General features: G+C 27.4%; 9 protein-coding genes across 9 annotated transcripts; 2 read left to right on the forward strand and 7 right to left on the reverse strand.

The window, feature by feature from the left end:
• Nucleotides 1-8,174: 8,174 nt before the first annotated feature.
• OCT59_027615 (uncharacterized protein) lies at nt 8,175-11,913 on the reverse strand (the record flags this gene model as incomplete). The annotated part of the gene is made up of 4 exons (XM_066137110.1): nt 8,175-9,660; nt 9,738-11,226; nt 11,606-11,660; nt 11,797-11,913. The coding sequence occupies 4 exons, from the start codon at nt 11,911-11,913 to the stop codon at nt 9,099-9,101; spliced, it is 2,223 nt and encodes a 740-aa protein (XP_065993530.1). The 3' UTR covers nt 8,175-9,098.
• Nucleotides 11,914-14,940: 3,027 nt separating this feature from the next.
• Nucleotides 14,941-19,907, forward strand: OCT59_027616 (uncharacterized protein; the record flags this gene model as incomplete). The annotated part of the gene is made up of 30 exons (XM_025318978.2): nt 14,941-15,205; nt 15,263-15,327; nt 15,420-15,482; nt 15,554-15,674; nt 15,882-15,901; nt 15,972-16,021; nt 16,085-16,120; nt 16,196-16,266; nt 16,357-16,371; nt 16,452-16,523; nt 16,625-16,657; nt 16,734-16,772; nt 16,853-16,891; nt 16,985-17,001; nt 17,076-17,100; nt 17,174-17,214; nt 17,289-17,438; nt 17,523-17,642; nt 17,715-17,802; nt 17,869-18,082; nt 18,155-18,279; nt 18,351-18,558; nt 18,621-18,660; nt 18,720-18,855; nt 18,922-18,986; nt 19,061-19,150; nt 19,213-19,291; nt 19,358-19,428; nt 19,508-19,585; nt 19,678-19,907. The coding sequence occupies 30 exons, from the start codon at nt 14,941-14,943 to the stop codon at nt 19,792-19,794; spliced, it is 2,553 nt and encodes an 850-aa protein (XP_025174910.2). The 3' UTR covers nt 19,795-19,907.
• OCT59_027617 (uncharacterized protein) lies at nt 19,717-22,052 on the reverse strand. The gene is made up of 6 exons (XM_025311116.2): nt 21,667-22,052; nt 21,450-21,604; nt 21,262-21,377; nt 20,810-21,187; nt 20,581-20,727; nt 19,717-20,501 (listed from the first exon to the last, which is right to left on the reverse strand). Exons 1-6 carry the CDS (start codon nt 21,942-21,944, stop codon nt 20,163-20,165), a joined length of 1,413 nt encoding a protein of 470 aa, XP_025174911.1. The 5' UTR covers nt 21,945-22,052; the 3' UTR covers nt 19,717-20,162.
• Nucleotides 22,053-22,653: 601 nt separating this feature from the next.
• OCT59_027618 (uncharacterized protein) lies at nt 22,654-26,371 on the reverse strand (the record flags this gene model as incomplete). The annotated part of the gene is made up of 11 exons (XM_025326691.2): nt 22,654-23,948; nt 24,030-24,101; nt 24,173-24,580; nt 24,644-24,811; nt 24,902-25,165; nt 25,251-25,351; nt 25,424-25,486; nt 25,579-25,726; nt 25,808-25,926; nt 26,009-26,087; nt 26,183-26,371. 11 exons carry the CDS (start codon nt 26,369-26,371, stop codon nt 23,538-23,540), a joined length of 2,022 nt encoding a protein of 673 aa, XP_025174912.1. The 3' UTR covers nt 22,654-23,537.
• A 520-nt stretch (nt 26,372-26,891) lies between these two features.
• OCT59_027619 (uncharacterized protein) lies at nt 26,892-30,182 on the reverse strand (the record flags this gene model as incomplete). Its single annotated transcript, XM_066137112.1, has 18 exons — nt 26,892-27,134; nt 27,208-27,216; nt 27,297-27,488; nt 27,561-27,664; nt 27,738-27,827; nt 27,905-28,019; nt 28,096-28,224; nt 28,294-28,382; nt 28,450-28,501; nt 28,570-28,632; nt 28,704-28,806; nt 28,877-29,055; nt 29,120-29,203; nt 29,283-29,388; nt 29,463-29,556; nt 29,628-29,730; nt 29,806-29,997; nt 30,081-30,182. The coding sequence occupies 18 exons, from the start codon at nt 30,180-30,182 to the stop codon at nt 27,018-27,020; spliced, it is 1,923 nt and encodes a 640-aa protein (XP_065993531.1). The 3' UTR covers nt 26,892-27,017.
• Nucleotides 30,183-31,193: 1,011 nt separating this feature from the next.
• On the forward strand, nt 31,194-32,505 carry OCT59_027620 (uncharacterized protein; the record flags this gene model as incomplete). The annotated part of the gene is made up of 1 exon (XM_066137113.1): nt 31,194-32,505. One exon carries the CDS (start codon nt 31,194-31,196, stop codon nt 32,403-32,405), a length of 1,212 nt encoding a protein of 403 aa, XP_065993532.1. The 3' UTR covers nt 32,406-32,505.
• A 10,474-nt stretch (nt 32,506-42,979) lies between these two features.
• Nucleotides 42,980-49,414, reverse strand: OCT59_027621 (uncharacterized protein; the record flags this gene model as incomplete). The annotated part of the gene is made up of 30 exons (XM_066137114.1): nt 42,980-43,115; nt 43,188-43,376; nt 43,455-43,736; nt 43,810-43,968; nt 44,046-44,225; nt 44,327-44,457; nt 44,526-44,616; nt 44,683-44,798; nt 44,880-45,027; nt 45,108-45,302; nt 45,381-45,569; nt 45,644-45,820; nt 45,893-45,958; nt 46,030-46,127; nt 46,228-46,420; nt 46,502-46,673; nt 46,741-46,869; nt 46,949-47,055; nt 47,126-47,357; nt 47,429-47,574; nt 47,653-47,784; nt 47,861-47,959; nt 48,048-48,184; nt 48,289-48,339; nt 48,480-48,563; nt 48,628-48,742; nt 48,824-48,941; nt 49,014-49,129; nt 49,204-49,241; nt 49,330-49,414. The coding sequence occupies 30 exons, from the start codon at nt 49,412-49,414 to the stop codon at nt 43,107-43,109; spliced, it is 3,984 nt and encodes a 1,327-aa protein (XP_065993533.1). The 3' UTR covers nt 42,980-43,106.
• Nucleotides 49,415-49,786: 372 nt separating this feature from the next.
• Nucleotides 49,787-51,012, reverse strand: OCT59_027622 (uncharacterized protein; the record flags this gene model as incomplete). Its single annotated transcript, XM_066137115.1, has 3 exons — nt 49,787-50,660; nt 50,730-50,811; nt 50,877-51,012. 3 exons carry the CDS (start codon nt 51,010-51,012, stop codon nt 49,787-49,789), a joined length of 1,092 nt encoding a protein of 363 aa, XP_065993534.1.
• A 286-nt stretch (nt 51,013-51,298) lies between these two features.
• On the reverse strand, nt 51,299-51,942 carry OCT59_027623 (uncharacterized protein). Its single transcript, XM_025332247.2, has 2 exons — nt 51,666-51,942; nt 51,299-51,519 (listed from the first exon to the last, which is right to left on the reverse strand). The coding sequence occupies exons 1-2, from the start codon at nt 51,903-51,905 to the stop codon at nt 51,457-51,459; spliced, it is 303 nt and encodes a 100-aa protein (XP_025174918.1). The 5' UTR covers nt 51,906-51,942; the 3' UTR covers nt 51,299-51,456.
• Between the last annotated feature and the right edge of the window lie 20,147 nt (nt 51,943-72,089).

Consider the following 72,089-nt stretch of genomic DNA (forward strand, 5'->3'; position numbering starts at 1 on the left):
GTACATTTCAATTCCCAATTTTCATTTATCCAATGTACACTAATACCGAGAAAAGGGATTTGATTTTTACTTGTCTATGCATCAACGGTAAAGGAGAGACGACCAGGTGTTTCCTATTTGATAGTTTTATTGATTTAAATAAAAACAAGTATTGAAATTTTAAATGTAATAAGATTATTTTATTACCTGTAGTTCTTGTCGAAATCTTTCTTTTGCATTTTTGAAATTTTCGGTTAAATCTCGTCGTAAAGTGTTAGCACAAGGAATGTATATGCCAGGCCGAATAAATGAAATCATATCTTTAAATTCTTCATTTTCAATAACGTTAAAAGGCTGATCATTTATTACGACCCAACGAACTGTTCTTTTTCTAAAACCTTTTTGACTAAACTAAAAAAGTGTACAATAATAATATTAATATTAAATTTAATCTTGATCAATAAAATATACTTGCATTTTCTTTTTCAGCAGTAACTGTATATTTATCCATTTCCCCAACTTTTCTCTGTTTTTGTTCTTTTTGTACTCTCTGAGCTTCAACAATTTTTGGATGTTTTGCGATATGGCGCCAAAGTGTAGAAGTTGATTTATCTCCAAAGTTCTTAGAGCAGTAATTACAATACCATCTTTGAGTTTTAAAAGTAAAATATTGATAAGCTTCCGATCTTTTATTAGATGATAAAGAGCTATTTTCATTTTCGTCAACTTCGATAGCAGGAGAGATTTTTGAAGATGAAGACATTTCGAAAGAATAAAGCAATAAAAAAGTAAATGTGCCGTTCCTATACTCCATATTGTATATTTTTTATACCACCTGTATTTAAACAAATATACGGCACAAGAAAATAGCACCTGACAATATAAAAATGACACATTTAGTAATAGAGAATATTTTTTTTAACGTTTTTCATTTTTTCTTTGTCAAATTTAACGTACATCAGTGTATGAACTGTATGAAGTACCAATTAAATGCTTGAATTAGATCGATTCATCATGTGACATTCTAGATTGATGATTGATTATCGTATAATCAATCTTTTTTTCTCATTTACGATATAGGTAATTTTTTTCTTTTAACGTACAGCTTCTGACAGCTCATTTTTCTCTTTATGAACACGGAATCTCGGTAAATATTTCTTATTTCTATACTTTTGTCTTTTAACGAACTATACTAACAGTTTATTATTTTTTTTTTTCATTTTTGTAGGTCTGAGATTTCTATTTTAAAGACTGGGGTAAAACTGAACTCATTTCGAAGGTATAGTATCTTCCAAAATTATTTTTTTTTATATTACGAGATATTAACTATTATCGCTGATTTTTTTTTTCTTTTGTAGTCTTGTATGCTTAACCTATTGACTTGTTAATACAAGGGGTTTCTATAAAGCATAAAGCGGTAAGTATCTTTGCAAAACTTACTGCATGTATTTATTTTTTAATAAGAACACATCTACATTTTTATTTTTTGTTTTTATAGGTTTATAGAGTATCGATTAGGAATGTTTGACATAGAGTCAGTTTCATTATGAAACTTGTTTTAAACAATTTTGGAGAATTTATATATGTATTTTATTAAATAAAATATTTATAAACGATATAATAAAATAATCAATGAAATAATTTAGATATTTTAAACTATTTAATGATATAATGATTATAAGTACAGTGGATGATTATTGTTAATTTAACGTCCAATTAATTTTTTTCTTTAGTTATTTAGCGAATAGCAATTATCAATGGATACTATCCGAAATGATCTCTATATAAACTTAAATAAAACTCGAGCCAGCTCGAGCCAGCTTGTAACAGGCTCAAGCCAGGATTTTACATAGTTTCTACGACAGCTAGAACAACTCGAGCCAAGATTTTTTGTGGCTCGGCTCATTACAGGCTTGACTTGCCGCAGTTTTCTGAGCCAAGCTCAAGCTATGCTCTGGCTCGGCTCAAGCCGGCTCATGTAGAGCACTAGGTGTATTTCCTTTTGGTTTTACATGTAAAAATGCCAAAACTGATAGTTTCAGCATTTTATTTTGATTTTACATGTAAAAACGCCAAAACTGATAGTTTCAGCATTTTTTTTGATTTTACATGTAAAAGCGCCGGAATAATTAGTTCCGACATATTTCCTTTTAGTTTTACATGTAAAAATGCCGAAACTAATAGTTTTGGCATTTTTTTTCGATTTTACATGTAAGAGCACCAGAATAATTAGTTCCGGCGTATTTCTTTTTGGTTTTACATGTAAAAATGCCAAAACTGATAGTTTCAGCGTATTTCTTTTAATTTTACATGTAAAAATGCCAAAACGGATAGTTTCGGCATTTTTTTTTCAATTGTACATGTAAAAACGCTGAAATAATTAGTTCCAGCATTTTTCTTTTTGATTTTACATGTAAAAACACCGAAACTATTAGTTTCAGCATTTTTTTTTTCAATTTTACATGTAAAAACGCCGGAATTATTAGTTCCAGCGTTTTTTTCGATTTTACATGTAAAAACACCGGAATTATCAGTTCCGGCGGTTTCTTTTTGATTTTACATGTAAAAATGCCAAAACTATTAGTTCCAGCATTTTTTTTCAATTTTACATGTAAAAAACGCCAGAATCATTAGTTCCGGCGTTTTTTTTCAATTTTACATGTAAAAACGCCAAAACTATTAGTTCTGGCGTTTTTTCAATTTTACATGTAAAAACGCCGGAATCATTAGTTCTGGCGTTTTTTTTTTCAATTTTACATATAAAAACTTAAATAAACGTTTTTGCAACGTTCTTTAATAAACAATGAAAAAAAGTTGCGAAAATGTTTCGTTTATGCATGCATTATTATATAAAAACGTTTCACAACGTTTTTTGTATAATAGCTCGTTTGGCTCGTGAGCCAGCTCGAGCTTTTGAGCCAAGTCTGTTACAGGATCGAGGATTTTTGAGCTGAGCCTAATAACTGGCTCGAGCTCTTCCAAGCTGGCTCGTGAGCCACCAAGCCAATTTAATCACGGTTGGCTTGGCATTTCACTTGAAAAGCTTGAGCCATTTCACGTGCAGCTTGGTCATGAGAGCACTAATGGGCAGTATTGGAGGCGTTTTAACTACTGGTTTTAGTGCTTTTGACCTTAATTCATTAATCTTTTGATTAAATTCAACTACATTAGGTTCATCTGTTGATGACTCATCTAACATATCATCTGAAACATCGTCATCCAGGTCGCCAAATTTGTAAAATAATTAGGCAGCAAAATTTTCCCAAGACTTGGACGCAGCTTATATCACTATAAAGAATATTAGCAAGAGGGTGGTTGGTTGTATATTCGTAGTTTGAACTTGTGCAGTGAAGTTCGCAGAGTCAGCGGTTTTGCCAAACTTTTCTATCAATAACTGGGCTTTATCCACAGCTTTTGATGGATTTTTTTCAAATAAGTCCTTGAAGAAACTGTCCTCTATAAAAGAACCTAAATGAAATGAAAGTGTTTGATAAAATATATCATTAAATTTAGAAACGAAGTCTACAGCTTCTTCGTATTGTATTTTACTCGTATCCTTAATCATTTTTTTGTATGTAATAAAATTTAATAAAGGAAATATGTATTTTTTTAAAAAATTTATTACACAGAAATTTTCGTAAAAATGTCTGCCACCTTATGTAACAAATTCATTTGTATAAGCTAATCTTATCCAATAAAAATTATTATCACGTGATAATCATCATTTTAAAATTTTGGACTGTTGATAACTTTAGATGTTACGCATCATATTGAAGTTAAGCTAAAATTAGAGGAATTTGGCTCAAAAAAGACTGTAGCAATTGCTGATCATACGCCTTTGAATACTTTTTTAGTTTTAAAAAAACTAATCTAAGAGAAAAAAGTGTCAAATTTTTCAGAAAGTTTTGTTTTTTTTTATCGTAAGGCCAACCGCTCAACCATAACTTTGTTTAACGTATGGGAGGGGTCCCAATCTAGGGGAGGGGGACAAAAAATAATACATAAAATAAAATACATGGCCAGAATTACCATTAATTTTGGCCAAAATTTTGACCAAAAGAGTGAGCAAAAATTTTGGATGATAATTCTGGCTAAAACTTAAAGATTTGTCTAATTCTGGCCTAAATTACATGTATTTTTTTTACATAAAAAATCTAAAAATAGGGGGGGGGTTATGTTAAACGAAAAATTAAATTGGTGCGGCTTAAATTAAAGTTCTCTCCTTATATTTTACTTTTTTATAAAAAAAATAAACTTGTTTTCTATTAAACTAGATTGAAATCTGTATAATTTTTGAAGAGCCTTGGGATGCTTTAACTTTTTTTAATTCCTGTAAGTTGATTTGGTCACTTAAAATACATTTTTAAAGTAAAAAATACGAGAGGTAAGAGAAGATCTACTAAATGTTACACAATATGATTTTAGGTTAATGAAACTGACTTTTATATTAAATTAATATAATCCACTAATAAATGTCAAAAATTTAAAAGATAACTTATTTCCAATAAAAATATTTAATATATAATATTATTACACCATTAAAGTATGACAAATATAAGATCTTTTTTTTTATTTTTTGGTTCTTCAAAATGCAATTAAATATTTCTATGAAGAGAAATTTTTAATCAGCTATATATATACATATATATATATATACATAATCTTAAATTTAAATAAATATAAACAGAAAAGTAGACTTAAATATTTTTATTTAATAAAATATTTTATTAATTAAAGTTCTACTGTTTTAAAATGTTAAAAAGGCTCTGTATTTTCATGTAATTACAAGTTACCATTCCAGAACATTCCAACTCTTTATACAATAATTTCCTTTATAATAAGTATATTCATTAATAGATAAGACTTAAGATCTTTCTAGATTCACTAATTAAATTTATATATGCTATATTGCTAATGGGTAGAGGAATCCTGTGAAGATCATAGGAAGTTTAACCTTTTTTTTTTGTTTTTAATGTTTTATAATGGTAACATAATCCATAGCAGTATTAGTTTGTAGTTTGTTAAGTATAAACTATGGGATCTGTAAGACTAAAAAAGAATTCATTATAAATGAATTATATCTATATAGCTCTAAAACTGCTTGACTATACATATGTGAAGTTTTATATAGAATGGTAAGTAGTTTATTTTTATTAAATAGTTTAGGTTACTTTCTTTGGTACTTTGTATAAATGTACCTGACTTGTTTATTAATAAATACATAGTGATTAAACAAAAAAAAAAAAGTTATATTAAAATTTTAGATCTGGATTTAAGTTATATATTTATTCTTCAAGGTCTTTATCTACTAGTTAATGATCATTAAACTAGCAGTATTAATATTGAATTTTGGAAGCTTAATGAATTTTATGAAATATCTCTAATTAATTTATAATTACAAAAGTTCCATTTGTAATTTCTATTATTATTATTATTATTATTTACAAATGTATTATCAAATATTATAAATTCAGTAAAAATAATGTAATATATATTGAATACCAATAGATTAGTTTATAGTTTCACATATAGTAATAATTATAATCAATTACATAAACAAATTAAATTAAAAGCAAAAAATCCATCTAAAGTTACAAAAAGTCAGTTAAAAATAATGATCCATAATTTGCTTTTAGAAAATAAAAATAAATATAATGCTAAAACTGTTTTAATGGTAAAAATGTATAAAATTAGTAATTGAATAGTTTATTGATGAAGAACTAGATAAATAGTTTTCAACTCATACTCTTATAGGATAACATAAAGAAGTTTTTGCAATTAATTTAAGAAAGCAATGTGAAGTAGTAAAAAAATTAGAATACTTTACATTTGGAATAATGGCAAATGAATCTACTCATGGTGATTGCAAATTATTTGTAATATGTTTTATGTATTAAGATTCTAAAGCAAATATTCTAAAAATTATATTATTAGAATTAAAAAATTTAAATTAATGTACTGGAGCAGTTGTTTCTTAAATTATAACTGAATTTTATAAATAATAGTACAATCTTGATCCATCTATATGCCAAATATGGATAATAGATAATCTAAGGTTGCTAAAGAAATTAGGGGATTTTGGCAAATTGGCAAAATGGTGAAATGGCGAAACTTTACCAAAACTATATGAAAGTCTTATTAAAAAGTTAACAAAATTCTGGAGAAAAGCGAAATCTAATAAAACTTATTATAAATACTGAAATTGCTAAAACCTTGCCGAAACTATAATAAAACTATAGTAAAATTTTGGAGAAACTATTGTAGAATTTTGGAGAAGTTTAGACAAGCAACCTTAGATAATACAGCATATATATTTGAAAATAAAAATGGAGCTATAGTTTTAATAAAGAAAATAAAACAAATTCATTTTGAATTTCTTGTGAAATGCATTCAATACATATTATAATGATAAATTTTAAAAATAAGGTTTTTGGAAAATTAAAAGTAAATACTGGCTTTTCAAATTAAAAACATCCTTTTAATTTAATTTATTTTGTTTGGTAATTTCATCAAAATTATAATGAAAGTGATAAAAACAATTCAATGAATATGAAAACTACATATATTTTTTAATTATATTTTCAAAAACCTTTACATCAATATTGGTTTTATGGATTACAACAATTTAAAGATGTAATTTATTAGAAGAGTTTATAGAATGATTTTTAAAAAAATTAAATGAATAAAAAAATATACCTAAAACATATATAGTTAAATGGAAATTACTTTAGAAATAGTTGGCAGATCTAATCTTAAAATTGCAAATTGAAAGTTTAGTAGAATTTGGTGAAAAAATTTATGAACCAATCATAGATTTTCTTGTTAAATCTAAAAAACAACCACAAATATTACATAATAATGGTAATATTTCAAGATTTTTACCAGGAAAAAGAGCTCATGAGATGCCAGATACAGTTTTACATTGAATTCAATCTTTAAAAGCCATTAAATCTGATCCATATAACTTTTTTTCAACTCAAATATGGGAGACTATAACTATTTTATAAGATGATGATTTTGAAAATTTTGTTAATGGATTAGTAAATGGAATTGATAATGCACTTAATTCATTGAAAACATGGGAATGTGGTTGCATTTACCATTAAGTATATATACAGTAGATTAAAAGAAAATTATAGTTATAAATTTGCATGTAATTATTTAATACTATTATAGAATTATCTTGGAAATATGTTTTAAATCTTAAAGAATTATGCTATGCAAAATAATTTAAACTAGATTTAGAAAATTAAAAAGAACTTAATGACTTTGACTTGCATATGGCATTGGATAATCCATTATTTAAAGAAGAATTTATAAATTTTGCATATTCACCTAATTTACCAATATACAAATTTCCATTATTATATGAATTTGTTAAATTTCATATTTACTATATTGTTATACATCAACAACAAATTGAAGAATTATTCAACAAATATGATTTAAAATGTCATGATTTGTCATCCATGAGATAAAATAAGCAAAACTTCAATTAGCTTTTGAAAACACCAAAAATATATTTTTAACTACATCAGATTTACATAAAGAAAGAAAAAGAAAAAGAAAAAGAATGGAAAATATTAATGAAGATAATAGCTGTAAAAGAGGCTGATAGATTATTTAATGAATTGTTTGTTAAAAAAAAAAGAAGCTAATTTTAGAATTAATGTATATTTTATTGATCAAAATCAGCTATATTGAAATTATGATATTAAAGAATAGTAGCAATATTTAAAATAAAATGAATAAAATGAGAGGAAAAAAGTGTATCATATGTTCTTTTCATGCAATTTTATAAGGGTAAATGAAATAAATGAATCAATGAAACAAACAAGTAAATGGAATAAATGTGGTAAATAAAGGTAAATGAAAGAGAAAGAGTAGTACTGTAGTATAAAAATAGTCTAAACATATGTCATGTAGTTATATCATATGACAAATTATGTAAATCTCAAAAATTTATAAAATTTAATTTTGAAAATTTAAAATTTAAATTTTATTAGACAGATGGTTATAATAACCAGTGGTTAACTATCGTTATATTATTAAATTTTTAAAGATCTACAATAAATGATCTGCAAAATTTCCGAATAGTAATAAAAAAATGCAATTAATGATCATCATAAGTAACCCAAACTTAATTATACAATTTTGCACGACCCTTTCCATTTTAATTTTTGCGATCTAGGAAAAAAAAATCATCATTACGTCATTTAATTTGCCGCCCGTCATAACAAAAATATTGCATATTCCAATAGTGCTAAAACTAAAACTAAAACTAAAAAAATAAAATAAAATAAAATAAAATAATTAAAGTATATTGTTTAAGAACTCTTTTTATTATAAATTACACCCTTGTTATTTGTTTTATATTTTATACAACTCATTTGATTAAAATAAATGTAATAAATATTTGTTTAGAAGTTTGTTTAACATTCAGAAGATATCTGATAAAAAGATTTGTCTATGTATATATAAAAAAAAGCATCTACTTGGATACTACTATAAACGACGAATGAAAATTGGTTGACGTAAATAAAAAAAAACGAGTGATAAATTTTTTAAATAGGGATTGTGTGTGGTTTTGTATAATATGGGAGAGTTTAATACGAGTATGTTACGGTAAAATTGTACATCTTTTGACCATATAAGAATTCTCCGAGGTTCATTTAGAACGAAATTCCTAAATGAATTAATAATTATCTGCGATGGTAAGTTAATGAAAAAACATATATGGTTACATAAAATGGGATGTACGATATAAAAAAAAATTATGAAATTTTTTTTTTAAATATTTACATATAATAAAAAATTCGAAATAATTCAAATCGAAACCCAAGCCCACACAATAACCAGAACCCCCAATATAACCCAAATACTAAATAAGGAAATAAAGAAATAAAGAAATAAAATAATAATGAAAGAAATAAAGAAATTCGAACCAAACATCATATTATATGCGAGGATTCGAGAAAAAGTTTTTGATATACCCAATTGAAAAAATGAAAAATGTCTTTAAAAAATTTTGATAAAATACATGCAGTCAATAGGAAACGATCAATAGTCATTAATCAAGATAGTCTATATCGATAATCATTTGAATCATAAAAGTTGTTTCAAAACTTGCTTTCTTCTTGATTCTTGCTTTCTTCGTGGTTTTTGCTTTCCTCATGATTTTTACTTTCTTCTAGGTCTATGCTTCCCTTATATTCCATGGGAGGTAATTTGACTTCTCTATTCTTGAAAAATACTTCAGGGCTTGTGCAAGTTCCTAAAGCCCTCTCCATATGATGTGTAAGATAAGACAATCCAACTTGATATGAAGCGTTCATCCAACCGAAACCCTCACGAGGCACAAACTTGAAATCTGTACCTACATTACCATATTCCACTTTAAGCAAATGATTTAAAGTAACAACATCGTATTTTTCAGGAACTACTCCATTGAAATCGACAAAAGATTTTGTTATTGTAAAAAGCCAACGATATGCTAAACGACGTGCTTCTGTCATATATCCATAATTCTCAAGACCACGCCATGCCATAATTTGATGAGGTGCCCATCCAAAAGGGTAATCCCATTGACGATTTGGACGATCAAGTGCAATTGTTCCACGAGATTCTTCCGTTCCACTTACAAGTCCACCAAGAACTTCAAATTTAGGGAGAGATATTTTTCTAAATAAAAAAAAAAAGAGAGAAAAAACAATAAATAAAATATTTTACATATTTTTTAATACATATAAAATACATACACCAAATTTTCAGCTTGTTCGTGACTGGCACAACCGGCCCAAAGTGCCCAATATGCAGTAACAGATTCATAAACTGATTGTTCTTTTTTAGAGGTGTCATAATCATAATATAAACTTTTCTCTTCGTTCCATAAATATTTATCAATTCTCTTTTTACGTAACAAAGCTCTTTCAGACCAAGTAGAACTAGTTTCAATAATTCCATTATATTCGAATTGATTATTAAAGATTAATCTAATAATTTCACTAATATCAACTTCATACTTATAAAGCAAACTATTAAGATCAATAGTGGCAAGATGTGCACACCTCTTTTCAAAACGATAAGTAGTATCATGACCAGATTCACGAACTGCACGATCATGTAAAAAGTATTCATCTAAGCCAGGTTCACTAATTTCCAGGGATTGATATTTTGCTACATATTCTTTAATAGAAAGTCCTAATTTTTTTGCGTAAGGTAAAATCACATGGTCAAAGTGACTTGCTTCAGTTTCCGGTGGAATACCAAGTCCAGTTGGATAAAATCTACTAAGACCGGTTATAGGATCATAACGTGGAGGGCTCATCCAAATTGTATAATATTCTTTAATGGCAGCACGAATTGTAATTTCTAGCCATTTTTTTTTTTCTTCCGGTTCTTCGGTTAAATGTTCATATACTTTAATAGCCATGTCAGTAAGGAAAGGTGGTTGAGATCGGGTAAGATAATAACTTCTATTCGCATTTAATATCTTCCCATAATGTGTTATTTGATAAACAAAATTATCTACCATTCCTTTTGCCATTTCTACTCTATTATCTAAAACTAAACCAAGAGTTTCAAAATAAGAATCCCAACCATACATTTCATTAAAACGACCTCCAGGTACAATGAATGGTACACCTTTTAAAGTAATATTTCCTTGAATATCAACATGTTTTTGCATGGCTAAAGCAAGAATTCCAGGTCGATCATTAATACTTTTAACATATTCCGGAGTGATTTCTTTTGGTAGTTTTTCAACTTGTAAATTCAAATGTGGTCGAGTTTCAGCTAAATTAGTATAATAATGATATTGTTCATCCTCGTTATAAGGAATGTAAATACGAGGTGAATGATCAGCTGTTCTGTTTTTAGGATCCGCACAAATTATTTCCAATCCTTCAGCATCTATTCTTCTTGTCAAACCATCCCAGAAATTGGTTTTAATCATACGAGATAAACGTTTAACCGGATTCTCATTTAGCCGAGCTTCATCCAAAATTATATGTTTACGTCCATGTTCTTCTGCTAGAGCCAATTCTTGTAAAAGATTACTAATCATATAAGTACCTCTAATCTCATATTTTCTATGACCACCTGAATCAAGAGTACCAACAGGTAAAGTTTTAGGGCCCATATCGTGAATAGTGATCTGATTATCTCCATCAGTATCTTCTTGTTCTAGGATTTGACGCTTAGTTTCCTCCACATCTATCAAGAATTTACGAGGTTTTGTTACCTCATCTATAAAATTGAAAGAATAAAATAAAATAAATTTCAAATTTTTAATGAATCAAACATACATAAATATATGCAAATATATCTTTCTTAGAAAATCTAACATTAAGTCTAGGAATCATAAGGGTCAAAAGGGTAGGATATCTTGATATTTCGATATCTCGATAGATCAAATTGATGGGATTCTTTAAGGAATTTACGGCTATCGAGTTCGATATCGTAAGAGGATTTTGATATTGACATTATGAGAAAAAGGATTCTATCGGTAAATGACTAATGACACCCTTTTTTTCATGAAAAAATTATCCCATTCAAATGTTGAAACATTACATATCGAACTCTAAAAAGTTAAAAGGGAAAGAAATAAATAGAAAAACTACTTTACCATGAGAAGCTCTTCTTCTGCGTGCTACTTCTTTATGTCCCGGTTTTTTTGACATCTAATTTTTTTTTTTTTAAGAAAAAAAGCAAAGTAACAAAAATTATAAGTATAAAAATATTATTTTCATATTATATATATATTATATAATATTATATTTTGTAAAAATACATTAACTAACAAGAAAGAAAACTCACCGAACTTGTCGCAAAACTTCTAAAACGACTAACATTTGACAAATCATAGCTATTGTTGTTACCAGTGCTGTAATAGGTCCGCGAATCAGCGTATATATTAACTTCCGTATCTGCCATTTTCAATATTTAGTTTTTTTCGATTTCTTTTATTTTTAAAATAAATTTGATATTTAATTTTTTTTAAAAAAAAAAATAAGAAAGAGAGAGAGAGAGAGAGGAAAAAAAAAGGTGTAGGCAGATAAATAAGGATTGGATGCGGCAAATATATTGAATAATTATACGATGAACCAATAAAAAATTTTTTTTTAGAAATTTTTTTTTTTTTATTTAACAAGATTTATATGAGATTTGTAAGAAGATTTGTAAGATTTGTAAGATTTTGTGAGATTTGTTTAAAGATTTAATAGAAAAAAAAATAAGAGAAACAGAAAATGAAATAATAAAATTAATAATTCGAAAGAGGAAATGAGTGGAGATAAGTTAGGGCTTGGGAAAAAAAAAACGGTTTTTATATGAAATTAAGAATCAGGGTTAAGAATAAATTGTATTAGTTTGGTAATTATTTTGGTTAAACAGATTTTTTCTGATCTAAAAAATACACCAAATTTATTACGAAATAGGAATTGATTATAATATAATAATAATTATAAATTATTTATATTGTATATCAATAGATCCAGCTAGTTGAAAATATAATAAAATCTTTCGGAGAATGAGATGAAAGAATGTAATTTAGCCAGACTATTTTTTTTTCGTATTTTGTTGAAAAAAATAGGGGAATCGGAATATATTAGATGAGAAAAGGGGGGAAAAGAAAGTATGAGGTTAAGAAAGGGAGAGGGAGAGAGAGAGAGGAGAAGAGAGATGATTATAAGGAGAGAAGAGTTGTTTAGTGGAAGGGAACCAACCACAACAAACTCAACTTGAGTTAAAGAAAATTTTTTTTTCGAACGAACAAAGGTTTATAAATAAAAAAAGAAATCAGGACTAAACCCCATAAGGAATCAACATATATATAAGCGATAATTTTTTTTTGACGTTTTTTTTTTTTCAAATATCAAGGGTAGTGTCTCAAAATAATGTTGATTTGACCAAATCCGGCTAATTCGAATAGTTTATATGTTGTGATACTATACATAAATACAATACGCTGCGTACGCTTTATTTGTTGATAGTACTTGTAACTTGTGTTTTTCTTGTCAACCCAAAAAAGTTTTAAATAAACAAAAATCACATTTATTTTTAATTTCAAGCATAAGATCAATCAATAAGTTTAATTATGATTTCTTCCGAATAAATTTTTTATAATAATAACAATTCGAGAAGATTATTTCTTTCCCTCTCTCTTTTTTTTTTACCAAGATATGTAAGATGGCGACACTTAGTACATTGCTTCTTTGTTTATTTATAATAATCAATGCTATATAGAAAATTGCATAATGCAAAGATGTTACGTTCTTCTTAATTAATATTCTTAATTCAACTTTGAAATACAGAAATTGAAACTGACTTACTTCGAAACAGAAATAACTCCGTTAATTTTATCTCATTTTGTCAAATTTATCCGAAAAAGAAGCATCTCTTTTAGCGCATACATCGCATAGCATAACATTTCATTTAATTTATTATCTCGATTCTTCTAACCTTTTTTTTTTTTTTTTACCTAAAGATTCTCTCTCTCACTCTCGCTAAAATGAGAATAATTTGAAGTAATTAATTAAAAAAACAAATAATAAAATCTTCAATAAGATCTATTAGGAAAATATAGTTACGTTTATTATTATGATTTAATTCTCGAAAATTTTTTCCCTTTTGTTCGACAATCCCATAAAAGTTTAGTTTACCAGTTAGTTTACCAGTTAAAAAAAAGAAAAAGGCGTTTGTGAAACTTTTGTCTGGTAATCTTTACAAAATAAGTCCCGAATTAAAAAAAAAAAATTTTTAAGTTATTATTGTTCGAATGAGTATAGAAATCTGTGTAACAAAAAGATATAAAGTTTTAAACCGTAATTTGTATATATAAGTATATATATATACATATCATACATTATATATAAATAAAATTTTGAATGTAGTTAACCAGAAGTTTAGCCTTTTCCTCATCTGTGAAAGTTAAAACTCTAACAAAGAAAGAATAATTTTTTTTTGGTTAATATGAATTACCAAAGTGGGGCATTTTTTTAAAAAAAGTAACCCACAAAATAAAAATTCGTATTGAGTAAATAAATAAATTTCCCAATATAAAATTTGTCATATGATAATTGTGTTATAAGGAAGATGGCATATTTTTGACGCGTAAAAATGTGTGAAATTTTCAGGAGAAACTTGAAAGAACAAAGAACAACACAAATATTTGGATAATTTAAATGGAAATAACAAAGAAGATCTAAGTAAAGAAAAACTTGTTTTCTTTTGATTGGAGAAGAATCAAAGTTTAATGTAAAGAAAAGCAACGCGTAAGTATAAACCTGATATGATCAGGTTTTTTTTTTTTTGTTTGTTTTAATAATATGAAAAATGTTGGGTAACTTTTAATTAGGCATATGCAAGGATTGAACTTTGAGCTGTGAGCTGTCAAGGGAAGTGCGCAACGTCATACATACCGCAAAATCCTGCATAATCAGTCAAATTTGGAAAATTGTTTCCCGCGATCATAAAAATCAATTTTTTACACATATTGTATTTGTATATCATTTTCTATTCCATTTGTATTAATTATATTGTTCTTTGTTTGATCTACTTCCTTATTTCTTTCTATGTGTACAAAAAAATCTGAAATATTGTTCTTTATTATTAATATTCGGTATTATTGTGGTGTTATCATTATTTATCATCTGTTGTAATTGAAACTTTCATCTATTAAATTAAAATCTTGTTTATTAAAAAAAAAATAATCTTTTTTTTTTTTTGTTTGTTGTTACAATACATGTCCTTGTTTTAAAACTATAACTCAAATGAAAAAAAAGTTAACTTGTAAATATAAATATCAATATATAAATAATTTTATTATTCTATTTGTTCCACAAGATATTACTATTGTTATAATAAAAAAAAAATAATAAAGCGAATACCATCTTTATTACATTAAATTTCCAAATAAAGTTAAACCTTTTTTATATGTTTTTTTTTAAAAAAAAAATATATATGTATGAATTAGACATGTCGTCTTCAAAGTTATCATCTTCATCTTATTCTTCCGTATATCGATCCACTCCAACTTCTGATAATAGTACGAGACTATCCGCTTATGGATCAAGAAAATATTGTCGTAGAACTTCGTCAAGAGCTTCTGAGCGTTCAAAATCTTCGTTTTCCAGTTTACCGACGCGACGACCTAAAACTTCGGCTTCTGCATGTATTGGTGGTCGCGATAATCATTCATTTGTAGTTGCCATGATTGAGGGTAGAGGTAAATGTCTGTTAAATTTAGAATTATTCGTTATTGATTGATTCTTTTATACTCTAGGTGTTGCTACTGAAGTTGGTATGTGTTTTATCGATTTGAGGACGAGCGAATGTATTTTATCTCAGGTATAATTAATTAATTAAGTTTATTTTATGGTCTTTGATTTTATTTTATTTTAATTTGGTTTTTTCTACTTTTTTTTTTTTTTATTGTTAAGATTGCTGATTCTCAAACTTACGTAAAGACATTACACAAATTAAATTTATATAATCCCGTTGAGGTATTTTAAACTGATTATAAATGTCTGGTTAATTTGGTTTCACATTACTTAATATTTCATTCTTTTTGAAGATCATATTATCCGTGACCGCAATTGAACCATCAAAGTCAAAGTTATGTAAAATACTCGAAGACAATATGCCCATGGCCAGCATCATACCAATTGGAAGAAAATATTTTAATGATGCGATTGGTATGTGTTACGATTTTTACATACTAGGAAATTGGGTTAAAGACATTTTTTTTTTAAGATTGGTTGTATCTTAGTCTGTTAACTTCAAAAGGTACAATGCAATAAAAATAAAATCTCACTTTTTGTAAAATGTCTTTAATCCATTTGTTATTTGTTTAAATTAAATATCATTAATCTTATTATTAATCACTATTATAATTTGAATAGGTCTTAATTACATAAAACAGGCAAGTTGAATTTTTTGCAAATTAATTATGTTTTCCAATAATTAATGTTTGCCCTTTTTTTCGTATTCAGTATAGTTTAGAGGAAGATTCCGCTTCATTGATTCTGGGAATAACGTCAAAGTATCAATTATTTTTTTTTTTAAAAAAAAATCTTCTCTGGCTTACTTTTCTTAATTTACTTAGATTTTATTGTTTAGCAGCAACAGGCGCAATATTAAAGTGAGAATAAAAAACTTAATGTAAATTTTAATTAATCTTTTAATCGAGAAATTCCTAATTTTATCAACAACTTAGATATATCGAGAGTACTCAAAACATTTTCTTTACTAACCATTCAATTAAATTCAAATATCAAGGATGTGAAGGTGAAAATTCCTTTTTTATATAATGATCAATATTTAAATATTTTTTAAAGTATGTAGAAATAATCCAAGTTCTTTAATAATCTTATACAGGAACAATGATGATAGGTATTCGTACGCAATGATATTCGTATACAATGAATCAACATTTTAAAATTTTTAACAAAATTTATATTATCTATATTTAGATTGTGTGACTGCACGTAATCTTGAATTGATTAGCAATATAAATAATCCACGTAGCAATCATTCACTTTACGGTATAAACATTTTATTATTACTGTTATATTGTACAATATAATATGTACAACTATACTACTAGAATTTGCAATCAATCTAAAAAATTTTAAATTTTTATAAGGTATTTTAAATAACACACGTACACCCATGGGAGGTTAGTATATTAATGTTATAATACGAATTTTTGACTTTGTTACTGCGGTACGTGTATTAATAAATTTTATTATTAGCCCGCTTATTAAGAACCAATACTTTACAACCTTTAAGCGGTTTGTACTTTTAATATAATTTTATATATGAATTACAAAAAGTACATTTGTTTATAATTATTATTTATTTAATCATTTAGATGTAACTACGATTAATATGCGATTGGATGCTGTTGAGGGTATTCATTTTTTGAATATTTTTGATATAATTATAATAGGATGAATTCGACAATTTCAGATTTACTAAGATCTTAATTATTTAAATTATACAGAGCTTATACGTCATGAAGTATATTTCCATTACTCTTATTCTTTGAATAACGATAAATGACATTTAATGCATAATTATTTCTTACAAATAAGGAAACATTCTTTGCGATTCAAACGGGTAAAAATCGATATACAAAATTAGAAAATTTATGGCAGTTCATCTAACTCATCTTACGTTATTATGGTCGTAGCTCTCAAACCATTTCAAGATATTGATCATTTGATCACAGCAGTAATTTATTAATCTCATTTAATTTCTCGTTTGCTGCGGTATATGTTATTATAATTTAATCAATTTTTTTTTAGTTGATTCAAGTTCCAAAGAAACCTTCAGTTAAACATGCGGAACAAAGTATTAATAACGTGATTATTTTAAAGCATACATTAAAATTAATAAATTTATTAAAAGAATCATTTACCGGGGTTCAAAATTCGTTATTGGACGCGATTTATTCGGTTTTGTATAATTATTTTATTAATCTTTTCAAATGTCATTATTTTTTAATTAAATATTTTTTTTCTTTGTATATATATAATTAGCTTCTTAATGATCTAAGGTTGGAGGCTCTCGAAGAACGAATTAACGATGTTATAAACGAAGATATCACATATGTAAAATCGCCACTTGCACTTAGAAATCAGCGATGTTACGCAGTTAGGGTAGGAAAAAGAAAATCTTTATTAATCGTGTTAAATAATAATAATAATAATAGATACCTAATACATTATCAGGCGGGATTTAATGGTTTGTTGGATGTCGCTCGACAAACTTACAAAGAAACTGTTGATGATTTAAACGAAATGATAGACCAATATCGTGGTAAATACAATAAAATAATGATAATATACACGTTGATTTCTTGTTGATTTTTATTGGGTTTTTTAGAGCAATATCAGATCCCCATTAAAACACAATTTAGTTCAACTGCTGGATTTTATTTATCAATTAATATCGAACAGTTAGAAGACAAACAACTTCCCCTTATATTTATTAATGTGAAAAAAAAAAGGAAAACTTTGACCTTCACAACATTAGAAGTGATGAAAAAGAATACAAAGATTAGTGATTCATTAACTGAAGTATATTTGATGTCTGACAAGTATGATAATTCTAAAATCATCTCTTTGTTAAATAAGCTACCAGTACCTCAGATATTAATTATTTTTCATAGAACTATTGAAGATTTGATTTCGGAAATTCGTAATGATATCAGTGTGTTATACAAAGCTTCCGAATCAATCGCGATGTTAGACATGCTAACGTCATTTGCTCATCAATGCACAGTGTCTAATTATGGTATATTTTATTCTAAATTATTGCTGATAACTTGGTTCAACATTTAATTTATTTAATAAATAATAAATCAGTTCGACCTGAATTCACGGATACTTTGGCAATAAAGGCTGGAAGAAATCCAATGAGAGAAAGTTTATATGTTGATACATTTGTACCTAACGATACTTATGCTAGTAGTGCAACTAACTTCCAATTAATCACTGGTCCAAATATGAGCGGAAAAAGTACTTACTTGAGGCAAATTGCTTTGATGAGTATTATGTCTCAAATTGGATCATAGTAAGGGCCTATTTTTAAAAAATTTTTTTATCCATGGCAATCAACTAATTTATTATAAATAGTGTGCCTGCTGAATACGCATCGTTTAGAATTGTGGATCAGGTGAGAATCCCCCTCCCCCCTTTTTTCAAGGTTAACTAACATAAATTTTTTTTCAATAGCTTTTTACGCGAATTTGTAACGACGATAATATTGAAAGTAATGCTAGTACATTTGTAGTTGAAATGCGTGAAACAGCATACATTTTACAAAATGTAACAGATGATAGCTTAGTGATTATTGATGAGCTTGGAAGAGGTGATTATATTTTTAATAATTACGAATAAATAATTTTATCTTTTTTTGATCAAAATTATGTTAAAGGAACTTCCACACACGATGGATTGGGAATTACATACGCGATTTGTGAAGAACTCTTAAAAACAAAAGTAAATCATATATTAATAAGTATTTATGAATACCATTAAAGATTTTATTAATAATAAATTTATGCGCTTTGAAGGCATTTATTTTTTTTGCAACACATTTTCATGAACTTACGAGAAGCTTAACCGTCTATCCTAATGTTGTAAATTTACATTTGGAAGTTGAAGTAAGTTTTTTCATAATTATTTTAAATTTTATTTTTTGTATTTACTAGCCCATTTATGGTAGATTGAAGAAGAAGATAGTAGAGTTGCAATGAAATACTTGTATCGAGTCAAAGACGGAAGAAACGATGAAGAACATTATGGTAAGTTTTTAAAGCCCATTATTCATTTGTATTGTTAAAATTTACTGTCTAATATACATTTATTAGGATTAAAGTTCGGACAAATTATTGGTTTACCAGAAAACGTTATTAGAAAGGCTACTGAAGTTTCATATAAGGCTTGTAGAAAAAAATTTTTTACATTGATTACATTGATTATATTGATTATGTTTAATTTGATAATAATTATTATTTTAGTTGAAAGAACTTATTGATTCCAATAAAGAAAAATCGACTTCAAATAAAATAATTCAGCGGCGAAAGACATTGTTACAAGTACTGTAATTGTTTCATTATAATCATTTTTTAGTTGGATCTCCACATTATTTAGACCGTATATGTTAATGTCATTCATTATTTTAAAACAGTTGACGCAACACTTGTTACAAATTAGGAGATCCTCTAACTTAGACAAGGAAGAATTGAGAAAATATCTCAAAATGGTTCAGGAAGAATTTATTACAAAGATGGAAGCATTATTTTAACACTTATTTTAAATATATAATAATAATACTGTTAGTTCATACATAAAAACATATATCATCTAATAATAAATCTAATAATAAATGTATATACGTATTCAGCACGTGACCTCGTGAAAAGGATTTCACTACGTTTCCTTGCTTTAGACCCATATTAGTTTAGCGCATAATAGGATTTTCAGCTATGTCCTAACAAAATAGACGACCAACAAGAACATCACCATAGACAATCGCCGTGATTATCGAAACGTAAGCGATTATCGAAATAATATGATAACCGATAATATACGGTATATCCAGTGATTTGTTCCAAAAGGAAAAAATCAACTTTATTGACGCCCTTGTTTACATTCCCCATAAAATTTTTACATTTAACCAACTTCCAGAAAATCACCTCTCCTTTTGCTATGCTTTTTTCTATTCTTTATCTTTTTATCTTTTGCTTTCTTGCTTGCAATTGAAGAATCAGTATCAGATCCAGCAGTATGAAAACTCATTGCTGAATTTGGTCTTGATCCTTGATTTACCGCTACAGGACGTGGAGGAACAAAATTAAACAGATCTTGTAAAAGCTCGTTTTCAAGAAAATGTACATGCAACCCTTCTGCGAGAGCATCACGAAACGCATTAAGCTCAATGATTTTGGCCCACGTAGAAAAGTAAATTGTTTGTTTCTTGAATCTGAGCTTTTCTTGGACTTGATCACCCTCCTATAAGATAATAAATTGTTGGAACATAATATCTACGACATAAAGGACATATTGAATAAGAAATGAAAGTAATACTAACCTCAACAGTCTTCAAAATATCACGGAAAGCAGATCTCTGAACTTTACGTTCAGCTTTGCCGCGACGACGGTTGCTATCTGTAGCTAATGTACTTAATAACTGAGTTAATCGACCCATCTCATTATAATCGAAATAGCCTTCGTCAGACTAGAGTAATAATAATGATAATAAATTAGACTTTTATAGATAAATATTAAAATTTTTTTTAAAAAAAAAAGTTTCTAAAAACCTCATCATCGAGTTCTTGGCCCCATCCTTCAGCCGAATCTATTCCTTTACTTATTCCTAAAGTTTCAAACATCAATGCAATATTTTCGCCGCTAGCAACTCTCACCTCCATAGTAGATGATTCAAGTTGTTTAATATGTGCTGGCATTACTCGTTCAAATTCCTCTCTAGCCATTCCGGCTACTTTCTTAGAATCTCCCCATAATCCGGCATATAATAAGCCGTATGCATTCAATGCGCCTGTTAAAGTAGCTCCGTCATTAATGGCATTAACGCTTTTACCATTGGTAATTATAATTTCGACAAAAAAGTTCATAAGTTCAAGAGCTTCAGCTTGTGAACCAGAAATAAAACAAGCCAAAGCTAATGTTTTTATGCACTATAATTATTTAAGAAAACATAATTATTAATTAAGTTGCAAATAATTCAAAATACTATTTCATTTTTACTTACTGATTTCTTTACTTCCATAGAAACACTGTTAGTGATAGTATATTTTAAAAGGGACAAGACATCATGATACATTGACTCTTGACCTTCACCTAAAGTAACAAATAATAGCGACATCACTAATAAAAGGAAACAAAAGTTATTAAATGATTATTTTTAATAACATATCCATAAAAAGTTCGGATATTAACCTTTAACAGCCAATTTATTTTCTTTGTAACTTTTATCTTTTTTAACGGATCGATTCAACATGTCGAGCAGTGTATCTCTTCGTGAATAAAGAATATTGGCAGTGTATTTACGAGAAAGGAGACGGATCAATTTGGCCAACGCATCTTCTCGAATACTAATCACAAAAATCATTAAAATTTATTATTAGAATGAATAAATTCAACAAATTTATACTACCTTGTACGCTTCTCTTCCAAGTTATCGATGCTTTGTAATACTTCATCCTCCCACCTATCACCTTCTTCTAAAATTATGTCTTCAGCTCTACTTCCAGTTGATGCGGAAGAATCAAAAGTATCAGCGGATGTCTCACTCCAAACGTCTTCTTCATCGGTATTATGACGACTACTCAAAGGAGTTCCAAGAGCAAGAATAGATGCCAGAGTAGGCCCTGCATTATTGCTAGCACGTCGGGAAGCACGAGTTGCAGCCTTTTTACGTAAATTTTGAGACATTGTGAATTTTTAAGTTGTGATCAAAAAAAGTTTTTCTCGGAGCTACTACGTATTTTATATAAAAATTCTGATTACAAACTTGCACCGAAGATGAAAATTTGGATGATTGTATGTTTACATCATTGAATATTCCTTATTTAGTAGTGGATTATTAATTTTCTAGGATTTACTAAAGTGTCATGCCATGATTTTTTTTGGAATCTTTCGGTATAATACGGTAAGCCGCAGTGACTTCCCTTCCCCCCGAGTAAAGAATGTCCCGAAAATTCACGGGTAATAATTTTTGTCTCTGTAAAAATCTATACTGTCACACGTGTGCCATACTTAATGACTATTTTTTATTTATTTATTTAAGAAAAATAAGTACAATCATTATGTCATTATGTCATTTTTGTCATTTTTAAATCGGACCAAGACGGAGCAGCTAGTAACAAACTTATTATTAATTACCATTTTATCAATCTGTAATTCAAAAACTGTCAATCTAAATTGATTAACGTTTAATAAATTAGTTATCATGTATATACTGTATATATAATATGTGAGGAGAAATTCTTTTGGTAGAATCGTCAAATTATATAAAAATGTTGGTTATACAAGCCCTATTAATTAACATTAAAATTTCATCATAAATAAGTTTCACAGTCTTTTATACCTATTTTTAACTTCCAACCGAAATAAAAGTCTCATAGTGCAAATAATAAACATCGTTATTTTTCCACTCAACTTTATCTGATCGATAAACCTCGGATCTTTTACCATTTATTTAAGAAAAACTGGAAAATAATATAGTTCGAAAATGAAACCAAATATAATGCATAAATTGCAGTCTCATAGTTAACAACTGATCGTTCTTATGTACAAAATGGAGATACTCAGTTATAAATTGTGATAAAGGAGATTATGTTTATCGGAAAATATATTAGCAAATTATCTTTGAAATGGAAATGTCAACATTTCACTAATGTAAATAGATAGTTTCTTTACTTTGCAAAACGTGGCTTAAAACATAATATAGAATATGCAAAAAGGAAAAGTATATCAATGCCAACAAACCATTATTGTGGACTTGTGCAGAGTATCATAAACGGAATCCAATACATGTAAATAATTCTTTAAAACTTATTTTCAAGTCGAACGTCTTTTAGACATTATTGTGATGAAAAATAGTATTAAAATATGTGACTCTTGATATTCATTATGTAAAAATAGATGAGAATTTTTAGGTAAACCACTGGCGGCGGGATACGTCATTCGTTATCTCTTTATTATTATAAATATTCTAATAACTAGCCAATTCCGAGTCAGAAATAAAAGAATTGTTTTAGTAATTTATAGATTAAAAAGTATACTTTTTCCTGTTGTATAAACTTTACAGCTGCAGGAATGTTGAAACGATCTAACTGTATATCTTTCGGCCGAATAAATTTATTGCTCATCGGTCTTTTTTAATTATTATTATTATTTTGCTAAAAATCGGTATATCAGATATGTACTGTATATTATAGAAAAATTATTACATAATTAATAAAGTTCTAAAGAATCATAGTCTTTGCCTTAAAAAATAAATAATTCTTTTTTTTTCAATGTTTATTACTTATTGTCGTCATTCTTCGTGTCGCCGTTTTTTTGTTCTCCATTTTTCTGTTCTCCGTTTTTTTGTTCTCCATTTTTTTGTTCTACATGAGGATTGTTATGATCTCCATTCTTATACTCTCCATTTTTATATTCACTGTTCTTCTGTTCATTTACACCATTTTTATGATCATGTGTATTATCAGGATCAGCCAGTGGTTGCTTCTTACTACTGGTACCACTGCTACATGTCGGATTTTCGGTAATTAGAATATTCAAGACGGCAATTTCATCTTTGCTGTCTTCTGCTTCTTTCAACGCACTAGCAACTTTCGGGTCTTTCAGCTCTTTAGCATCTTTTTTGGCTGGCTTATTAAAATGTAACAAGTAATTATCCCTGGCAGCTCGCAAAGCGAACCATTTTTGCATCTATGATAATATATATAACACAAAATAATTATTAAAAATAAATAATTGATGTTTAATGTAAAAAATGATAATTTTGATTACCCAGCCCTTTTCTTTTTCTTCTTTACTAAACTCATCATAGTCGTTTTCATCAAATGTCATACCATTTTCCGGCTATAAAATAAAGGTATAATTATTAAATCTAATAATTTAGATAAGGTTACAACACTTCAATATTAACTTACTGGATAACCATCATCTTTAATTTTCTGGTAAACTTCTTGAAAAGTAGGTGCAGTCCTCTTTCTGGTTGAATCAGATAATATGTTATCATCACTAACTTTCATTGTATTTGTCCAAAGCTTGGTCAGATGTGGAGTGCCCATTTTCCATTTCATAGGTTCCAAATTCTTACACAATTTCATCCTCTTTTCTCGTGCTGCATCAAACTTAGAGAGGGGCTTTGGTTGCCTATCGTCATCAGATAATTTTTCAATAAATTTTTTTGCCACACTTTCGCAATTTTGACCAAACTTCCAATGGTTCCATCTTTTTTCCATATTAAGTATGTGTAGTAACGTAGTAGTGAATTTACTTCCTTCTAAAGTACTCAATTTGATTATTCTATTCCAAGTTTCTTGTATTATCTTTTGCTAAAATAAAAGATTATGAATATATATGATCAATTTATTCAAAAATGTCAATAAGAACTTTACCTGTTGTTCGGTTATTGTGAAATTAGGGAGTTGTACAGCATTCGCATTATTGTATTTTGCTCTTGTTTCTTCAATACGAGCGCGTTCTTCAGCATAAAAACCTGTAAAATATTGCAATATTATAAGAAATTGAAATAGGACTATACGACGGAAATTTGGATCTGATATCTGTTTTTAAATTAATAAGTAAAAAATCAATTTATATTACTATCAATTTTAATAGGTTTTCATTTTTTTTAGGTAAAAAAAAATACGGACCTCCTTGTCAAACAATGCATAACTAGTCAAATATTTGGGAAAATATTTGACATAATCTTTTGAAGAACTTATTGTTTCTTCTAAACTATCTTCAGTCTCATTATGTTTTCGTTTAGTTGAAATATTATAGTTATTTCCATTCTTTGACATCAAAATATCACCATCGCCATCAATTTCCATAGAATTTACTTTATTTTCTACAACGGCCTTTTCTTTTTCATTGGTCACAATTTCACTGAATTGGCTTAAGACTATGTCCATTTTCTTCATTATTGAAATAGCACATTATATTTATAACAGATCAATTAATATAATTAATATAAATAATAACAAAAAAAAAAATTCTTACTTCGAGAACTACATTTAAATTATTCCCATCGAAAATTTTAGGTGGATTATTAAAATAAGTCTGAAGATTCCAAAAGGTTTTATAAAATTCAGCCTTTTCACCTAGATTTCGTTAATATGTTACTATTACGTGTCTGTTGCTCAAAGTTAAGTAATAAATAATAAGTCGTTTACCCTCCTGCGATGCATTGTAGCTAGTTACGTTTTCAACATTACATTCTCCACGAACATTTACACCTGATAATCAATGACAGAAAGAAATATTAATTAAAGGTTTCATATTATTCATATTAGTATAAATTTAAGAATAAAATATATGTAAAGTCTACCAGATCGTTCACCAAGAGCATAGGAATTTGATAAAAATATTAAGACTCTTCCACGGAATGCATTGTGGTTAGATTTTGATGCTCTGCGAATAAGCTCATTAGACAGCCTTAAAAGAACCAATCCTTTGCCTTGTGTCGGTTTTAAATCCTATAACGGTCAGAGGAAAAAGTCATTTTTTAAGATATCTTCAATAAAGTCTAATAATCATATAAAATCAATTCATCTTACCACTAGCAATCTTTGTTTATTTGTCTCCAAGAATTGATATAATGTTTCACAAACTTCCATTGGTTGGGTTTCTAAAAGTTCTTCTAGAACAGTTAGAGTCAAAGTAGGCTCACATAATTCTATTAATTTAAAACAGAAGTTAGTAAACAAAATAAGTTTCAAGAAAGAATTTTAACTAACACATTTACAGTATATCATCACCTTTGTCTACTTCATGACATCTTAATACTAAATCCAAAAGTTTAAAAGCGTTTGGTATTAACTCTTTAGGTTGAAGCGCCTATATATAAAATAAAAGCATATAGCTTTAATAAATCAAACATAATATCGAGACAAAATAATAATAATAATAATAATTAGATAAAAACTACACACTGAATATCTCATTGCTATTTTTTTAATTACATGTTCTAGAGTTAATTTACGTAATTCAAGAGTCTCTTTATTGTTAACAAGAGGAGCCAGTAAGTTTCTAATATTATCTTCTGTCTCCTCTTGTGAATCAGATAGGCATTTAAATACTACTTGTTCAATTTTGCTAGATAATTCATCGAAGGTAGCCATGATTGCAATAAGAATACTGTATACTGTTTTTTGAATATATGATCCAGGTAATGGCGATCTGTCTAAAAAAGGTATGAATAAAATTATTTTCGTTGTGTTACAACAAATCTATAATTAATACACGTGACTTTCCATCGAGTATCTTTTTTCATATTACGAAGGGTGGTTTTAGCGAATTCGTAGGTTAGCACTTAGCACTAGAGTCTAGATACTGAGTACTGACTAATAAAAAGTTTATTGTTATTATAATAGATCGCCTTAAAACATAGAGTTACGCTGATTGGCTAAATATTTATCATATTTTTTGCTCATGTTCGAAGAATTTGTAGGTTTCACAAAGAGTTGGATACCATTGCTGAAGCAGGATTGTAAACACTTTGAGATTTGAATTACTGGAGGCGACGCCCTTTTAATTGTTGATCAATTCTTTTTTTGAATTGATATAATAAATGAATATATGTAACTAATCGTCTTTAGTATATTACACTTTTATATTCAATATTGGAGATACGTAATTTAATTCCAGAATTCATAATTGGGCTTTTATCTTTATTATTACTACGTTGTATTAATAATCTACTTCATATTATAGCTTGGATTTAAAATAAATGAAAGGTTATTTTTTTAAGAAACATGTGGACGAATATTAATTAGATGATTTAGATGATAAATATTCTTCAACTTGATTAATTAAATCAGCTTTCAAACGAGCAGGCTTTGCTCCAGTGGTCTGAACATATGTTTTTAATTGATCTACTGTGGCCTATTAAAAATAATATAAATCAGAAATGGATACAATAAATTAAAATTACTTATTAGATATTTAATCCACAAACCGTTTTAAGCTAAACATTGTAAAAAAAAAATTAGTATTTCATCTTTACATTATAATAATTTCATTTTAAAAAAAGAAAGTATTGAATACCTTGTCTTGTTCCCACAATGATTTTATATCTATAGAATCAGATGAACCAGATCCACGAGTAGTTCCGCGAGTTCCGCGAGTTCCACGAGTTGTTGATGTTTTTTTAGATTGAATGGTCATTCGGTTGGCAAGCAATTCTACACTCTGTCGATCTGACTCGTCATTAAATGCCTCAATAATCGATCCAACACGCTTTTATGAAGAATTTACATTAATATGTGAAACGTGATACTACAATAAAAAGATATATATATATAAAGAAACCTTATTTATCGTTGTATATTTTGGATTTGTCAAATCCTCAACGCCCAGTGGAACTTCCTTATCAAATGCCAGAGCTTGCAATACATCGTAGAAACGTCCCAATTCTGCATACAAAATAACACATCAGACAAGCAGTTGATAGTTAAGGAATAAAAAAATATATGTAAAAATACTTACCGGGATTATTGAATTTATTGGGATCAAATCCGCCTTTCATATGTAGTTTATCAACAATTGGCTTTAGGATATCAATCATCTCATCAGGAGCTGCATAAATCGTAAATTATTTAATAAAATTTCCATTCATGATCGTTAACATTTTTTTTAAAAAAATCTCATCTCACCAGGTGTAATTTCAGCGTGGGGCGGAAGTGGCCTGATATCATCAGCAAACGGGAGGGGTATCATGTTAAATCCCGGGGGAAATATCTGTCGTTTATCTTCATCTAATTTTTCAGCCTAAATCAAACAAGGATAATATTATTATGTTTGTAATGTAAAAAAAAAATATTCATTGATGTTTAAGTTGAATTACTTGGGCTTCTAGTACGACAAAAGAGGGGAGAGAGTTATCCCGTTTGACAAGATAACATATAGCCACTTTGCTCATTTCTAGCATTTTTTTATGTAATGCCGCAAATGTTCTTCTGCTACCTTCAAATTGCTACAATAAAATCAATAGGAAGTGAATTGGTGAAGATTTTAATTATTTACAATAAAATACCAAACTTACTCCTTCATCAGGATATAAAAACAATGCATGTTCAACATTATAATGAAATTTAGCAGCATTCGAAGGCTTAAACCCGATAAGATTAAGACCTAATCGTTTAAATCGAATAATTAAAATAGAATATATTTATGGTAATGAGTATATATGATGATATACCCTTTTGGCCGAATCTTCTTAATTCAGCAACTTCAGCTTTGGTGAATGCTATCTATGTAAAAATTGGAAAAAAAAATCAGTTTTTTCTTTGTCGATATAAAACAAGTCATAACTATTAACCTTTTCGCCTCCGTATTCATAGCAATATTTTATATCGTCAGGCATCAATTCTTGAACTGTATCCTGACAAATTGTTTTTATAATTAATAATTAGCACTGATTTATACCATTCTTGAAAAAAAAAAGATATTTACCATACAAACGTATTTTGTTCTAGATTCGGCAAGTCTTGTTGTTTCTGATCTCATGTGTATCATTCTTGGCGCCGGTTTCTTTTTCTCAATGATCATAGCATATCTATAAAGTTAACCTAAAATAATGAGACCAGTAACAATTCAACATTGGATGAAAAAATTGAAAGCAATACCCTTTAACACCAATGGTAAGTTCAGGTATTCCCTCATCCCCTCCAAATAGGCGAAATGGAATCGAGAACAAAGATCTTCTTGGTGATTCTTTAGCCATTATTTGAGAAATAAGACTATCGAAATTTTTTTGTGCACTGTAGTGGGGAATCTCATCCAATTCATCACTGTGAATAATTTCCTAGAACTCATACTGATCAGTTAAATATGAACGAAATAACACATGTAAAAATGTTGATATTCACCGAATAGAATGCATTAAAGTCAAAAGGATGATCCGGTTTATTTAAGCTGAACAGATTGATTTGGATACCAGATTCGGTCAAATCCTTCAAGGTTTATGGAAATTTCAAAATTTTAAGAGAAATCTTCAAAGAAGGACATATTAAATATTAAAAATATACAAACTCTTGCGCGAGTTATCGCAGTGCTGTATAAAACTGAATTTGACACATGAGGGTTATCTTGATCAGTAATCAAGAATATCCTTTTTGTTTTTAGAGTCTTAGAAGTCCTGAAAAGTTAAATGCAGTGAAATTAATAAAATCAAAAAGAAATATATAAATAAAACTACGTATAATAACTAACTCTTTATTGAATAATTCACTGCAAACCCAAAATACATCGCCAATTGGATATTCATCATCGGTACTACCATATTCATTATCGAAATCAACATCACCTATTTTTTTAAAAAAATTAATAAAAGATGCTTGATAACACGAATATATGAAATTATATTGTTTAATTTACCTGATGCAATATAGTTTAATTCTTTAACTCTCTGAATATCAGGCGAATCAAGACTATGGAGAACATAGATATGTTCTTTTTGAAGTGTATTTGATGATTTTTGCTATAGAATTAACCATTATGTTCAGATATATTGTATTATTTATAGATCAAAAATAAAATAAGATATTATAAATACCGTTCCCATAAACACTACACCAATAAGATCAGTAGTAGTATCGGATATAAGTTTAGAAGTCATTACTTCTGAAGCACATTGAACTGCTGAACGAAACGGAATCTCTGTAGCTTCATCAGATTGATTTGCTCTTAGCATTGAGGAAGATGCATCGATTACAAATAAAACAGCATCTCTATTGCTAGTCATAAGCTGCCGCGAAGAATCCGTTTTTGAGTTTGATAATTTGGTTAAACAAAGTACTAAGGAAAGAAGTAAATAAATAAAATTTAGACCTTCTTTGCTTCTTCTTCAATGTCTTCTTCCGCGTCAAATTCATCTTGATCTCTATCAGACAATGAAGCCCAAGAACTTGTAATCGTGTTCGAAGATGTCATCGTTGAAAAGTACAATGGCGCAGCGATTAGGAAAATGTATGTGTGTATATATATATTTTCTCACATTGATAAAATCGAGTAATTTTGCACGTTGTAAGTTAACACAACTGATCAAAATGAGTCATTAATGTAGAATCAAGGTTGGGTGATGAATAGACATCATCACATCAGACTACTTCGTTCTTCCAATCACGTGGCTAGTGAAACGGCCTTCTTAACCCGCTAGACTCAGTCATAATAACTCTATTTTTTTCCCTTTTACGTTTTAAACCCGTTAAAAAAATATATATAAATATTTTAATATTTGCTGAATAACTTTCAGTTTTTTTGCTTATTTTACTTAACTAAAGCATTCAAGCCTACACCTATACTTGAAGTTCTGAACTGCTATATAAATACTCTTAAATTTTCATGGGCTAGCTTAAAATAGTTGTGAAGTTGTGAATTTTTTCGCAATAACACTAGAACGCGTTCTTTTTGTAAAAATTTCAGTCAGTGTTAATACAATATAGCATTTAATAACATTTAATAGAATAATAGAATGTAATTTTTAATCCTGATATAGATTTTGGCATTTATTCATTCAAATAAGCTTTTCGTGTAACATTAAAATATTTTGGCTTTTTTCGCGTTAAAAATTTTCTACTTAATAAAAAAAATGTGATAATTACAAAAGAAGATTTTTGTCGTTTTTTGATCTTAAAATTTTCCGGAAAAAAAATCCGTTTCAACGATTCAACGATTATAATCAAACTTAGAATTTTCCCTTCTAAAGAACACACATTAATGAATCTGGTCACGTATTTGATATTCCAATGCAAAAATGAGTTTCCAGAATTATTAGATCTTTTCGAGAACAGCCATATTCGCGAGATCACATGAAAATCAAATCGTCACACGTTTAATATTACAATTGCGCGTTTTTTCGTTAAGAACCTTTCCTACCGAAAAATGCCATACAATTCCTTTAGAAAATTTGACTTGGATAGTTTAAACAAAAACTTCAAGAATATGAATCCCGTTGTGTTTATTAATGTTCTATCTCAAAAAACTAAGACTAAACCTCCGATTTATACTTTTATAACAAATGAAAAGAACGACTTTTGTTGCAAATTGGAGTACAATGGCAAGACATTTAAGGGTAAAGATTACCAACAAAATAAGCAGATGGCAAAACACTATGCAACTCGTAAAGCTGTGAAGTACCTAATTGATAATTTACCTGCAAAGTTGGTGAAGGAGATTACTCAAGCAACTTTAAATGCAGTACAATTACCTCGAAAAAAAGGGAAAGTCGGAGAGAGCGAAGTTTTACCTTCGATCAGGTGGTACCAAAGAACATTGAATCAATTCCCACAGAAAAGACCTGTAGTTCTATTACTCGAGTTTTGTCAATACCATAAACTTGGTTTCCCCATATATCACGAGAATCTTGATGAGAGAGGTCGTTACAAATTCGATCTTCGCGTAGGCTCTCGTGAATTCAAGCCCAACAGGTCCTTTTTACACGTACCAAAATCAAAGGATCACGTTGCAGAAAAGGGATTTATAGCCTTATTCTCTGATTTCTGCTACAAAGAACAACGTGAACTCGATACAAGGAAAGCACAAAATGGAAAATATGGGTTTCATAGTAATTACTTTCGTCCAACAGTATGTCCATCACAAAATGCACCTGGCTCTACTTATATATCATCGGAATTGGGATCACCATTTGCAAGCGCATTTACGGAATATTACCTCCAAAAACAAAGCCATAATCAACAAACTTCAATATCCGAATCTTGGACAGTATTGAATGAGGGTAACGAAGAAGCTGTTGATATGGAAATCGATGAGATAGACGACGTATATTATTCACGCGTTCTTTTGGAAGCCGAGCCGAAGCAAGAAGGCTTTCGCGATTTGATTCTGAAAATAGTGAGGAGTCACGGATATCATCCATACTTGCCTCCACCTCCTTGCAACAGCGAACCGATGCAGATTCGCAAGAAATCGTTCATATACAAAAAATATGTAAGTCTTTTGCATGAAATTTGTCAAGCAAAAAAATGGGAGAAGCCTACTTACAATATTGAAGATGTTGAAGGTGGATTTAAATGTAGTATTCGAGGAAAGGATTTTAATTTTATGTCAAACAAGATATGTTACACAAAATCAAATGCGATGGAAGAAGCTGCGAGAATGGCTTATCGATTTTTCGGTAAGGAGCGAACTAATTAAATATTAAACAAATTAATAGAACCCATTATAAATTATTAAACTCATAAATTATTTGGCAAATAAACAATAAAGACGAACTGGACATAATAATTCATTATTCATGAAGTTGATGCTGAAGAATGTGAAAAAGAAATAATGTTTATATAGTATTTGGGAATGACATTGCGTCACACCACTTCGCTCTAGCAAAACCGTGAGATGGATCTGCATATGGATATTGTGAAAAATCAGAATTAGTATTGTGACATTTTACAAACAATCGTTTAAATTAAATGTCTTTTACGAACATATTGAAAGATTTTTTATTTTCAAAGAATATCTTCATATTTATTGTTAAAAAGTATAGAAAAATAAGAAAATTTGATATTTATTAAAGAGTATTGCTATTTGCTAAGTGGTGATTGTCACAATTCTGCCAAAATTATAATTCGGTCGGAGTTAAAATACTTGTTAAAAATTTAAAAAAATTTTTAAATTGTAAATACATTGAAATTTGAAAATTTTTAATAAAAGAAGTAAAAATTGTAATTTACTTATATAAAAATTATAAGAAAACCCCATTTTTCTTGTAAATTTACATTTATTAAAATTTAATCAATAAAGATCAAATAAATTAATTTAAATATCTGGAGTCTTTACAATAAAAAGAGATAAGGCTGTCAGAAAAAGTTAAATTTATGTTTATATGTCAAATATGATTTTTAGGTTTGAATAAATCCAGATTTAACATTAATTCATTTTTTATTTTCCTAGCAGTTTTATCCTTTTCTACTGCAAAGATCCCAATTTTGTAAGTATCTAGATTTGAATTTTTAAATGGAAGTAAATGTGGTAATTATTTGCTTTTATATTCTTAAAGAAAATTTTGCAATTTTTCATTTATTGTCATACAATCAAAGATGTTTATATTACATGAAATTAAAATTCTTTGCTATTTTGAAATTATACTATTTTAAAAATAATATAAAGAAAAAGAAATTTCTTATCCTCTTGAATTTAATATATTAAAATAACATCATTAATTCATCATTATAAAATATTTTAAAATACTTATTAAATATTTATTAATAGAAAATATTCAAATAAAAATAATGTAACTTTTGATAAAAAAAAAAAGTTCTTAAAATTATGGTTGATTTTATATAATTTATACTACTATTTATTATTTCTATAATTTAAAAACTTAAAATTTTGTATACTAGTCTTTAAATTATAATTTATAGATAATTTTACCTGTTCTATAAATTTACTTAATATTTTAAAAAAGGTAAAAAATATTATTTAAGAAATATCAAATTTTACTTAAGTTAAAAAATAAATTTACTTTAAAAAAAAATATTTTTTATTTTATTGGAACTCTTTCTAACAATCATTATATCCATTTTTTTTAGTAAAAAATAATTTTATTTTTTATATAATTTTATAGCTTAAAAATGACATTTAATAAAAAAGATTTGAGTATAGTAAAGTTAAATAATTTACTCAATATAAAAAAATACAGAAAGATTCTTTTATAATATACTATTGCTACCTTTAAAAGACTTCAATAAACACATTCAACTACTATTAACAAATATATTAAGAATGTCTTACCAGGACTCCGCCTACTACTAAAATATGTTACCAGTAGAATTTCACTTTCATATGAAACCTTACCTTAGGATTTGCTTAAATTCTATTGGTTAATTGACTAAAAAGGAAAAAAATAATAACAATGTAACATAAAATTTCATTTTATAGTAGGATCTTCAAAAAGTTTTATATTTAAACCTTACCTTAAGTCACAAGATAACCTATCTTAATAGTAGGCGGGTTTCTATCTTACCACCTGTAAAATATAAAAGTTTCAGTAAAATGATAAAATTCTATAAGGACAAATTTAAGGAACTTGGTATCATAAATGATATACATGCTGCTCAAATTATTTTGGAATACCATAATTATAATTTGGGATGTCATAATTCATTCAGTTTATATATAATTTATTATATAAAATGCCAAAATAATTTGGGATGTCATAATTGAATTTTGGATTTTACTTATAATTACAGCAGCCCAAAATAATTTTGATGGCATGTATAATAAATAATACTTACTTCACCTACCTGTTATTTATTATCTCCACTTTTAAAGATTACAAAACAGTTATAAAAGAAAAAACTCATTGCTAAGAACAGTTGATATCAATAAAACTCACTTAGTACTCTGAATAAATTGAGTCAAGTTGAGTTATATGTAAACTTAATTCAATTTGTGTTAAATCAAATTGAATTGAGTTGAGTTAAAATTATAAAAATATAAACTTAACTCAATTTAAATTGAATTAGCCAGTTAAACTGAATTGAGTTGAATCAAGTGCCAATTAAACTGAGTTAAATCAAGTTAAGTTAAATCACTTAATTTTCTTCAGCTATACTAATTATTTTCTTTTTTGGTAATAGCTATTTTACAAAAATCCGCTTTTGTAAATTTTAAAGATTTTTCATTTTGAATTTTATATAACATAATTTCTAAAAAAGAAAATTCTATAATTTTCAATTTAACAGAATCCCAGATATTATATATACAACTCAGAGAGTAACTTTTTAGCAAATTGGCCTAAATTTTTTTTAAAAAAAATCACAGTTTTTGTGATTATCTTAGCATTCAGTGATCCAATTTATGTGAATTTTTTTTGTTTTGTAGTTCTCATTAAGCTTTACAAAATAAAAAAAATTTGCATAAATCAGATCACTGAATGCTGAGATAATCGCAAAAAATTGAAAATAAAAAAATAGCAAATTGGATTTTTTTTTGGCAAAAAGTTAGTTGTAAGTTCTATAAGAGATGTTCAAGATCCTAATTTGACTCAATTTTATTAAATTATTAACTTAATGCAACTTGATTCAATTTGATTGTAATTTTTCAATTTGACTTGATTTGACTTGACCAACTTGTAAATTAACTTAACCCATTTCAAAGCATTAAACCTACTGGCAATGATATGCCTGTATCAGATTAAATGACTTTGGTAGAAATAGAAATTTTGGAAAATACCAATCAACAAATATATAACTGTTTTCTTCAACAAAGAATTCTGCTAAAAATTCTTTAAAAGGAAAATAATGTACAATTACCTTTGTAGAAATGGTTTTTATATAGACAGTAATTGTAATACCTTTTTAGCTCTTTTTAGTAATAAAATTGAATTGAATGTAAACAAATATATATATCAGATAGCAAGACTCAACCAGCTAAAAAAATAATAATATACTTTATTAAAATAAATTATATCAGTTATGACTGGATTATACATGAAACTGAAATTGGTTAATTTTGACCTCCGAAATGGTCAAAATGGTCGAAATGATTTTGACTTGAGCCCCTCCAAAAGTCAAAATGGTCGAAATTATGTCATAGTCATATAATTTTATAGTAAACAATAATATTAAAATTCAAAGTTAACGAACTCCGCATCCAGTGATTCGATTTTTATGATCTTTACACAGTTAGATTCAGCTCATCGAGAGGATTCCAATGATATGTATTTCATATTTGTAGCATTAATATTGACGGAGTTATTCACGTTTAAAATTTGGTATTAAATAGTCTTATAATTTTTATAGTAAACAATAATTTTAAAATTCAAAGTTAACGATCTCTGCATCCAGTGATTCGATTTTTATGATCTTTACGCGGTTGGATTCAGCTCATCGAGAGGATTCCAATGATATGTATTTCATATCTGTAGCATCAATATTGACGGAGTTATTCACGTTTAAAATTTTATATTAAATTATAATTATAAAAATCACATGACTATGATGTAATTTCGACCATTTCGACTTTAATTTCGACTTTTGACCTTCCCAAGTCGAAATATTTCTACTTTTGGGCTTTAATTTCGACTTCATATATAGACTGGATATGAATCAGTATTAAAGGATAATATCTGCAAATAACTTTATATAACATCCTTTCTATTTGATTTCAACTTGATATTCTTTTGCATATTAAAAAATGAGATAACGTGATTGCTATAAAGATTAAGAGTCAGAAAAAATATGCAACAATTACAATTTCAATTGATTTTAACAAATAGGCAATAAAGTTATAAAATCAAGGAATTTGAACTGTTTCTTTAAAAAGTCTTTCTATCAATTGATATTCAGCTAACTGAAATCTTTAACAATAAAAAGAATTTGAACAATTTTAAACAATGGTTAAAAATGTATTTGAAATTATAACCATCTCAATACTATATCTTTTAGATTCTTTCCAATCATTAATTAATTTTCTATACAGAATGTAAAACTTTTAAGTTAGTTTAAAAAAAAAATATTCACAAACTAATCGTATACTATAAAAGTTGGGCTGATTTGAATAGAATCAATAGTATACTTACTTTATAAGAATATAAAGGTATTTGAAAATAATATTTTTTTTTAGGTTATAATAAACTAATAAAAAGTGATCATAACTAGTGTTCTACACAAATCAAATCAGATCAAATTAATTCAAATTTGTTTGATTCAGTCAAATCAAATTTAAAAATTTTAAATCAAATTATTTAAACTTGATTCAAAATTTGATTTGATTTAATTTGATTTAGATTTGATTTGATTCAAATCAAATAAAGTTTGATAAGTTTTAGATTTGAATTAATTTGATTTGATTTAATTTGAGATTTGATTCAATATAAAAATTAATTCAATTTGACGAATTGATTTGATTTGATTTAATTTAACAATTTGAATAATTTGCTTATTATCCTATTTAAATAAATATAGTAAAAATTATCAAATACTTAATATTAGTAATAATACACTTATACTATATCATATTTATATAACTATCAAATATTCTTTTTATGTTATACCTTTTTTTTTTAGAAATGAAAATGATATTTTTTATTGTTAAATTTATTATTTTGACAGACAACTTTATTTTAAGTTTGAACTGTATATGTAATAGCATGGTTAAGTACCTCATATAGGTAATTTTTCATGAAATTAAATTTTGAGTTTAAGAAGAGATCAAAACTAAATTATTGAGTTGATAAATGATCATAATTGAAATTTGCAATAATCATATTATAAACAAGCTTATATATAATATATAAAGTTAGAAATTACAATATCTTTAAAAGAAACAATAATAAAAATAAAATACCTAACACAACTTATCTATTGTTTCAACAATATTTTTTGTAAAAAATTCAGGTACATTCTGATCTTTAGAGATCAAATTAAATTAGCCTTTTTTTGATATTTTAAGTGATGAGTTGACTTTAATGACTTCTTGCATTTTCTGTTACTGTTTTTTTTTATTCTTATTATATCTATATAATATATATTAGTTAGCTAATAATATTTTTTTTTTCTTTGTAAAGGCATGATTATGATTATTGATAATAATGTTGAAGTAATACAATATATTTACAAGTAAAATAAAATAAAGTATTCTAAATAAATTTAATTTCAGAAGGAAAAGACCGACCTGTCACCTTGAGGTCAAAGGTAACATGTCATGAAAGACCTAAAAATTTGACCAGTGACTTCTTGCATGTAAACTAGGACCCTGAACATTATATATATAACTTAGATCTAAGGTCAAAAATTTTAATATAACTTTATACACTTAATTTTATTAAAAGCTTTATACAAAATCATCATATAAGTTCAAATTTTACTTCAAATTATACAATTTCAAATCTGAGTTTATATAAAACAAAAATTATTTTATTTATTAAATTTATGTAATTATTTCAATAATGATTTATCAATTCAAAAATTCATAATTTAAAAAAAATTTTTAAAAAACTTACTTATCATAATTCAAAAATTAGTACTGTTGTGAAAAATACAAATGTTTCCACAAGTATTATACTAATGATTACGAAAATTTAAATCTAGGTAGTTTCGAACCTGCTGAACAACTTTCAATTAATAAAGATAGTCGATTTCATTTGATAAAGGTGCCGAAATTACACTCTGAAGTACTGATCAGATGATTAAAAAAAAATTAAAAGTGCGAAAATTGCTCGTATTCCATAAGCATTACTCTGATTACTATAAATATTTAGGTGTAGGTAATTCTGACCTCCGTGAACAATTTTCTCTTAATAAAGGAAGTCGATTTCATTTGACTAAAATGCCGTAATTACGCTCCAAAATTAATAAATGAAAAAAGCAAATTTAAAATTAATATAATTATAAAAATATGCGCGTACTCCATAATTATTATTCCAATTACTATGAAAATTTAGATTCGAGTAGTTTTGGCATCGTTAAACAACATTTTCTTAATAAAGAAAGTCGATTTCATTTGGCTAAAATGGTAAAATTACACTCCAAAGTTTGACGAAAGTAAAAAGAAAAAATTTAGGAATAAATGTATTATGAATTATATAAAATACCCATATCTTCACAAAATACAGGTAATAAAAACTGTGACAAAAGTATTTAATATGTGCTAATTTGTAAATTTACAAAGTTTTTAAAATTTTTTTAAAGAAAAATTTTTTATATACGTATATATTATAATTTATTTACACAAGTATCATTATACAAAATAAAAATCTCACTTGATTTAAAGATTATCACTGTTATACAAATACATATCTGATTTACCGAAAAATTACTAACAGGCTATACAAAATCAAACATATGACTTATTGGAAAATTATATAATAAGTTTATACAAAACTGGATCCCAATGTTATATGTATTGTTTGGGGTCCTTGTAAACTGTATTTTTCTTTCTAACTACTGTTAGCTACATGTAAATACTGTCAGGTGTAAAATGATGAAACAGGAAAAATATAAAGTTAATTCTATCTAAAAGATAAAAGAAATAATAATTGACATACAAAAAACACTTTAAGTGTAAACTCTTAATAATTAACCATTATACAATTTACGATTATTACATTTATTACATTTAGATTGATGTTTAGAATCCTTACATCTTTTCAACATTTGTAATGATTTATTGGGAGTCTTTATAAAAAACGTGATTGAGATTGAGATTGAGATTTCATATAGAATTTTCAATCTTAATATGTTAGTAAGATTGAAATTCTATACTAAATTTCAATCTCAATTTCAATCACGTTTTTTGTGAAAACTCCCATTATACCATTGATTTATAAGATTCATATCATATATGATATCATTTCTACTGCATTTACTATATCTATGATCTGTAAATGCTCCACAGGTCAAAATGCTAAAAATTGGCAAAAAAAATGGTATGAAAAGCAATGGCTATTCATGGCTATTCATGGCTATTTTTGGCTGTTTTTGGCTGTTTTTGGCTATTTGTGAATTAACCTATACTATTTGTAAATAGTTTATACAAATTTGCGAATAGTTTATGCAATTCGCACCATTTTTTTGCCTGTTTTTAGTCATTTGATGTATGCTCGTATCATGGCGAAATCATCTTCATCAAAAGTATGATTGAGAAAGATATTTTCAGTTAATTCATTATAAGCACTATGACTATTCACTTTACTATATAGAAGCGCAAGGTCACTTGATTTAATATACTGTTCTGTTAAGATAGCAACTGTAGGTTTCTAAATATAATGTGACAGTCAAAAATGAGTTATTATTTTACCATTATTAAGAAACTTCCATTTATTCATATTATTTTTAATCCCTCTGATTTTATGTTTAGCAAATAACTCCGCTTTTTTAGTCCCAGGAGTTAATTCTGCTTCTTTATAATCTTTATAAATCACTCGATAATTAACTGATTTCTTATATTTAAGGCTAGGTCATTCATAAGATTTTCTACCTCAAAGGCAAGAAATTTGCTTTGTTGGCGTGTGAGACTTTTCTTTAAAAATACTTTTTCCAATGGAACTTTAGGTGGTTTCTGTATTACCTCCTTTTTATACTTTCAACATATTCTTCTATCTTTAAATGCAAACAAATATTATATGGTACATAAAATCTAAAATACCAAGTAGATTGTCTAACTAAAAACCATATATAGGTGGTTGTTTTATTATTTCTAGATGATTCTGATGACAACCAATTAACTATCAATTGATATTTTTTCAGTAATAAAAACCTTATTCTATTAAAGTATTTAGTTTTCATCCCTTTAAATAATGGTAATGTAAGTATTACTGCAATTAGATATTTGAATATACAAAATTTAACATTTGCATTTTTCCTGTCACTAGTAATTTCATATGGAGATTTATATTTCTCTATAATCATACTTGTAACTGCGTGTTATCTTTTTTTAAAGAGTTAAAATCTAATAAGGCGTATGACATGCCTTTATAAGTATTATATAACACATTAGCACCAGTCATCTGTTTAAGTTTTTCAGCCTTTAGATATATAATATTGATGGATAATCTCTTTTTCATGCCGATCATTTTGGGCAATATTAACATCAAAAATGAAGGAAAATTGAATAACTTATATGTTAAAAGTTATAAAAGTTGTTATTAACTATGTTAATAAATATATTTCTGATATCTTCGTTCAGTCAACTTATCGGTATAAGTGAGCCAAGCCTTGCTGTAAATTAACAAAATACCTATAACGTGGTGAGTTTAATACTACTACCAAGTCAGCAAAATAAAAGAAAGAAACTAATATTTCCTCAAAAAATCCCAGGTTTTTTCTGAATATTATAGACAATAAGTCAAAAGTTCTATTTTTACAAGCAAAAATGTATTTTTTCTTATGTAATTTAGTGACAAAGTCACTTTTTGTAAAATTATTTTTTGAAAAATTTTTTGGATGTGGGATTTACCAGAAAGAATTTATTGGTCTAATTTAGCTAATATTATTAGATAAATAAAGGATAAATAAATAAACTTTAAATAATCTTGCTGATTATTTTTCTTGCATCTAATAGATAAAGACAGTGTTGATAACAAGAATATCTTGATAGAGTTCAGTTTTATCATTAAAGAAGCTATCTTGAAGAGTCTTGCACCATTAAATTTAAGAAAGTATTTAATAAGATCATATGTGAATTGACGTAATTAGGCCCATATAAGGTGAATACGAATTTCTGGAACTATTCTGTGAACGCATTCATTAGTATAATTTGCAAGCCAGATCTTTTGAAGTTGATGCCACTTCTAATGTCTGAGATGAGTTCAGTTTGTGTTGAGAATATTTGGTAAGAAGGAATTATTATTGCTACTTAAGATCTTTCTTCTGTTTTACACTTGAAACTTATGTGTAAATGTAACTTTTTTGCATAATAAAGAAGAAGGTGGTGGTGGTGGAACTCACAATATTTGAGACATCATAAAGTCACACACCACTAAATGCCGTTATTTTACCATTCGCAAGCTTAGAATGAAGTATACAAGAGGAAACATCAAGGATGGAAGAAGTCTGAGTGGCAGTAACAAACATTAAATGAAAAAAAAAACAAATATTTTGCAAAAGATTACCGTATTCTTCTGTTTTTAAGCACCACCTTTTTAGGAGAAAATTTTTGTAAAAGTTTAGGGTGGTACTTAAAATCAGAAGTTTTTTTTTTTACACTTTTTTTTTGCGCTTTTAGTTATTTTTGTAATGCAATGGATGGGTAAGAAGATGATTTGTTTGGCAAGATGAAAAAGAGGAGGAAATTGATGAAAATGAAAGGGAAATTGTAGATATAGATAGTGATTCAGCTGATGAATTAGCTGAATTGTAAAATGATGCATCATAAAAATAAAATTTATTTTGAATAAAATATAAAAAAATTTTCAAATTTGAGGTGGTGCTTATTTTTGTTTTTCAAGTTTTTTTGGCAAAAGTTGAGGTGGTGCTTAAATTCGGGTGGTGCTTAAAAACGGAAGAATACGGTAATTGAATTCACTTTTTGAAAGATAGAAATTAAATAAATAATCAGGGTTAATCAAATTTATTAGTTATTTCTAAAAGCATGGTGTTACAATGGTTAATATTACTGGTTAATTAAGATAAATCTTAGAGTATCTTAATTTATTATCTGTTGAGATAAAGCTCTACAAATTTGGGCCAATAATATGAAAATCATCTGAGTTTAAATGCTTATAACTTTCTATGTAGATATTTTTTTTGGAAATCTGGCCAGTGATTTAATAGTATTCATCATGAAGAATAAATTTATTATTTTTAATGTATTTGAAGTGTTACAATTATTGTCTAGTATAGATATAGTATAAGGTTGACCTTTCATATTTTGTATCATACCCCGACAAAAAATTTTTTTTTTTAATATAAAAAATTATCTACGTGAGACATCTTCCCGATTTATAATTTTTCAGTGAATTTATCCAGTCAAATATTAATAGAACAAAATGAAATGAAAGAATTGGTCAGCGAAACCAAGAAAGAATAGATGATTTAAAATACCCTGGTTATTAAGATGAGAGCTGATAGAAGAATCATCAAAAAAAAATTGGATATTAAAATCCATCTTACTAAGAGAGGAATATCAGGACACAGAAACATAAAGAAAATTAATTAACATGGCTCGTTTTTTATAACTAGATTGTTGGTTAATCTTATGGTTTCGATTAAATGATTTATTTCGCGACAAATGAAATAATGTATGCACAACTTTAACATCAAAGGTTTAAATTATGTTTGGCGTTCGAGTTGTTTTATTAAAAATTAAGCAACAAAAGGGCGATTTTAATAAATTAGTTTATTACAAAATTATTATGTTTATCTTTATTTAAGAACAACAAATGAAGCCAGAAAGAAGTTAAAAATACTAAAGAAAAGAACAAAAGTTTATTTAGTGACATAAAAAAGTTAATGAAAACGAAAATTTCTTATCACTTACCAAACTTTTAGCAAATACAATGTCACGTTTAATACGTTGTTGAGCTTCTTCCATTTTATTAAATAATGAAGAATCCCCAATAATTCTAGCGGCACTTTTAACTTCTCTGCAAGTTTCATCTAATCTTGTAATGCATCTTACGATAGATCCTTCTGATACATCAGTTAATTCTTTAATCTTTATAAATTCCTAATGATTAAAAATCAAAGGTTAATATAAAAGTTATGATGTTTATTATGTTTGTGTGATAAAATCATTAATTATTACCGTTTTTTTAGCCCATTCATGAACAACTTCAACAAGTCCATATTTTATATGCTTATGTCTAATATTTTTAATTTCATCATCGACATCTTTAGAATTTTTAGGATCTTTAGGATCTTTAGGATTTTTAGGATCCCTAGGATCTCTAAAATTTTTAGAATCTTTAGGATCTTTAGAATTTCTATCATTAAAATCTCTAAAATCTTCGTCTTCAGAAGGGGAAATGCCAAATTCAAGCTGTACATTATCAACACGACATGCAATATCATATATAGTTTTTAATCCCTATAAATTAATTTAATTGTATTATTATTCTAAAATTGTATGATATTATAATTAACTTTATCATAATACATACTTTCTTTAACCTTGGTGTAAGGTTTGGCGGGGCAACACTTTTATTTTTCTCTTGGAATATGAAACATGATAACAAAGCAACAATCTCCTCAGCTTCATAATCTGCTAAAACATTTTCAAATATTAATTCGGTAACAATCAATTCGTCGGCTGAATTGATCTAAGTTAATTAATTAGACATGTTAATATATTTATTCTCTATATTCAACTATAACGTTAGAAATGATATGATTTTACCCCACATGCAACACGTCCTTTTAGCTGTAAGATACGATCCTCATCAATATAATTGAGTTTTTGTAATACACCTATTCTTTGTTCAAAATCCGGGTATAATTCTAGATTTTGTTCTGATATAGTATTTTTTAAATCATCCAAGTTTCTTTTAAGTAATCGTTCTTTATGTATATTTTTATACTTAAAACATAAAAATAAAATAAACCAAAATAAAATAAAAATAAGTAAAATGAGATATTAAACCCATAAAACAATATAATATAATATACAATATTATTTACATGTTCAATAAACTCTGTACACATTATACACTGAAATAAAATTAATTTTTCCATTAACTTATCTCTTTCTTCCAAGTTAATTCTAAAATCCAACTCAGATATTCTTGACCAATCATATTCAATTATTCTGCCTATAGAAATTCATTAAAAGTTAATTCCAATACAAGTTGAATTTTGTAAAAATGTGATCTTTTCTTACCTTTTTGTGTTGTATCTGCATACCGCAATAACTCTTGAGATATTCTAGAAATTTCACCTTTATCACCCTTATCAATATTATCGGAGTTTATCTATAATTTAAATTTATATTTAAGTAAGTAATATCACAATATGAAATGATAAATAGCAGAGCATACTTTGATAGAAGATTTCGTTATAAAAGCAATATCTCTGTAAGGTATAGAATCTATTTTGTGTGTATATGAATTTGGATTAGGAATAGATAACTTTGTGACAGGAAGCGGTGAACTCTCTAGTTGGATAATAGGATACGAATTTATTCAATTAGGGTTTAGTTAAATCTTAAAATTACTTAGATAAATAGAAGGCTAACCTCGTTCAGACATGTTGTTATCCTTGTCTAAAAGCGTAAAGACTTTATATGTTTTGTCATCAGGAACAATTTTAGAGCCTGCTGATGCCAAAAGAGTCTTATTTTTAGGTGGTTGCCTCAATATAACAGCCGCTACATTCCTATAAGCCTATATGACCATTGATAGACATATTATATATATTCACGTACAATTTATGCGTTAAAATATATGGAAATAAATTAACTTACGCCGTTATTAATAATAACTATTCTTCCCGGACTTAAAGCTTTATATACTAGGTGCGAATTGGACGAATTCATGAGTTTATTATAAAGAGAAGAAGTCAATCTAACAATATCCGCCGAAACATCATAATAATCATTTATATCTCGAGTACATATAGAGCATTCAAGTTTTTGAAATGTGCTAAGCCTGTTTTCACTCTGCCATTTTAACATATTTGTAAGTCAACATAATATTTGCATAATGAATAAGAGAATAACTACTATTGATAAACTCACTTCCGCAAAACTTTTTTCATGCATCGGCAACATTTTCTGACTTTTATTCTCAGAAAAACTTCGTTTAATCATGTCTTCAACTTGCAAGGCCTCAACACGTAATAAATTAAGTATCATATTATAAGTGAGACGAAATTTGGACTCCAATTTCGTAGGCTTACCCAATATCATCTCATCAAGTAAAGATGGCTGTGAAAAAAAATATATTAAAATTTGCATTAATTTAGATTGTTATTAAAACAAATAATAGATTTTCTACCCACATTAGGAACTTCGCCATTTTTAGGAGTAATAATGACATAACCAAATTTATCTATATCACGTCTTCCCGCTCGTCCAGACATTTGTGTATATTCTCCCGGCAACAAATCACGAAAATTTTTTCCATCATGTTTTCTTATTTCAGAAAATACAACTGTACGTGCCGGCATATTTATACCCTATCGAGTTAAAATGTTTTAAACAGCGTAAAGCAAAATTGCAATCTTTTTTTTGAAAAGAATTCAAGTTACCATAGCGAAAGTTTCTGTGGCAAAAAGAACTTTAACCAGCTTTCTTCCAAATAGGATCTCTACCATCTATTTTAAGTAGACTATATTTATTAAATCTTCCTTCAATTACTAATAGTAAGCATCTTTACAATACTAACCTCTTTAATGATTGGAAGTAATCCACCATGATGTACAGCAATACCTCTTTTCAATAATTCTCTAATTCTCAATACTTGAGGTAAACTCTTGTCAGATTCTAACATTAAAGAACAAACGATACATTACCATTAGTTTCTCATTTTCCTCAAAATTGAAATTAAATTTTTACAAAACTACAATTTTTATCCGAGTCTTACCGTTTAGACGAGTCAAACTTTTCTCGATAAAAACGTGTATCTCACTTTTCTCGGAGTTAGTACAAAGATCCAAATTACTGAGAGCCGCAGCAAAATCATCACATCTCTTTTTCGAGAAAGTAAAATTTATTACTGGCAATAAATCTCTCTTTTTCAATAAATTAATAATATTTGTCCATAAATTTTTATTTTGCTTTAAGATTGAAAGTATTTATTATTAGTAAATTATTGAATATTATAAAAATAAAAAAATCTCAGATGTAAAAAAAAATACCTGTTGCTGAGCTCTAGGATCTCCCCCACCCCCACCTCTACCTCTTTGCCTGGTACCATTGCGACCACTTCCACGTCCACGTCCTCCACGTCCTCCACGTCCTCCACGGGCGTCACTAGCATTTCCTTTCGATTCTTTCTCTTTGTTTAATGCATTTTGAGCTTTCTTCCATCTGTAATAATTTAAAAGTCAGATATCTAAAACATTTATAAGCTTTCCCTACGTGGTGGTATACGTACTCTTGATCTGAGAAGACTTTTTTCGCATCAACAATTTTATAAAGTTCATTTTCAGCATATAAATAATGTTCAAGTGGTACGGGACGTTTATATGTACTAATTACATAAATTTCTTTCTTTTTTGTTCGCCTATTTAAATTAATTTACAATTAGAGTTGAAAAAAACAAATTTTTCTTAGATCGTAAAATATCACAATGAATATTATACCCAATCCAATCAGCAAATTCTTTTGTATTCGGTACAGTAGCCGATAAAAGAACAAGATTTACGTGAGCAGGTAACATGATAATAACTTCTTCCCATACCACACCACGCTATGTAAAAATATACAATCGAATACATTAATATGACTAATATCAATCTTTAACTAAAATAGATTTTTACCTCTGAATCATTAATATAATGAACTTCATCAAATATAACAAATTCGACATCTCTGATCAAGTCGGCTCCTTTATATAACATTGACCTTAAAATTTCTGTTGTCATAATCAAACAAGAAGCTTCAGGTCGAATTTGTATATCTCCTGTTAATATACCAACATCATCAAACTTAGTTTTAAAATCACTATATTTTTGATTTGAGAGAGCCTTAATCGGGGATGTATATATAGTTCTAAAAAAGAAAGAGGACTTAATATCAATGGTTGTGTAAGAATAATATAAATGTATTGTATTAAGAACTACCGTGTCATATGTTTTGAAGCTAAAGATATAGCATATTCAGCGACTGCAGTTTTACCGGCTGAAGTATGAGCAGCCACAAATACTGAATCCCCATTTTCCAGATGGTAAATTGCTTGTTTTTGAAATATATCCAATTCAAATTTGAACTATAATTGAAAATATAAGTCAATATTAACTTCATTTTTGTTTTTTTTTTGTTGTTTCTCGTTACTCAATATACATACCTCATAAGCAAGCTCTGGAACAAGTTCTTTAAAATTCTCCATATCCATTTTTACCTCATGAGCCCACTCTTGCTTTCGAGAATTTGCTTTACTTACTTTACTTGCTACACTTGAGCCTTCAAGTGGAGGCGGCTGAAAGTAAATGAATATATTATACATGGCAACTTTTGAATATTTATTATACAACACTAAGACATGATTTTCATACCTGAGTTGGTAAAAGGTTATCAACAGAGTCTTCGTCTTTTATATCTTTACTTGTTACTTCTGTTTCTTCATTTTTCTCCACTTTCACGAGTTCAATATCCTATTTAGGTAAAACAATATATTATTAATTCAATATTATTAAACATTTAACATATCTTGCAATAGCGTGTTATCCTAACTTCTTGTACTTTATTATCCCGAACATCTTCCGTTTCATACAAAGGTTCAAGGAATTCGGTCAGTTCATCCTCGTCATGAGTAATCATATCAGTAATATTTAATCCCACATATTTATTTGTAGATCGAATTTGACGGTCTTTTTCATCTATTGAGTGTACGTTAAATTAAAAGATTCGGCGTGTCTAAACATATTATGAACTATTGCAACAATTAAAATTTTTAGAATTAAAAAAGTTGTCCATCTAGTACCTTCAAATATTAAACCACGGTCAAATCCTGGAGGTATCGATAAAATTTCAACTTGATAAAGTTCAAATTGAACGAAAAAGTATATATGTGTATTTAAATTTAATGGGAAAAAAAACGTAATATTATATTATATAACGCTTTAATAAAAGAAAATTCTCTTACGTTACATCATATTATAGAATAATACAAACCATCTTCGAAACTCAACGGAATTTCCTTATCAATAATATCATTTATCACTTCTGCGTCAACCATCACTTCAGGTTCCAATCCACCTAGAAAAAACGATTTTAGTCAAAATGTTTTTATTTAAACTAATATAATTTAAATAGTTCATACCAGGAGTGAATGGAAATTGACTAGAAGCTCCTCTGACAAAATGATTTATAGATCCAGGTTCACGTAATAATGATGTTGAATTTTTGACAGTCAAATTCAAATCAGTAACCACAACCTTTAACCACGAACAAATTAATTAGAATCTTAAAAAGTAACTTTTTTTCAAGCTTCAAAATATATAAATATATGCAGTTACTTCTTTATATCCAATAATTTTTCCATCAGGACCATCTCGAGCAATTTCCAAAGTAGTTCGTGGTTTTGATGGTTCCAATACAGTTAATGAAATAAAATCGGGCTCACGTTCCAATAATCTTATAAAGAAATATTTAAATAAACAGAATTTCTGTCATATTTTAAATATATTCATTAAAACAATTACTAACTGTTGACATTTGAATAACCACGAAGTTGGGAATGAAGTACGAGGTATTAAATATCTTTCTTCTATGTCTCGTTGTACTTCTTCTCGTGACAAGGGTCTTCCAAGTCCAACTGGTAGCTAGTTAAACAGAACTTAACAATAAATTAACTCTAATAATGAGATATAATTAAAATTATACTGTTAATACATACTACAAGTAATTCCTCATTCAAAATATCATTTGTGCTAACTGGAATATTATTTAAATAACTAATTAGGAAAAATATACACTAAAGAAAACGACGAAATTAAAAAACAAAAGGGTTTAATGATTAAACCTGATACTGCAATATCATCCATTTGCTTAATTCGTGTTAATAAGACAGAACTGAAAATAATAGTTTTGGATTTCAAGCCCCCCATTATTTTACGATAATTTATCCGGCCATTATACCCGATATAGATAATCCTATCAAGTCGATCACGAATTTGTTTTTATTTTTTCTTTTCCATTTTATTTTATGTCGAGTACAAGAAAAACTTTCATATAAACCTTTTGTATAATAAGTATTTTTTACATTCCCTGCAATTTTACTTATGTATTTTTTAGTTTACAAACTGTCTGTACTGTCTGTACATTTTATAGGGAGTTATTGTCTGTATTCTCCAGCGGAAAATGAAACGTGATGGTGCTTTAAATAACCCTAGCTCTTGGTATTAACTTTATTACGAATAATAATGAGGCATTTATATCGTAGTATCACGTGATTAATTAAAAACATTATATAATTTGAACTATGCATAGTTTTCAGTTTCTATATCGGAATCATTTTCATTACTAATTGTAAGACTGTCATTCAAAGGATTAGTAGAATTATTAAAAATTTGAGTTTGTTGAAGTGGTGGAATTATAGAAGGATAAATAGCCGAATTAATATTTGAACTATTAAAACTAATTGGTTGATTAGGTGACCAAGGAATACACAATAGTGGAGTTTCGACTGTCAAATTTACAGCACCATATTGATATGGAACAAAAGTGCTAGTAGATGGTATAATATTATCATTCACATATATTTGATCGTTATTTAATGCGCCGCCTAAAAGTGTACTTCCTAACGAACTTCCTCCAATAATGCCAGTTTGATAATAAAGTTGATAATTCGGTTGTCGTTGATCCGTTTGAGCCAATAAAAATTGTTTCGATAGATATTGTATTGGTTGTTGTTCATTTCTCTTTTTTTGAATTTTTTTTGAATAATTTCTATTTATCTTTGGCATCTTTTCCGAATTTAAAATATCTTCTCCAGGCTGAAGGTATCGAAGTTCTTCAAACGCCCGAGGAGGTAAAGATGATTCTGGTGAAATGACGGCATCTTCATAAATAATCATATGTTGATATTCTTCGTTAAATTTAATGCTTAGGGTTTTCTTTAATAAACCATCTTTCCTCAATAAAAACGTTCCTTTGCTACATTGATGTACTTTAAGTCCTTCAGTGGTGATTCGTTTTTGTAACAAATCGTCCAAAGGTTCATGACGTTTGATGTTTAGATCACGTGTTGCTAATTCACGATAAACTAGGAAATCTTTGATAATCCTACTTGGGCTCCATAATCTCCCATCTGTCCATCGTTTTATTCCTGATTCAATTTCATCAAACACATAACTAGGAGAGAAAAAAAAGAAATATTTTTTAAAAAAAGTAACTACAAAGTTCTTACGATAAAATACTTACACTTTTCCACCACGTAATTCTTCTTTCTCCTTCTCCAGCAATCGACGTGTGGTCTTATGAAGGATTCCCTGCCGGCACGCTTCTATTATATAATAAAAAAATTACGTAACTTGGCGATTGGGAACAATTTATTTATTTTAAACTTACCAAAAATAACCAATGCATCATTTAAAGTTTCAACTCTCCCTGGAAAGTAGTCAAATGTGAAAACAGTCTTCTTTTTAAATAAATTACGCGAGTATAAGTTCGAACGATTAATTAACGAACCTCGATAAGTTTCCATTTTTTTTTCTGGAGAAAAAAAGGTGCAAAAAAGGAGATTAAAAGATTTAAAATAAACAAGAAAATTTCTGTGATTATTTTATACTTTTTTTTTGTATCATGAAAAAAAAAAGAGTCTAAATAGACTTCTTCAAGTGTAAAAAAAAAGTTTGATAAAGTCTATCTAGATCACACATATTTGATTAATAAGTGAGAATTATATTTTTTAATACATCAACGAAAATATATAACACTAAATGTATATATGTCAAGATTTATGATTAACTATAAATCACTTTCAGCCATATGTGACAAAATAAGATAAATTTATCGTAAACATTTTATTAACATTTTATCAATTATATAATTAAATTAATTAACTACAAACCACTTTATAATTAAATGATCAATTAATCAATTATCTATAAATAGTCCTACTCAAAATATAACGAAGTTTTATATTTATTCATTTATTTAACATTTCACGTTGTTTAATCTCCAATTGTCTACGTTTATTAAAATATTCGACCTTTTACGAATTCAAATTTGAATTATACCAATTATATCATCATTCAATGATTAAATTATATATAAATTTAAATTAAAATTATAAATATTAATGAATAATAAAATCATCAAAATAATTAAAGTTTCTTCGATTTTATCTTCACTTACCCAACTTGTAATACAAGATTTTTCATATTCTTCCTTCTTTTTCCAACAATTAAATTTTTTTACCAATTTTTGCATGTTTTCATCATTTTGTACTGAAACTGGGTCAACAAATAATTTATCATCATTATTCGAATTATTGATATTATCTAAACATTCAAAATATTCATCTCGTAATTTCCAACAGAGATCTCTTTGGGAGCGTAAAGGTGGTATTGATTGAGTGTTTGTTGATGAAGTCATTTTATTTTATGAAAACAAATTTGAGTATGTAATGTGTGAAATTAAAAATTTTTTTTTTGACTCTGCTTTTATTAAAGATCAGCGATTTGTTGATATTCACGTGATGAGTACTTCATTAATGGTATTAACGAAGAATCAACTGCGCACGTAAGAAGCAATCACGCATGTGTATTACTTTCCACGCTATAGGTCATAAGAACACTAGATATCGTTCATTAATTATGGCAAAATATCACCTAGGAAAGCTGCAAGACACTTTCTGAGAGACCTCGCATTCTCCAAGTAGTTTTATAATTAATAATCCACAGACTTCTTCATTTCGAGATCGTTGAACAATTCATGGGGAGATCTCCAGTATTGATGAATAACAACTCAATATTTTGATATTTTCACGGAGAACCGAATTTCTTATTCTTGCATAGCACGTAATTCTAAAAAAAACCAAATTTTAGTAAAAATTTTTTTGATTGTAATGAAATAATATATGTAATGGTTTCTTTATTTTGGTCTCCGCAGCTTCAATGTGGTTCTGTCTTCGTTCCACTCTAGTTAACTTATGATTAATAGATGAAAGTTGTCTTAGAATCAATTTTATATATTACTATAAATTTGAAGAAGTTTTATTCAAGTGTAATGGAATTACATAGAATAAAAATGAAAATTGATAATTCAATTGGAAGATTTAAATGTTATAAACAACAGATATTCATATTGATTACAAATACTGTATAATTTTTTAGTCTTAAATGAATTATTTAATAAAATCAAATAGTTAATAAAAGGAAGAACTAATGTTTTAATGGCTTTAATTTACCATATATAAGCAACCTTTTTTTATTATAGGATTGCCTATTTTCAAATACAACTATTTTTCAATATTACTAATAATCATCTGATTTTTTTGTATTATCATTTAGCCACATAGAACATCCTATCCATTTATTTTTATGCAGACATACAATAATCCATATATGATTATACGATAATTAAAGTACATACTAATGAATATATTACTTTATGTAATTAACTACTATAATTATTAAAATAAATGTTAATATTAACATTTTGAGTACTGGATCCTTTAATTAGATTATGTATTTGTTGCAATTGAGGTGTAACTTCTTGAGAGTTTAAAGAACTAATAAACTTTTTTTAAACTTTTACATATAATTTTTTTTAAAACTAATATATAAACTTTTTTAACTCTCAATATGAACTAAAAAAAACTAAATAATAATATAATTATTGTATGTGATATACTTAACAATAAGATAAAATGGCTGTGCCATTTTATTTTATTATCAAGTATACTCCATAGTCCATACAATAATATGTAAGTATAATATGACCTTTATCTCATATGTAAACCTGATTTAAACTTACTTTATTTTCTATTTTTACAAGAAAAAATGCCACAAAAGTATAAAATAAGTTAAATATAAAAAGTTGTTAGATGGACTTTATACCTAATAAGATAAAAATAAAAGTTGTTAATTATGCAAAACAATATAGCAAAAGTGCAAAACCTTCAGCATGCTAAAATAAGCAATATATAATAATTAAATTAAGCAATTTTGAAGAAAATTTCTGATGAAATTATTATTAATTCTTTTAAAAATATGGTATAACAATTTTATCAGTAAATTCTAATAAAGATAGTGAAAAATCAGAAATTAATAAAGAGTTGAAAACAGAAATTAAAAATTAATGAAAAACATAAATTATTAATAAAAATTAATATCATTTATAGTATACTAATTATAGTTTACAAAATATAGATTATTAAAAAAAAAAAAAAATTATAGATTACAAAAAAAAATAACAAATTAGTGTAATAATTATAATATTTAAGAATAATAATGTTTAATTACTATATTTATTATTTAGATAGTTAAATTATATATATTAGTTACTTTATTACTAGTTAATTAAATTAAACTATTAAAGACATTAACAGAAGCTGTCAAAATGGTATATTGTGCATATAGATTTTACACACTGTAAGAAACATTTTTTTTATTATAATTAATTTAAAAAATGGTAAGAAACGTTTTTTTTTTATTATAATTTTAAAAAACATTAAGAAAATGTTTCTTAACGTTTTTTTATTATAATTAATATTTTTTTATTATAATTATTTTTTTATTATTTTTTATTATAATTAATATTTTTTTTTTATTATAATGTTTTATTATAATTAATTAAAATAACATTTTTTTTAAATGGCTAACTAAAAAATTATTTTTTTTTGAACGGGTTTAGTTAATATACTGTATTTTTCCAAAATTAGTCACTTCTTTTTTACAAGGATTTTGATTAAAAAACTTGGGAAGGTGCTTAATTTTTACTAGTATTTTATATAAAAATCTTTTTATCAAAGTTCGAAAAGTTGGTAGAGGTGCTTAATTTCAGAAATGACTAATTTTGAAAAAATACGGTAACTATTATTTGATAACAGACTAGGTAAATTTTAATCTAATCTGTTTTGATCTATTTAACTCATTAATAATTTTATTTATTTTATTAAATAATAAATATAAGAATAAGTTTATGTAATGTTTGTATAATTTCAGATTGTATAACATTTATGTGTGATTTCTTTTTTTTCTTTAAAATTTCTTCAGTTACAATTAAATTTACATCGTAAAGAAACAATAAGCATAATTAAATTTACATCATATACAGTCAACTCCCTCTATAGTCACTTCCATTATAGTCACATTCTACTATATAGTTATACCAGTTAAATGTTCAAAACACTTTATTATTAAAATCTATCCTATATAATCACAATCTATCTATAGTTATTATCACACCTATCCTCAAAAATCTTATATTAAAAAGAACCGTTTATAATTACAGTTATATAAAGAACATATTAAATAACTTAATATCTAATAATTGTACAACGCAAAGATGTACCATAGCTTGTTAGAATTATCTTACTGAAATGAATCAAATGGTAATAGTTTTATCCTTTTACTTTGCTAGTATTTACTTTGCTAGTATTTACGATTAGGTCTCCCTTTACCTCTTATGAGACATCATCAGACCAGTATTTTATCATCCTTAAGGGATAACTATTCAACTGAGTACTTAATTCCTTAGGTAGACAGCATCATATATGAGGACTTCCTCCATTGAGCCACTTTTAAGGCTGATCTGAAGCTAAAAATATGCTGCCTACTCATTCTTTACCCATTGCATGATACTAGTACTCAATTTATTTTACAACCTTTAGAAAGCACCTACTCTCATGGAGGACTTTTGACAGGTAACATTAACCATCTAGTATCCTCCCATACTACCATTTTAGGTATAAGGTTTTCACTCAAAGCAGCCACTATGGCCTGTGATTCACCCAGTACGGATGGGCATGTACGAACCTTAAGTGGTATACTTTATAGCGACTATTCAGACAGAAAGTAGCAGGCATCTGTTCAGAATCACCCCTTATGGTAAGCATCAAATACCAGGGATCACTGACCAGGATCTAAAGAATAAGAAATTGAATTCATAACCATGCTACCTATTCTGTACATAAATATCCCTTTGTGGTTTATCACCTATTAGAAGGCTAAAGGTCTATACTGAAACTACCACAATGTAAGACACCTGCATTGGCTGCTATATGTGTTGAGATGAAGAAGGAACTAGGATAACCATTTGGCCATATTGGATCCAGGCGATATCATGCTAAAACGACTACCTAAACCGAAGCAAAGTCCCAATTCCCTTAAGATATATATTTAATAACCTCAAAGACAGAACTGCACACATACCAATGGCTTTATAGGGAACATTAGAAGGACACTATAACCTTTAGTTGAAATGTGCAGTCTAACTGTATACACTAATTCACTATGATGCAATCTAACTATACTAATCTCTATATCTTCACGTTATTACATAAGATCTGCAGTAAAATTTGTTTAATTTTCATGATCAGTGGAATTGAACCTGTAACTTCATCATACTCAGACTATATGAGGGAGTGCCACCTTAATGACTGCACTAGGGTGATCAGCCCTAAAGTTATTCAATGAAATGTTTAATATTGGCATTATAATATTTCTTAATTTACGTTTACTGTGCCATTTAACATTTTGCTAAATTTCTCAGTATCTAGTGATTATAAAAAGACGATTAATAGCTTGTTGGAATCGTTTCATCAAGATGAATCGAATGGTAGTAAGATTGTCTCTCTAGGATCAATATTGGCAGAGTTATTACACAAAAATCATTAATATTTTTTAATTTCAAAAATTAATCTAGTAATTGGATTTTGATGTATTTTATACCATTAGAACTGTCTCATCAAGACGAATTGAATAGCGGTAAGATCATCTCTCTACAATTAATATTGGTAGAATTACGATACAATAAAGTTTTAAGTATAATTCTGGCTAAAATTTATGTTAATTTTTGGCCGGAATTATAATATACAAATATAAGAAATTTTTTATATAGCCACATCTCTTTATAATCACCAAATATAGGCTGTTTCAAATGTGTGACTATAAAAAGAATTGACTGTATTTGCAATAATTACAACTAATAATTATAGTAATAACTAATAAACAATTATAATTTAAAATAATATTATAATAGTTCTAAAGAATAAGATAATGCAAAGTGTTCTCGTCAAGAAGAAATAAATAATGAAATAAATAATGAAATAAATAATGATGTAATTGATGAAAAAGAATCAGAAAAAGAAATCAATGATCATAAAAAAAATGAAAAAAGAAAAAAATTTGAGGTATTAGGTTCTAAATTAAATAATAAAAATAAAAATAATAATGAAAGAAGTTTGTATAGATCTATTTTGAAAAATATAAGGATAATAAAAATGTAATATGAGCAAAGTGTCACTACTATAGGTATGTGTATAATTTTATAAATAAGTAATTGTAATTTTTACAAAATTTATTGTATATTAAATCTTAAATATTTAATTAGTTATAAAAAGTATAAAATACAGATTCAGGTGGTTCAACAGGCAATTTAAATCACCATTTAAAAGTACATTTAGACAAAGTTGATTCTTTGGTATAAAGACAAGCCAAGTTTATAAGAAATTTTCTTGATGATGAAAATAAAAATTCTAATATGTAAGTCCATTTATTATTAACTTAATATTAGTTTGTTTTTTATAAAAAACTTATTTTTATTTTTTTTACAGGTAGTATTTTCTAATGATATTTTTAAAGAAAAGCTAGGCATATAGATAGCCATTGATAATCAATCATTTAAAGTAGTCAAATATCCAGAATTTCGTCAATTTATAAATTTATGCAATCCAAATATTATTATACCATTTGTTGATACCATTCAAAATGATATTTTTAAACTATACAATAATTGTCATCGAGATATTAAAAATAAATTGCAGGTAATTTATTTTATAAACTTTTTTTTTAAAAACACAATTTTACAATAAGTTTAATATAAACTTTTATAATTTAATTAATAAAGAATGCAATAGCAAAGTACCATCATTCTTAACCATATTCTAGACTCATTTTATTTATGTTTCAGGTCTCGACTTGAAAGCTCTCCAAGCTCATTGAACAACTTTTGCACTATCAATTAAATGATTTACAATTCTTTTTCTATCTTCATGTGAACAATTATAACTATAATGAGCCAAAACTTTACTGTATATAATTCAATATATTTGATAAATCTTATCAATTTCATCAGAACTGAACAATGATACATTTTCTCTTTTTATCGCATTCTTTCGTACAGAATTAAAATGCATTTTATTTAGCAGTTTTAGTAATACATTTTTCAGATGATCATTGTCACATTCAATGGTATTTTCACAGATAATTACTAAGGAGTTGCATATAATGCAATAAATATAAAATAAGTATTTCCTAGCTTTAAATTTTCATCTTTATATGATCTTTCAATCATTTTAAAGAAGTATTTGGATTATATTCAAGAAGTTTCTTAAATGGATAACAAACACAAGGACACCACATTTCTGGTATTTCACCATTATACCTATATTGCAGATTGTTTAATGCCTGTATTATTACAGAATTCAAACCATTATAGTTGCTAGATTTAGCCATTTTACAGATATAGCAATTTATAGCTGTTTAGTGATTTATAGCATTTTTAGCAACTTTAAAGATTTATAGCAATTTATAGCAAGTATATTATAATAAAATATCATATTCATTTTTATTTAATTCTTCAGGTGAAAAACAGATTCATGATTTGGCTAAATTGACTCGATCATCATGGTCGGCTAAACTATACATAGCTAAAATTTGTATTACATATGATTTCCCTAGTTTCCTGCCAGTTCTTCAATAGTTCTAGGAGGATTTTAGGAGCTGACAAGTTTCTATAAATCATGAGATGATCAGCCAGGAGGGTATTCAATGAGCAGTCACACAACATTTATAAGGATATATATAGTATTACGTCAATTATGATGATTTTACAGAAGTACACTTACAAATTTTGTAATATAACTTGAATTTTGCAAAAATTATCTTAGTCCACTTGATCATTCAACTCCGTGATTCTAGAGAAATTTGCGCACCATTTTTTTTGAATTTTGTCAAGTAGCGTGAAGGAATTTAATAATTAGAATGGATGAGGAATATCAGTAGTGTTGAAATATAACATCAATCTATAAATAATATTACCGAAGAGTATTCTAGAATTACGCTATTAGCTACAGATGATAAACTTTAAAGTGGTTGTCTTTGGCAAATTGTATTCCAATCGTTTGATTTGCAAGTAAAATATGATGGTTTCGTCTGTTCAATCATCATTATATTTGATGGACATCTATTTTATTACAAGAGAATTATAAATATAACGTGAAGTAGCCATGAAAACTCTTTAAAAATGACATACATTATGTCTTTCACTTTAGAAGCTAAAGAATCCCGGACACTATAATGTTTAGCTAGAAGATAAAAGAAAAGAACTCATGATCTTTAGATGGAATGTGAACTTACAAAATTTTTTGGACATCAGTTTTTATAACACAAATATGGATTTACCTTGACTTGCCTATTGAATTATTTGTTGTTAGAAGTTCCGAAACTCGTCAGAGAGGTTATAATCTTGCAAAATTCACTGAAAAAACGCGTAGGTTGTTAGTGTACCGGTGAATGCAATTAAGTATTTACCAAATCATATGCTCACATCCTTTTTGGAAGAATCTCTAAAATTGACTTTTTCAATGACATCCTTCCATGAATAATGAATTTTATGACGTTTTCTGGTATCATAATATTCGGGTTCGATATTTAATATATATAGGAATTAAATTCACATTTCAAAAAATATTAATAAATGCACAACTAACATTACCTTCTTCACAGTTAGTGTGGTCATGATTAAAATCAGAAGGCAAGACGAATGGTGAGCTATGATCCTTGCATTCGCAGATGTTAATATTGTACGCTAACATTGCATATCAAACATCAGCAATGACGTAAAAGCAATAGTTAAAATTAAGTATTATACTAACTTTACTTGGTGGGTAACCATCTGTACTTTTTCTTTTTCCTACTATAATTTTATCGCTTTCAATTATGTGTTCATTTAACGCATTAGATCTTACGTGGCAAATTTCTGTTCCTAAATAATTTAAATTAAACAAGTTAAATTAATAGTCTTGCTAGCTCAAGACACAGATGCATATACTCAGGGTTGTGGTAGTACACCTGTACTAGCAAAATTCTAGTACGTACTGTACTAGTAAAAATTTCGTACAAGTACTAAGTACACTGTACTAATACAATTATTACTTTTTAGGATATAATTTAACCATTTTAGGTAGATATCATGTGATCAATATTGTTTATATTTATAAAATTAACCAATAAAATTTATTAATAGTATGTACTAAAATTGTATTTGTACTAAATTTTCAAGTACAAGTACAGTACTTAGTACTGTACTATACTGTACTAGTACTGTACTAGTACAATTCCCAACCCTGCATATACTGACTTCTTTTTCTTTCGTTAAATGTTGCATAATCTGTGTTTCATTTTTCTCATTTCAAATACGAATGCTATTCCAATAGTCTCTTACTGAGTTAGAATTAATAAGTTCGTTAAAATTTATCAGAAGCTTCATAGCTTTCATGGACTGTTTATTGTTTTCAGACTCTATAGTTTTTAATGCATTATATAGGACGTTTTTCGCTGGTTCCTTTGAATGAAAGGAAGATTTATCTTCCTAAAGAATTTAATAATGGTAAAATTTTCATCTAGTATAATTTCTTTTAATGATTCTACATAAGCCTGGATAAAAAAATAAATATATTAATATAATGAACCAATTCAATAGTGATGAATAATAATTGTGAATTTGACACAAACCATGATGTCTAAAAAAAGCAATATTAAAAAAAAACACGGATAAGTAAATCCTTGATTAACTTTGAACCGCCAATTTATTTTTAACCTAAAACTTTCTTCAGATAATATAAGATCACTACAGTATATAGCTGTTTTGCCAACCAAACCAGAGTAAGGTGTACTACTCAGATACTGTAAAGCATCCATATGCCAAGTATCTGATATCATTCCAGATAAACTATCAAAAGTATGGCCAGATGTATTGTATTAATAAAGCTAATTGAAAAAGAAGTAAAAGCGATAGCTAAAGTTTTAATTGTAACATCCTTTAACTTTATCACTATCACATCCCATTTTAGTAAACTTTGAAGAGAGTTACAGAAACTTAATATTCCAGAAAAATAATCTTTGCTACATTACAGCTATTTTCTAAATTATTGACTCCCCCTGTTATTTTTAAAAAATTTTTCAAACACAGTCAGACGCAGTCAGACACAGTAATTCGGGCTGACCGGCCGAGATTATGAGTCATATGGTTACACAAATTCCAAAAAAGGAAATTTTTGAATTTGCAAAAATCACAAAAAATATTTTTTGTGAAATGGGTATCGCCAAAAAAGGATATCTAACATGATATTATTTCCTTTTGGGGGCGATACCCATTTCACAAAAAAATATTTTTTGTGATTTTTGCAAATTCAAAAATTTCCTTTTTTGGAATTTGTGTAACTACATGACTCATAATTCCAGCCGGCACTATAAGTCAGCCTGAATTACCGCTGGTCGATTGCGTTTGATGCGCTTCTGAAAAATTTTTTAAAAATAACAGGGGGGAGGTCAATAATTTAGAAAATAGCTGTAAATGACAAAACAACCTATGCATCTAACAAGATTCAAAAGAAACATAAAGTTCAATGTGAAAATGAAGGAATCAATTTTCCAGATCACTTCTTGTTAGAATCAGTTAAAGAAAGATTAAATGAGTATGATTAAAGCTCTGAATGGTTCGATTCAGTTCCATTTTTTAGTTTTTTTCTGATTAATCAAAATCTGTTTTACACAATAACTCGCCATCTAGTGATTGTAGAAATTTGATCAATAGCTCGTTAAAATCGTCTCATTAAGACGGTTCAAATGGTATCAAAATCATCTTTCTAGCATTGATAAATAGCAAATTATTTTTTGAAAATTGGCAAAATTAACTTTTCATTTATTAATGCTAGAAAAATAATTTTGGTACCATTCAAATCGTCTTGACAAGTTAATTCTAATGAGCTATTGATCAGGTTTTGTGATCACTGAATGGTGAATTATTGCGCAAAACGGATTCTGATCAATCAGAAAAGAACTAAAAAATAGAACTGAACTGAATCATCCAAAGTTTTGAGTATGACATATCCAATACATCCAATCCACAAGCTTTAGCAAATGTAATGATAATACTCTACATCCACTCCACTGAAATTAAAGACTTATGCATTTTTAATGGAAGTGTAACTGAATATTCAAAAAACTAAAAACAGTAGAATAATCTTCAGAAATTTAGATAATTAAATTACTAGTAAAAAAAAATGAGGAATGAGCTAAGCAATTACTTACTTAGATTTGAGGTGCAATTTCTTCTGAATAGTTGAAAGATTCAGGAGTACAAGAAGTTAAATAGTTTAATACATTTCTAAAAAAAATAGAATTCTTTTTAAAACTGATAAACCACTACTCCTTAGTTCTTTGCGTAAATTAGAAGTAGTATTTGCAGTCATTTTAAACAGTATGAAGAATTTATTAGAGGCTATGATAGAGCTCCGCAATCTGACTCAACGGATCGGGTGACCCGATGGGTTGATCTAAAATATTCAGGTCAGGTCATCAAATTCATGACCTGACATGGGTCAGGTCAATGCTGATCAGTACCTGACCTGACCTGTTGACCTGACATATATTTGGGTTAAATAAATTAAAAAATGCTGAAACCAATAATGATTCTGGCATTTTTACATGTAAAATCAAAAAGAAAAACACCAGAACTAATGATTCTGGTGTTTTTACATGTACAATTGAAAAAAATGCTGAAACTATGATCAGTTTTGATGTTTTTACATGTAAAATCAAAAAGAAAAATGCTGGAACTAATTATTCTGGCGCTTTTACATGTAAAATTGAAAAAAAAATGCTAAAACTAATAGTTTCAGCATTTTTATATGTAGTTTTGGCATTTTTATATGTAAAATTAAAAAGAAAACTGCCAGAACTAATGATTCCTGTATTTTTACATGTAAAATCAAAAAGAAAAATGCTGGAACTAATAATTCTGGCATTTTTACATGTAAAATCAAAAAAAAATGCTGAAACTATAACCAGTTTTGGCATTTTTACATGTAAAATTAAAAAAAAAATGCCAGAACTAATTATTCTGGCACTTTTATATGTAAAATCAAAAAAAAAATGCCAAAACCATTAGTTTCAGCATTTTTACATATAAAATCAAAAAAAAATGCCAGAACTAATTATTCCAGCGCTTTTACATGTAAAATCAAAAAAAAATGCCAAAACTATCAGTTTTGGCATTTTTACATGTAAATAAAAAAAAATGCCAGAACTAATAATTCTGGCATTTTAAATCAAAAAAATGTTAAAACTATGGTGGTCGTCACCTATAAATAACAATATTAATAATAGTCCGAAATTTAAAATTTTATTTATTTATATTGTCTAACTTATTTTTAAAGTACTTTGCTAAAATATAATAATTGCCGCGTGAGTGGCAAAATTTTTTTTGCTATATTACATGGAATTCTTGTGGATTTCCATAAAATTTTTGTAAAATCCATAAAAATTACATAAAAACTAGTCCAAAGTTTTATGTTTTTATTATGGCTATTTATTAAAATTATCTAACTTTAACCCATAATGATATTAATTAAAATTCTTATTAAATTCTATAAAATAACCTGATAGAAATGTTCAGTACATGTTGTTCTATCATTTTATCAGTTTAGTTTTTTCTTTTTACTATTCAATTTACAATTTATAAAAATTTGAAGTCACATAATATTAGTGTGGTTTATAGGTGACAGCTACCATATCAGTTTTGATGTTTTTACATATAAAATCAAAAGGAAAAATGCCAAAACAAATAGTTTCAGCATTTTATATATAAAAACAAAGTTACAAAACGTTTTTTTACAATATTTAATAATAAAACTTCAGGTAACTCGAATTATCTGAAGTGATCTGAATACTTTTGGGTCAAATGAGTCAGATTGGATCAGAACGGTTTATCTGATCTGATCTGACCTGAAAAAAAATTTTGGTTCAAGTTAACCAGGTAATCCAACCCAACCTGATCTGTGCGGAGCTTTAGGCTATGACCATCATTGCCAATCAAGTTTTTTAATATTTACCAGACAACTATACATGCCACCCAAATTATTTTGGGTTGCCGTAATTATAAGTAAAATTCCAAATTCAATTATGACATCCCAAATTATTTTGGCACTTTACATAGTAAATTATATATAATTACGACATCCCAAATTATAATTATGGCATCCCAAAATAATTTGGGCAGCATGTATACAGACAACTATCATCAGTAAGATTTTGGGCGGTGTATACTAGTGTTAATTAATGCCAATTGACACTAGTGTTGTTTAACGCTCTAAAATATAGAAAAACTAACCCTATAATTAGTTGAAAAATGCATAAAAAAGTGTTGATTTATACATTTATTTATATGAAAATACGCATTGTTTATTATTAAATTATCTAATTATTTAACTAATGTAAATATCTAATGTAAATCTATATACATATAATGAAATAAAAAAATTAAGTTTTCGGAAGTACCAATTTCCAGGTACCCGATTTAAAGCCCTTTTGCTAGATAATTGTTTTCACGTTTTTACTGATTTTTGTAGATTGTTGGAACAAATCGCACTAATCAAAAAATATCTTGCTAAAAATTCTATTTGAAACCTACAAAGAAAAAAAAACATTAAAAATAATAATAAAAAAAATAAATAAAATAGTCTCATAAAGAAACTTACGGTTTCAGTTCCAATACACTGATTCGAAACTTCAGAACCTATAATAAAAATAAAAAAAAGAAACATTGAAAAAGTTTCTTATAAAAAAAATAAAATAAGTTTTGTTTTAAAATTCAAAACTTACCATCCTGAAGGCGGAACTAATTATAATTCATTTCGCCTTGCTGGTATCTCTTCTATGCTTGGTGCCATAAACTTCATAACAACCATCTTAAATATGCGAACTCTGGGTATTTTATACACCGTATGCTTCTGTTTACATGGGCTGTATTAGTGACAGTCATTCTATTATTATTATCTTTACCAGTTCTAGCAGGTAGCTATTTCTGCCTCTTTCGCAACGAAATTTGCAGTTCAAGCATTCCCAATGCGTTCCAACGCGTTCCAGATTTGAAACCTACAAAAGAAAGTAAAATAGAAACGTTAGCTAGCGTTTCTAATTAAATAAATGAAAAAAAAAAACAATTACTTCACAATGGGACGTTGTGAAACTTACATTTCAAACATTTTCAGCACGTTCCTGATCCGAGGTAACATTCCGATCTGATCCTACAAAAAAGATAAAGGAGACGTTAGTAAGACCCCGAAGAATACATATACAACTCAAATCCAGACCCAAAATATTAATATAACTTTATACGCCTAATTTTATTAGAAGCTTTATACAAAATCATTACATAAGTTCAAATTTTATTATAAATTATACAATTATAAATCTGAGTTTATATAAAAAAAAATTTTTAAAGAAAAATTTCAAATAAATTTTATTGAAAAATTCTAATAAATACTTAAAAAATTTCTTAAAAAAACAACTATTAAAAAATAACTTAAATAAAATTTTTAAACAAAATTGCATGTTAAAATTTTAAATACCTTATAGATATTAATGCCCAATATGTATAATATAGTAAGTTTTATGCAAAAATTTGGGTGTATACTACAAAATAAAAGAAAATACATTTTGTTATGTATCTTACCACCCAGTGATCGTAAAAAGATGAAACACAGCTCGTTGGATTCGTCTTGACAAGACGAATCGAATGATAGTAGTTTCGTGTTTCTAGGTGTGATAGGTGTTGAGCTATACCACACATCGGCACTTTGTATTTTCGTCCACTGTGCATTTTTACATTTTATCACATAACTCGGCATCTATCGCACCTAGAAATATGAAACTACCACCATTCGACTCGTCGTATTGAGACGAATCTAACAAGCTGTGTTTCGTTTCTCTACGATCACTGGATGCCGAGATATGTAATAAAAAGTATTTTTTTTTTTTAATTTTGTAAATGAATTTTAAAAAAATTTCATCATTTTTATTAAAAAAATGTTTTTAAACGAACCCCTAAAAACTTCTCAAACAAAAAACAATTTCTATTAAAAAATATTTCAAGTGTTTTTTAAAACAAATAAAAAAACTCTTTATTAAAAAATATCTTAAAAATTTCTTAAAACAAAAAATAAAAAAAATAAAAAATTTTAAACATATATAAAAAAAATTTTAATATCCGTTATATAAAATGAAAATCTTACTTATAGTAAAAATCATTATTGTTATACAAATAAAAATCTGACTTTTTGCGTAACTGCTATTTGGTTATACAATTTCAAACATATGACTTATTAAGAAATTACATAGTAAGTTTATACAAAATTGGATCCCAGTATTATATGTATTCTTCGGGGTCCTACGTTAGTAAACGTTTCCTAATAAAAATTTAAAAAAAAATAGATTTTAAAAGTTTTGAAGTGAATCTCTTCGAAACTTACCATCCGATACTAAACCAACGAATTCTATTGTATACCTAGATAAATAAAAGAAAAAGGAAATGTTAGTAAACATTTCCTAATTTTTAAAAAAAACAAACAAACAACGGTAGTTTCGTAACGAAATGTATGAAACTTACCGTTTCAGGACCCGTATCCAATACCGGATATTCTCGAACTTACAAAAAATAAAGGATCAGTTAGAACGGTTCTTAATAAAAATTCTATTTTAAAAAGTTATTTAAGTTTTGTAACGAAATGAAACTTACCCAACTGTTCGTCCGTTCCGAACACACTCCGATCCTACAAAAATGATTAAGGGACGTTAACAAATAAAAATTAAAAAAAAAATCAATTTTAAAAGTTTCAAAGTGAAACTTTTCGAAACCTACCATTCCACTACTATATCCAAGATCTGAAGTCGAACACCTACAAAAAAAATTATAGGAAACATTAGTGCCGTTTCCTAAAAGAAATTAAAAAAATTTTTTTAAAAAAGTTTACCATTTCATTTTCCAATCGAATACGTCGAGTCTTACAAAAAAAATTATAGAAAACGTCAGTTTCCTAAACTAAAAGGATTGAAAAAATATAATTTACAAAAGTTTCAAAGCTTTCGAAACTTACTATTTGGAAAACGGGAAAATGAAAGGGAAGAGAAGAATGAAAAGGGAAGGGAGTAATGAAAGAGAAAGAGAAGGGAGGAGGGGAAACGAAAGGAAAGGGAGGAGGAAAAACGAAGGGCGAAAAAAGAAATTTTTAAAAAAAGTTTAAAAAAAGTTTCGAAGCAAATGCTTTGAAACTTACCATTTTGGAAATGGGAGGAAGGGGAGAAAGCGAAAAAGAAAGGGGAGAACGAAAGAGAAAGGGAAGGGGAGAACAAAAAGGGAAGGAGGAGCGAAAAGGGAAGGGGAAACAAAAGGGAGAAAAAAGAAATTATAAAAAAAAGCTTAAAAAAAGTTTCAAAGCAAACGCTTTGAAACTTACCATTTGGGAAATAGGAGAAAAGGGAAGGGAATAACGAAAGAGAAAGAGAAGGGGAGAACGAAAGAGAGAAAAGGAAAGTTGTGAGAAAAAAATTAAGCTTTTGCTAAAAAAAGCTTAATTTTTTTTTTCGCAATACCGCAGCACTGCAGCAGGCGCAGCGGTAATTATTAATCCAGTATCACGTGATACACGTGATATGTAGATTTATATAAATAGGAGGCTTTTCCCTGAAATTTTTTTTTATATTTTTTTTAATAGATGTATATATGTGCTTATATATACACATATATATATCTATTAACTTTAATACTTTACGAAAAGCCCCTTCTCTATAAATAGGTAGAGGTTATAAAGTACCTATAAAGGGAGAGTCATTGCTGCTCCCTCCGCCTATTTTATAGTGATAAAAAGAGGGAGTCTTCAGTAGTAAGTTTTGATGTGTATTTATATACATTAATTATTAATATTAAACAACACAATATACATATTAAATTACACCTGATATTAAAAAATATGTATAATGTTAAAAAACACTAATAAAAATGGGTGTATTTTTATACTAAATTGCAGTATAACAAACTTTGTATTTATATATATCGCTTATTAGCATTTAACAATATGTTAAACTACATTATGTGTTGAAAAATATGTATAGTATTAATAAATAGAAATAACAACTAGTGTTTTTTTATACTAAATTTTAATAAAACAACATTTTGTGTTTGTTTACATTGATTGATGCCATTAAACTACATTGCATATCATATTGAACTATACTTGACATTAAACAACATAAAAAAACTTGTAAAATTATACGTATATAACAGCATTCAGTGTTAATCATTACAGTATACAGTATTAAACAATAGGATGTATCGTATTAAACAACTTCTTAATGTTAATTAACACTAAAATTATGTAAAGCAACACTTTTAAAACTTGCTGATGTATGCCTTTCCAGTACAAAACTATACAATATATAGTAAATTACTGAAAAAGAGGATAATCTTATGATTAGAAAATGCAATCAAAATCTTTGATGAAAACTAATTATATATATAGATTAAAAAATTGGGATATTATTTATTAATTTTATTTTTTCATTTAAGACAAGATATACAGTCAACTCTTGTTATAACGAACCCTAGGTTTCAGACCCCAACTTCGCTATCAGGCTATAGTGAAGATTTTAAGAGATTTGATTGGTTAATTCGTTATAGCAAGGGGAAATTTATTATAGTTGTCTGAAAAATTCACTATATCAAGGGTTCGCTATATCAAGGTTTGACTGTATAAAATATCACAATAGTAACCAATCAAAAACATTTATCTGATAGTGACAGGAAGTTATTAGACATACAGAAAAAATAGCTAAGTTATTAGAGCTGGATTGGCTATAATGATACAAATTGCACTTTTAACTTTGAATACAAAATTGGCATACTTATATTGACAACCAAGTTGAATTGTAAAATTGATGCAATAATTACGATCACTGGACATTACGTAGTATATTTTCGTTCAATTTTAGCCAGAACTTTAGGTATAATTAAACTGACCTGAAATTGGTAAACTAATAAAAATACTTGGGTTCCATGCCAGTTCTATGATAGTTTCAGGAGAATTTCAAGCACTACTAAATCATTACTATGGCATCAGCTTGGATTTTTCAAATCATATGCCTTAAAGATTAGTCTAAATAATGCCATAGTGCTGATCAAATTTAAACACAAATTTACATCAAATTACTATGCCACTTGATACAATATTTTTTTACCATATTTTGGTATTTAGAAAGGTAACCAAATAGGTACAAATTCTTAATATAGAACTAATATCTAAACTAGTATAAAGACTAGTACCCTCATTATAAAATCAGGTATTCAAAGAAGACTGGAAAGCTAGAACTAGAATTCTAAATAGAGTTCCGAATAGGTTAACCAAATTCAGGTAACCTGACAGGTTGACCAGGATCCCGTTTACTTATAATAAAAGTCACTGTAGAAAATTGGCTCTTTACTAATAGTTTTTACCTTACTTTTTTCTTAAATTCTATTGGTTAATTAGCTAAAAAGGAAAAAAATCATAACAATGTAACATAAAATTTCCTTTTATAATAGGATCTGCAAAGAATTTTATATATGATTTTTACCAGTACTGGATGACCTATCTTATAAGTAAGCGAGGTCCTGGTTGACCTGAATTTATCAGGTCAGGTTTAGCAATTGCAATTTAGCATCAGTTCAGGTTGTAACATCAATATAACCTGAATGACCTGTTGATCTGAAACTATGATTTATATAATATAAGTGATAGTATTATAATTCACTTTTTATATTAATTTATATAATAAAAGTGAGTTGCAATATTGAGATTCCCTTTTTATATTGATTTTATATAATAAAAGTGAGTTGCGATATCAGAATTCACTTTTTTATGTTAATTCTATATATAAAAGTGAGTTACGATATCGGGATTCACTTTTTTATATTGATTTTATATAAAAAAAGTTAGATGCGATATTGCGATTCACCTTTTTATATGATTTTAATATAAAAAAGTGAATCGCAATATTTTCAAAAAAAATGGTTTACACCATTTTTTTTTTTTTGATATTTTAATAAAAAGCCTGAAAATTTTCAGATTTCAGTTCAGGTCAGGTTAAACAGATAATCTGATATAACCTAATCTGACCTAACCTGAACTTTAGTTCAAAGCAGTTGATGGTAAAAATTTCTAAATGGCCAAGTTAGTCATATTGAGGATGATTGCCAGAGTCATTAGACCAAAAAATTACTTCATTTCGGTCTGATTCAGATTATGTTAAAAATTCAGTTTAGTCCAGTCCTATAATGAAAAATCTGAAATTCTGATTGGCTGTTATAATATCACGTGACCAAAATTAAAATTTTTACCAAAATTATAACTGTATTCTAATTCCATAATTCTGGTTCTATAGCAATCTATCTAATATGTGTAGCTTCAATTTAAGCCTATATTCGATTTGTGTAATGTATATACCATATAAGGAAATTATGCATCTTTATGGACTAATATTATACAAAGTAAACATAGGCTTAAAACGAAACTACATATGTCAGGAAGATCACTATAGAATCAGAATTATAGAATTAGAATACAGTTATAATTTTGGCAAATTTTTAGTCCAGTCTAGTCTCAACCTGTTTAATTCAGTCCAGGTTACATTTATAATCCTACCAAAATGGAAACTGGGCCAGTACTAAATATTTCAGCCTGGATGAAGATTAACCCTTGTACCGAACCAATCCTAATTTTCAATCTGGATTGCCAGATTATCGCACCGGTTAGAGCTTTAGGTTGCAGGTAATCTTATAGGTTGACCTGAATTTTTCAGGTTAGGTTTAGCAATTGCAATTCAGCATTAGTTCAGATTGTAACAGAACCTGCCTACTACTAAGATATATTACCGGTAGAAATTTTACTTTCATATGAAACCTTACATTAAGATTTGCTTAAATTCTATTGGTTAATTGACTAAAAAGGAAAAAAATTATAACAATATAACATAAAATTTCCTTTTATAGTAAGATCTTTAAAGAATTTTATATGTAAACTTTACCTTAGGCTATAGAGTGACCTATCTTAATAGTAAGTAGGGTTCTGTTGTAATATTAATATAACCTGAATGACCTGTTGACCTGAAACTATGATTTTATATAATAAGTAAAGTTGCTTGTCAAAATTAGTGAATTTCGTCATGTCGAAATTGTCAAAATTATTTTTCCATTTCGTCATTTGCATTTTAGTTAATTTTAATAATAAAATAATTTCGTCATTTCATCATGTCAAAATGTCGAAATTATTTTTACCATTTTGACAATGGCCTTTTTATTTTCGGCAAGCAACTTTAATAATAAGTACTAAATTATAGTATTACTAGGAACAGTCTTTCAGGATCCCAAACAATACTAATATAGGTAGGAGCTGAAGATGCGTCATCATCTTAGTAGCTCTCAATATGTTAGAATTTGGGAATGCGTACAATCATCAAAAAATTTTGATAAGGTTAGAATTTGATTTTGCGTAATTTTGATTTGATTTTAGGATGGTATGATGTTGGATTTGCTTATTTTTGATATATTTTTGGAAATAAGGTAATAATAATTAATTTTATTTAACGATCATCTTAAAATAAAATTTTTTTTTTTTTCGAAAAAAATCTTTTCTGTATTGCATAAATAATGTTTCATTGGAAATATGGTAAAGAGTGATTGGCTAACATAAATACGTTACTCATATTATTAATGCAAAAAAAGTAAGTATGTATATGTGGGAAATAATCAAATTAAACCACAAGTATGAAGAAGATTATTTAAATAGATATGTAGCATGTTCAGGATGTAAAGCAGACGAAGACAGAGAACAATTTGATACAACTAATAAAAGAGCCAATTAAAATTTTAAAAACTGACTTGAAGTTAGAGGATTAAAATGCGTATTTTGTAAAAATTTCAGGGGTTAGGAACTATAAATGCGTACTGATCATAGTCAAAAGTGCTGCGTACAGCTAATAGTAAATTTTTTTTTCTGGACCTTACCTATATCAGTATTGTTCGGGGTCTTAGTCTTTCTTTATAAATAAACATTAATTACATAAATTTATAGAAATCATTCCAGACGTATATTACTAGGAAATGGGAACCGTTGCAAGTCTAAAGTGAGGTATAATAAATAAAAATATAGCGATATTCTACTAATTAGCAGCATAATGCCTTGGAATTCCAGTAATTTCTGCTGATTAACAGCATAACATCTTGGAATTCTGGTAATTTTCTGCTGATTAGCAGTATAATTAAGGTTGCTTATCTAAACCTCTTCAAAATCCTACAATTAGTTTCGTCAAAATTTTACTATAGATTTATTATAGTTTCGGCAGAGTTTTGGCAGTTTCAGCATTTATAATAAGTTTTGGCAGTTTCGCCTTTCTCCAAAGTTTTGCCAGTTTTTTAATATAACTTTAATATAGTTTTGGCAGAATTTCGCTTTTCAGCAAA

Source organism: Rhizophagus irregularis, chromosome 7 (genome assembly GCF_026210795.1).
Source record: "Rhizophagus irregularis chromosome 7, complete sequence".
Taxonomy (NCBI): domain Eukaryota; kingdom Fungi; phylum Glomeromycota; class Glomeromycetes; order Glomerales; family Glomeraceae; genus Rhizophagus; species Rhizophagus irregularis.

Coding starts and splice junctions, on each gene's coding strand:
- OCT59_027617 (XM_025311116.2), bottom strand. CDS start 21,944: ATGTCTCAAAATTTACGTAAAAAGGCTGCAACTCGTGCTTCCCGACGT. Junction 21,188..21,261: donor CTATGGAAGTAAAGAAATCA/GTAAGTAAAAAT, acceptor AAATAATTATAG/TGCATAAAAACATTAGCTTT. Junction 20,728..20,809: donor GCCAAGAACTCGATGATGAG/GTTTTTAGAAAC, acceptor TTATTACTCTAG/TCTGACGAAGGCTATTTCGA.
- OCT59_027623 (XM_025332247.2), bottom strand. CDS start 51,905: ATGACTTCATCAACAAACACTCAATCAATACCACCTTTACGCTCCCAA. Junction 51,520..51,665: donor AATCTTGTATTACAAGTTGG/GTAAGTGAAGAT, acceptor AATTCGTAAAAG/GTCGAATATTTTAATAAACG.